Below are 72,089 nucleotides of genomic sequence, written 5' to 3' on the forward strand. Positions count from 1 at the left end.
GCTCATGAATATTCCTGGATGATAATCTAGGTATTCTTCTACCTTTCTTAGAATCCAACTTTCTTTCTTGTGTCAATCCTCTATCAGTCAGGCTGTCAGTCGAGAAAGCACTGTTTTATATGCCTTCCACGAAGAGTAGCATTGCTCCTCCTGTCTGAAATTCAGGTCCCTTAACTTCTTCAAATAAATGGCAATGACAAGGTTTGTGATCGTTTCCATTAGTCTGGATTCAGTTCTTCTCTAAATACCTTTTGACCTGGGAATAACAATTATCATATATGGTGTGGTTTCTGTAGAAAAGGCTGCTTTCATTGTTTCTCATGTATATTCTGTTCTCTTGACGAGATTAATTATGAGTTCAATTTTGTATAAAGACCTTTTTTCTTTGTAAACCATCCCTTTCCAAGTATCTGGCAGAAAATGTGGTATACATATACGCAGTGCAGGTGCTGATATTTGTCATTCCTTTGTTGTTTGAGAGTCCTATGAATCTCCAGGTTATAAATTTCACTACAAAAAGCTTTACAATTCTAGGGATATAATTAGCACTTGGAAAAACTGATTTTAATGTAGAAAATTGAGATTAAACATTTACAAAGTGCTTCTTTATTCTTCCCTTCTGCAAAAAGGATTTTCTTAAGATAACAAATATTTAAGGGTTGTCATGTAGAAGTGGCAAACGTTTTGCATGGATAGTCCAAAAAGAACATGAGCAAATTATAGGAAATTATTAGGAGGCATATTGTAGCTTAATAAGTAAAAATTTAAATCTTTTAACAATTTTAAACTTTATAGAATAGGCTGATTTATAAGGTAGTGATTCTAGTTACTGAAACATTTGAGTAGCAATAAAAAAACTACTGCTTTTCAGAATTGCTGTTGAAGTGTTATGAAGATTTTTAGTTAACCCAAGATGTACTTTCTAGCTCTGTGTTTGTGACGTTTCTTACTCATTTATACTTGGCATTTGCTTATGTGCTTAATTTATGGTAAGTTTTAGAAGTAAATAAACACACCCAATGACCTTTCACCATGCTCAGCTATTATCAGTAATTACTTATTTTTGGCTGTTTACCTCTTCCCGGGGTAAAATAAAAACTTACCATCAACCTCTTGTAATTTTTGATATCTTCTAAGACAAGCTTGTCCAACCTGTGGCCTGCAGGCAGCATGCAGCCCAGCATGGCTTTGAATGTGACCCAACAAAAATTCACAAACTTTCTTGAAACATTATAAGATTTGTTTGCAACATGTATTTTTTAGCTCATCAGCTATCATTGGTGTTAGTGTATTTTATGTGTGGCTCAAGACAAATTCTGTTTTCAGTGTGGCCCAGGGAAGCCAAAATATTGGACACCCCTGTTCTAAGACCTTCTCAGCTTTGGCTTTGATTGCCTTCCATGTAAATAATTTCAAGCATGTTTCACTCTGTTTTTATCAACATGCTTAAAACAGAGACTGTAATAGAGAACAGTAAGTTATGGGATAAATGTTGGTTGAATATGTGATTAAATAAATCTTGATTTGCATTCCTATAATTACCACACTTTTATTAGATTTTTAAAGTGTGTTTTCTCACCATTCTTCTATAAAGAGAAAGATTTTCTGCTTAAATTTTAAAAGGTGAAATTACACTATATATATCAACTCATCTGTAGTGCATGTAACTAAATTTTTTACTTTATAAAGGCCTCTTTTTCACATTATTCATTTCTTTGTTAGTTTGCTGATTTGAAAGTTGTTACTTATATTCAAATTTATTTGCTGTTTTCTGGCAGTCTCAAAGTATTTATATGCTATTGTACATTTCTTCTCCTAATAGCTATATCTCTGTTTTATTTCTGGATATTTTTAAACTTGTTCAGATAGTTTTAAAATAGGCATAAATAGTAGTTACTTTATTTAAACAATTAGTTTAAAAATCACTGAATAAATTAATTTTGTAGTTATTCACCAGAAAAAAATTTTCCTGAAATACACTACATGATACGACTTAGGGTTATTTCAAATTAAAAAGAAAAATAAATTATATTTGCACGCAAGTTATCGTAGTCTTCATGGTAAATTCAACACACATGTTTCAGAATATGGACCAGTATTTAAAGCAAAAACATGAAAAACTGCATCAATTACCTTTCTGTTTATTTCAATTTTGATATCTTATCATTTATTATAGTTTATTATCCTTTGACAAATGGTGGGATTTGACATGTCTCTGAACTTCATTATTTCTTAAACACAAATAATGGGCACTATTTTAACTAAAAATACTATGTGTGAAGTCTTAGGCCATTAATAGTGGCAATCAACAGATGAGTATGAGACAGTTCCTGTTGTCAGGAACATATGAATGGCATTAGGGCAGAGATGAAAACTTATTTTTCTGGCTTATTCAATTCAATGTTTTCAAGTATAAAAATAGGAACTGCATTATGTTCAATGTGTTAGTATGAAGTTATAGTTAGCTGGGAAATACTGGGCAAATCACTAGGCTCTCGAGGTGAATACAACTTACTATGCTATTTTTGCAGTTCAGTGTGTGAGCCAAGGTATTAGCAAAGAGTTCTGAGAAAGCACTGGAATATGGCTGCCATTGTCTGTGGAAGTCACAAGTTTTGTGAGGAGGTGACATTTGAGTAGATTCTTGAAGATAATAGTGTGTTACCTGGCAAAGAAGAGGAGAAAAGTATTCCTAGGAGTGGCAACCTACAAAGCAGACAGGAAGGGAAACACCTAGTGCATTTCTAAAGAAGTTTTCAAGGTTTGGACAAAGAGTATATGATGCAATGCAGAAGCTGAGAAAGTGATTGATAACCAAATGTAAAAGGATGAATATATGCGCTGCATAAAGAAGGATTTAAGGCATCCATTTGATTTTCAACAGGTCATTCTGTAGTGACCTTCCTCATAATCTCATACCTTTTAATTCTGAAAAGCACCTGAAGAAATTATCTGATTCAGCTCTAGTCTTCAAAGAAAAATGACACGTCCCTATTTTGTAGCCTCGATGTCTGAAATCCAGGAAGCATGTATGCGAACTCAAGCTCAGACAGCTAGTAGAAAGCAGATGTCAACTGTATATTTTATAAATTGTTGAAAATAAATACATTTTCATGTGAAGAAATAACCTATTTTTAATTTATCTTAGTTGGCCGATCTTGCACTGGAACATTAGTAGTTCATTTGGATGATTACAATGATCACCCGCCTCAAATTGATAAAGAAGTGACCATTTGTCAGAATAATGAGGATTTTGCTGTTCTGAAACCTGTAGATCCAGATGGACCTGAAAATGGACCACCTTTTCAATTCTTTCTGGATAATTCTGCCAGTAAAAACTGGAATCTAGAACGAAAGGATGGTATGTAATTATGCTAAATGTTATGGTCAGTAGGGACTTCAGATTGGTGATGGTCCTTTCATCTTAGTTTATCATAATAAATACACATTTATTTAAGGAAATTATTTTATTAACCCTAAAAACAATATCTTTTTTAAAAAAAAAATTGATGCCATTATGGTGAGCTTAGACTCTTGTTCTGAATATCCTTTAAGAAAACATGTAAGTCCCTTTCTAATTAACATTTGAGCAGCATGTTAAGTATAGACTAGTTTAATATCAGCATAAAGCAACAAAAATTACTTTTCTGGCTCTTCTGAGAAATCAAAAATCCAAAAAAAAATGAAAAATTAGGATTTATATTCTAAATTGATTCCTGTCCACTGAGAACATCAAGTAGGAATAATATTGCTATCTAAACATCCTAGCTGTATATATTCTCTCTTTTTTTCCCTAGGTAAAACAGCCATTCTTCGTCAACGACAAAATCTTGAATATGACTATTATTCTGTGCCTATTAAAATAAAAGACAGGCATGGTTTAGTTGCAACACATGTGTTAACAGTGAGAGTATGTGACTGTTCAACTCCATCCGAGTGTAGAACGAACAGTAAAAGTGCAAGAGACGTTAGACCAAATGTAATACTTGGAAGATGGGCTATTCTTGCTATGGTGTTGGGTTCTGTATTGTTATTATGTAAGTATATTATCATTATCTAGAATGTGTTAGCTAAGATTTTATCTAATATTTTTGAAACATGGAAGTTTTTTATATTAATAGCCTTTGGGAAATGTGTTCTTTTAAAAATATTGTATCTATTTTATGTCTTGGTGCTTTGAGTGATAGAAGAAACATATCAGTAACAGCAGATTAAATTTAAAGTAAGTTTCAGAGGTGGTAGCCTTAGTTCTTCAATAATTATCTGTGAGACAGTGGGTAAATTATTTCCTCTTTTTTGAACTCATTTTTCCATGTGTAAAATGAAGAAGCTGCATAAAACTATGAAGATTCCGTCCATATAAAATAATATGGTCTTTGAACCAGCCATGTTTATGTAGGGAATACACACATAGAAAAAGAATTTGTGAAAACAGAGCTATTCCAAAATTTACTCAGATATTTATGTTCCATATTATTAATGAAGTGATTTAGTATCATCATAAGACTAACTCATGGAAATGAGTGGAAAATTGTCATATGAGCCACTGAGGAAAAGCAATACAGGCAAAGGATGCTAAGATTTTGCATTCTGCAAACTGTTATTTGGAGGTACAAACGTAATAGAAATATTGTCCACGCTTAATGAAGTCTGCCTTTTTCTCTCTCTTTCTTCCTGTTTCTTTCTTCCTTTCCTTTTCTTTTTCTTACTCTCTCCTCTGACTCTAAAGAACCCATTTGCATTTATGAACTTTTCCTATAATCTTTACTGTATCCTAATTCATTGATCTGAGTTTCAGATTAAACTGAATATTCCTCTTAGCACTTTATTAGTTGATGTACACTTTTGAAACTGGACACCAATTTTATGTAATTGCCTTTCTTGTTTGTATTTATGCCTAATGTTCTTCATCTTGTTATTCTAAGCCCTTTAAGTGTGTTCTGTGTGATTTTAACTACTAATGATGCTATCTTAAATTTCGGTTAGATGAAGTTACCATTTCAATGTAGAAGAAATAAAAGACACACATAAGTTAATTCTGGACCTGAGAAGAGAGTGTTATTAATCTCTTTAAGCTACAAATAGTATAAATACATTTTTAAAATATTCTGTTTTTAAATCTTGTGACCTAAAGAACTCAATTTGTGGAATGAATTTTTTGAGACATATGCAAGACTTTAAAAAAATCATGTAATCAAATGATTTAATGTCTGTGTTTTACTTTGATCTTTTTTGCTTTTTAGGTATTCTGTTTACATGTTTCTGTGTCACTGCTAAGAGAACAGTCAAGAAATGTTTTCCAGAAGACATAGCCCAGCAAAATTTAATTGTATCAAATACTGAAGGACCTGGAGAAGAAGTAACGGTAAATCAGATTTCACATCCCTTTGAATTGTATGGTGAACAAATGATGACAGATTATTACACAACAATGTCAGTGATAATATCACTAATGTTTATTGAGCACTTACTATGCTAAGCAGAGTTTCAAGTGTCCTCAATGTTTTAAATCCTTTAAACCTCCCAATTCTACAGGGCTAGGGTTGTCACAACAAACTGAGTGACTTAAACAATAGAAAAGGATTGTTTCACAGATCTGGAGACTAGAAATTAGAGATCAAGGTGTTGGCAGGTCCATGCTCCCTCTGAAGGAACTGGGGAGAGATCTGTTCCAGGACCCTTTCCTAGCTTCTGCCAATTCCCTGGCTTATGGCAGTGTAAATTAGATCTTCATATGGCGTTCTCCCTGTGTGCATGTCTGTGTCCAAATGTCCCCTTTTTATAAGGATACTGGTCGTATTAACTTAGGGACCTACTCTAATCCCATATCTTAACTAATTGCATCTATAATGACCCTATTTCCAAATAAGTTCACATTCTGAGTCACTGAGGGTTAGGACATATGAATTTTTAGGGGACTCAGTTCAACCCATCACACCTATGATACTATTATTCTGATTTTATGTATGAGGAACAGAGAGGCACAGCAGGCAAGTGATTTGCCTATGGTGAAAAAAAATGAAAATGAATGGTTAGTTTCCATTTTTCAAATTCACTTTATCTCTCTAATTTTACTTTCAGGAAGCAAATATTAGACTCCCCATGCAGACATCCAACATTTGTGACACAAGCATGTCTGTTGGTACTGTTGGTGGCCAGGGAATCAAAACACAGCAAAGTTTTGAGATGGTCAAAGGAGGCTACACTTTGGATTCCAGCAAAGGAGGTGGACATCAGACCTTGGAGTCCGTCAAGGGAGTGGGGCAGGGAGATACTGGCAGATACGCGTACACAGACTGGCAGAGTTTCACCCAACCTCGGCTTGGCGAAGTAAGTTCCACTGTCTTCGAGGTCATATTACGTGGAAGTTAAATGCTAGTTACAAATCAGAATTTCCCAAAAGTTTTACTCCTCATATACCTGGAAGTCGACATCTTTTAAGTGTTGGATTATCATAGATGTGGATGTCTGGCTTAAACCCAAAGAGAAACAGTTTATGAAAGTTTGTCTAGGAGTGCCATGTGTAGATGTGTTTACAAAGGATAAAAAGTTGACAGCCTCTTCCCTAAAAATTAACAGAAAAACCAGCTGGAGTGAAATATTTATTATATAGGAATGAATGGATCATAATAAATTACAAACATTTCTCAGTGTGCTTGAGTTCTTTGTGTGGTTATGAAGTCCTGGCTATCAAAATCAACCAGATAAATTGTTGAGCTTTTAGTTTGAGTTTTAGTTCCTTGTTTTGTTTTATGCTCAGATTAATCAGTATAGGTTTGATATTAGCCAGTTTAATATATTACAGTGTCACAGTTATGTAGTAGTGTATAAACATAGGAATCATAGCCTATATTGGTTTTCCTCAAATATGTGATGAAGCTAACAAAGATAAATTTCAAATATACGTGTTTTATGTTCAAATGGAAAATTATAAATGAGTTGTGTGATATATGTGTAGTCTTAATTTTTATAAGTGTGCTCACTAGAAGCATTTATTTATTTGCTGTATTTTAAGAGTGACTATAATACAGACCAATCCTGTGCATTTTTTATATATAGGAGTCGATTAGAGGACACACTCTGATTAAAAATTAAACAGTAAAAGGTAAATCAAAGACATCATTTTTCTGCTAATATGTTTAGGTGTTTTTAAAAAAATAATAAAATGTGCTCTTTTTTGATACAGAAGGTGTATTTGTGTGGACAAGATGAGGAGCATAAACATTGTGAAGACTACATTCGTTCGTATAACTATGAAGGCAAAGGTTCTCTGGCCGGCTCAGTAGGGTGCTGCAGCGACCGGCAGGAAGAAGAGGGACTGGAGTTTCTAGATCAACTGGAACCCAAATTTAGGACATTAGCAAAGACATGCGTCAAGAAATAAATGTGCCTTTTAATAGTGTAATATCCACAGATGCATAAGTAGGAGTTTATTACATGCAGAATGTTAGCAGCATCTGCTAATGTTTTTGTTTATAGAGGTAAACTTCATCATGTATAGGTAAGGGTACTATAAATATGAGATTCCCCTGCATTCTCCTTGTCTGGTATAACTTCCGTGTTCTCTAGAAATCAAGGTTTTGTTTGTTAATTCTCTTTTAGGTGCATGTATATATTGCCCTAGTCATGACTGTACTGTACACTTTCTTGCACCTTGTATTTGAAAACTGATGTTACTTTTGTGCCGTGGAAGAGCATTTGGGAAAGCTGGGTATTATAGAGGCCAATGAAAGGTGAATTTGTGTTGTAGATGTACAAATTAAATATTTTCTTCAAAATCTTGGGGAGAATTATGTTCTTAGAAATATTTTCTTTGGGGCCAGATAATTGCATTCTGTCCACCTGAGTGGTTTAAAAAGGACTTTTAAGTATTCATCAGTGCAGTCTTCAGTTTGGTGATTAAGCTCATTTCTCTTTTACACTTTTGTACTCCTCAGAGCAGTGCTCCCAGCATTGTTTTCTTTCAGGATCCTTCAGAGCTCGGTCCTTGGACCTCTGCCCATGTGGATTTGTTATCAGGTCCCTTCAACTTCTAGGATTATTGGAAAGATAAGGACCAGAACAAGCTCACAGCAAACTTGAGGGGCAGAGATTTTACGAAGATTACCTGAGAAGATTTCCATGAAAGAATTGCAACCCCGAGGTTCCTGGGTTGACTCAGGCTCACAAATATGTTTCATTTGCTCAATATGGCTTGCTACTAACATTTTAAAAATGTGAATACGTTAGCAAAAACATTCACTCTTGAGTTTGGCATAGGCCCACCTTATCTGTGGTTGCCACCTGGCATCTCAAGCATTTGAACAACTAGCCCTGATGGCGTTAGGCTGCAACTCTGATATACAGAGATTAGCACCTTGAATATGCCAAAAATTGAATTATCATCTGTATTAATAGTTAAGACTCAACCTAAATTTATAGTTACTTTAAGAAAATGGGCAGTCAGAATTAGGGACTAGAATGTTTATGAGAAATCCCGTCTCTACTAAAAATACAAGAAATGAGCCGGACGTGGTGGTGCATGACTGTAATCCCAGCTACTCGGGAGGCTGAGGCAGGAGAATCGCTTGAACCTGGGAGGCGGAGGTTGCGGTGAGCTGAGATTGTGCCATTGTACTCCAGCCTGGGTAACAAGAACAAAACTCTGTCTCAAAAAAAAAAAAGAAATCTATTACTGCAACACTTACCAAACATTTGTGGAATGATGAATAAATGAATGCACACATTCAGAAATAATTTTGAATGCATAACATTTTAACAGGATAATATATTTTATTAATCTAAAAAGAAACTATATATTTAAATAGCATTTTCATAGCCATTTGTGTGGCAAACTCTATAAATTATAAACAATAACAGTATGGAAATTTCTCATCCAGAAAACACAAAGACTTAAAAAAATCTATTAACTAGTTAACTACTTTTAAAAATGAGTGGCTTTTAAGAAAATGTTGGGACTAGTCTTCTTATTGTCAGTTCCAAATTAAAGGTGCTTCTTGATATGAAACTGGATATTGGATCAAAAGAAAAAAGTGATTTTAATAAATCAGGTTTTATTTCACAAGGTATCCATAATATATAATTTTTATAACCATTATAAAATATTTCTGTGGTCATGCAATTTTTGTTTTCTGATGTACAGGTTGCTCTGATGATAATATCAATTCTAAAATTTTAAAATATAAATTTGGACATTTATCATAAGTTACATTCTTGAATGTAGGTACAAAATGTTCTTGGAGCAATTAAAAATCATTAACTGAACCTTAACTTTAATTGTACTTTTATGTTCAGATATAAATTTTCTTTTCCATAATTAAGCAAGTGAAAAGAAATATGAAGACAAACGAACATGTAGAAATTAAATTTCAGCTAATGATTTTTAATTGCTCCAAGAACAATTTGTATGTACACTCAAAAATGTAATAATTAATGTCCACAGGTAGATATCTTAGCAAGAGAAGATACTTTAAAAGCATTAGAAAAATTATTAGAAAATGTGGGAAATAAATTTGTATTAACCAGTTTTGGCTATTTAAAATATTTTCAAAATATCGTTAGAGTTTATCTCAGAGAAACTTTGACTTTTGGTTTAGTTAGGCAAATCAAAATCTTTCTGTTTACTCCCAAAATTAAAAGTTTATTGTGTGATTGATAAAATGTGTGACACTCTATCAGAATGCTTACAAATTTCATTTGTTAATAAAATATTATATTTCATGAATTTATTTCATATAACTTGTCAGTTAATTGTCAATTAATAAGTTAATAGTTATGAATGCTTTTTCTAGAATTAAATCAGTATTGAGGAAGATATACAGTTAAATTTTCTTATCTTGTTTCAGATCTCAAATATTTCATGTGAAAAAATTTCATGAGAACACCAAGATAGATGAAAATCACTGTAATTTTATAAGTGAGCTTCATTAGACATGTCCTAATTTTACTGAACTTCTGCTTACTCCTGTGCTTATTAAAAGTATTTCATAAAACTTGACATCTATGCATATCTTTACTTTCAGAAAATGTCATAGGCTGTGTTATTTAGAAAATGCTCAAAATAGATGTTTTAGAGTCAAAAATGTTTATTATCACAGAAAAGCTAACTCCCTTTTTATTGTATGTTAGTTATGAAAGTTCTGTACTAGTTGAAAAACCTAAATGAAATTAGAAACAAACAATGTATATTGCTGCATTTTTCTACTCTCTTTTATCTACTTTTCTAATAAATCTGAAGGAGTGTTGCATTTGACTAGGCATTGCATTTGTCTTTCTGTTTTTGTAGAAAAAAAGAAAAAAGAAGTATAGCAGGAGAAAACATTACTAAGAATGGATAGACTCTTGCATATTTTATAGGGCCCAATAAAATTAAGTTAGCATAGTTTTTCAAAACTCTTCAAAAAAATAATGTTTACATAAAAAATAAAAATCACATATATATTACCTCAAATCCTTCCTACCAAAACCAAAATAACTTTTTTAAATAGCTATTTTAAATAGACTAATTTAAGTGTATTAGAAGGATTATAAAAACAAATGTGTGAAGTACATTTATAATATGTATTTTATAAAGCTAAGTCTTTTACTATTTTAAGATATTCACTTCTTAGAGTAAGTTTTTTGATTGATGGAAATAAATATCCTGTCATAAATCAATATACAGAGTTAGCAGTTGTTTATTCCCTAACCTGATGATGAAGGACAGTAGGGATATATTAAGCTTGGTAAGATGACTGCCTGATACACATTAGAAATAATTATAGGTTCTATACAAGCTAATACAGATTAGCTAATTATTATTGAATGCTTACTATGTTCTAGGCACTGTCATAAATACATAAATATATGTAAATAAATATAAGTGCTACATATTATATATATTTAATCTCACTAAAATTTTTTGAAGCAGCTCATTGTTATTTCAATTTTAGAGAAAAAATGGTTCCTTCATATAAACCACTGAGGACAATATTGATCAGATATTCCTTTGAGACAGCAAAAGTCCTATTTCCTCTGACTCAATCTTAACGGTCTTTATTCTACTACAAGTCTTTAATGACTGCTAACTCCATAATAGGAAGTAGACTCAGCAATTGCACATTGTGATCTAGGAAGTGTGATCCCCACACAAATTACTGTAGAAGGGACCAAAAGGGTGTTAGAGTTACACATACTCTAGATATTGCCTTTAGTTTCAAAGGCCAATCAGGCAATAAGGGAAGGAAAAAGTTGTCCACTCTCTTTAGGAAAGTGTAGTTAGATGAATGCCTGAAAACTCCTAGAAAGAAGGCTAGGGTATACTCAAATCAATTTTTGTTTTCCAGTTTAGATCTTGGAGGCAGATGTTGTGTATTCAAATGACAATGAGGAAGACCAAGAAAATGACTAAGAAAAGCAGTAACTATAGCTTATATAAACTATATAAAATCAAGCAGTCATATGATCAATGTTGAATAGAGAACTATATTTTAAAAAAATCATACACAAAGCTCTCCCAAAAAAGTCCTACACAAAAATATACTTGATATAGTTTCAAATCTTTATTCACAACTTGAGAAACTTCAAAAGGAAGAACAAATGTTAAATGTACAGTTAAATAGTTAACAATTTGTCTCCTGTTTCTCCCCACTTTTGATTCTAAGTGTCTTCTAGGCATAAAAGCAGCTGCTCCTGAAAACTCTGTCCCTTCCATCTCTCATATGCCCCATCAAACTGTCCTAAAGCCCAACTGCTGTTGACAGTTCTTACACTTTCCTTTCTAATGTCACAGTTATGTACACTACATTTTATTCATAAAATTTCAAAGAACAATTTTCCTTGAGCATTTAAAAATTCTTTATAAAGTTGACTAAGATAATTTAAACTACATAGACTGCAATCAGACTGCTGGTTATTTTGAATACTTCAATATCTTAAACATGAGAGAGAGACATGAATAAAATTATTTCAAAACACATTATCATGTTTTTCTAGAATATCAATAGGGGTTAATTTATTTCTTCATCAGTTCTGCATTTCTTTAAACTTTTCTGGGATTAGAGATATATTTATTTTATAATCTTCTTAGAATTTCATATTATTTTGAATACTTTGGGACTGACAATACTCTTAGGAGGTCCTAAAGAAGAGAAACACCATCTCTGACTTTCAGAGGTTACAGAATGTGGGTCAATTGATTTTTGATTGGAGCACAAGATTTAGTTGCTTTCCTCAAGGTGATAAACACTTCAGGCACTAATCAGCAGAATTAGTTTCTTTCTATAATTAAAATACAGCTGCTTAGTAAATAAAATGTTTTATGTTCACTCTTGTTACATAGTATTTATTATTTGCAACCAGATGTCTTCCCCAAAATATTGTTCTTTGCATACCTCACATAGATGTGTGGCAAAACCCATTAACTCATCATTATAAATCTATTGATTTGGTTGGTAACATAACTTAAAGCTTGCTTTCTCATTAGTTTCTATTACAATTATAGGCTACCTAAAATGCTCATCTCCTGTTAACAGATGATGAGGGATTGAATCTGTGTAGTTAACACTCCTCCAGAGAATATTTGGTGCGTTTATCATATTGGAATGCTCTCCAAACCCTCCTTTTATTTGGTGATTGTGTGTGACAAACTGAATAACAGCAATACATGTTTACTACTGGTGATTATCCGGTTATATGTGACCACCAGGTTTTATAGTCCTTCCTGTTTTGGGAACAATGTTAATTTCTCTACCCATTTGGTTTACTAATAACTCCTTGTGTTATTGCTTCCTGATTATAAGATAGAAACAAGTATTATATATACCAATACTTAATAAGCAGACATGTAACTAATAGGAAAAAACAATATACAATTAAATTTCTTCCTCTTCCACTTACTAAAATAAATGAGATTTAAACATATTGTGATATATTATGTCCTTCTTATTAACCCTTCACAACCTTTGCTTCTCATACTCATTCCTTTCTACCTCCACAAAAATTAGTTGAATGTGTTTAGAATGTGTGTTTTTGTTTATATAATTTTTATTAAAATGCTGCTGTTCAGTATAATGATTTTTTATCTTTTTAAATGTATATTGAATGTAGAAATATTCTATTTTTAGTTATTTCACTGGATTCTATGTTTTTAAGATTCATTCATATTGCCATATGTAGGTAGCCTATTGGTTCTAACTTTGCACAGCGATCCATGGGGTGGATCTGCCACCATAATTTATCTTCTTTCCAAGGATGGTAACCCAGATTGCTCCCAGCTCCCTCGACAGCAAACCATCCCTTCATAGACTTCAGTGAGAATTCTTCTGGGTTATTAGCCAAGAGATAAATTGCTGGGCTATAGGGTTTCATAGATTACGTTGAACAATCGTTGTTAGGCTACTGTCCTGAACGTTTGATCAAATTTATAATTCTACCAACAATGCACCAGGCTTCCCGAACATCCACATTCCTATTAACATTTGCTATTAGCTTCCTAATTTTTGCCAAATAAGTATAGAAGGATATTTTATGACTTTGATGTGCCTTTCTCAGATTTCTTAAAATATACTTGGTAGGCTTCAGATTGCTCTGTTGTAACAGTATGCCTCGTAATACTCTTTGCCCATCTTTTTCTGTTATGGTTCTGCCACATTCTGGTTGACATGTAGGAGATCCTTGTATTTTCTAGATATTATTCTCTTATCTGTTTTAGTCATGAAAAACATCTTCTCCCAATCCATCATCTGTTTATCAACTTTATTTATGGTGTCCTCTGTCAAATGAAAGCCTGCATTTTAATGTAATCAAGTATATATTTTTTTATTCCTATATGGTATATGCTTTTTAGGTTTTAGTTCAAAAATCTTTTCCTGCCCCTGTGTAACACTGATGTTCTCATGTATTATTTTTCATTAACTTTGTGTGTCTTCCACCACAGCTTATGTATAAATATAAAATTGGTTGTGTAGGGGACCAATTTTATTTTTCTGCAATAAAGAATCTGTTTTCCCAATGCCACCACTAAATAATTCCTTATTTTCTTCATGGTGTCTGCTGCCACTTTTATCAGATATTAAGTATCCATTTATATACAGGTCTCTTTGGAGTTCTAAGTTAAAATTCATAAGCATATTTGTATGTTCTTGTGCAAAAGCCACACTAGAAATGTCTAGTAGGCCCATCTCATTTTTATTAATATGCTACTATAACGTATGTCCAGCATATTTGAGATTAGACTAGGAACTCCCACCCTGTCAAATGTGGCCCAAGACATCACTTTAATATGCCAATAAACACTAGAATAGAAAAAGGAAAACAAAGAATTGCTTGTCAGAAATGTTCATTAGTCATTTATTTATTCATTTGCTCACTCATTCAGCAAATATTTATTAAGTGTCTACTATGAATCAGGAGTCACGGTAATGCTGGTAATACAAGGGTGAACAAAAAAAGGATTACTACAATCATGGAAATGTAGTCTTTGGTGAGAAACAAGTATTAATCAAATAATTATTTGAACAAATTTAACATTGCAATTGTGACAAGTGCTCTCAATGACAGGCAGAGGTTTAATGTGGAGGGTTTGACTGGGTGAGGAAGAAAATAAAAGCTGAGATTTGTAGGGTGAATGGGAGCTAACTAGGCCAGAGAGATAGAAGAAGGTTCTAGGAAAGAGGAAAGGGCATGTACAAAGTACTTACAGCAGACGGAGGCTTGTGAGTGCAAGGGTTTGAAACAATGCAGATGTATTTGTACACAGCAATACATAGAGGCAGGCGGGGTGCGGTGGCTCATGCCTGCAATCCCAGCAGTTTGGGAGCCAAGGCAGACAGATCACCGGAGGTCAGAAGTTTGAGACCAGCCTGGCCAACATGGCAAAACCCCGTCTCTACTAAAACTACAAAAAAAAAAAAAAATTAGCTGGGCATGGTGGTGGGCACCTGTAGTCTTAGTTACTACAGGTGAGGTTGAGGCAGAAAAGTGATTACTTGAACCCAGGAGGCGGAGGTTGCAGTGAGCCGAGATCATGCCACTGCACTCCAACCTGGGTGACAGAGCAAAACTCCATCTCAAAGAAAAAGAAAAAAAAGTATTTACAGGCACGATAATTTTTACAGGTCAGAGCAGAAGGAACCAGCCAAGGAGAATGCATAAATACAGCCAGCAAGGGAAGAAAAAAACTAAGAGTTATTGCAATCCAGCAAGCCAACAGGATATATGCTCTGGATTAGGTTATCTAGAGTAACATTTCATAATCCATAAAAAGATCCTAGCAAGTTTTATCTTGGTAATTTTTTATCCTTATATTTTATTTTGCAATTAATTCAAGATTAATCTTCTCTTTTTTTTTTCCCCAAAGAAGTCAACATGATATAAATCTCAAGTGGAGAGTATTTCTTATCCAACCTAGTTATCTTATAATTCTGTAGGTGTTTCCCTTGAGGAAGTGTCCTTTCTGTCTTGTTCACCACTGCATTTCCCGTGCCCAGAACAATGCCTTAGATATAGTAGGTGCTCAATAAACACTTGCTGAGTTAGTTAATTGGTAAAGCATACAAATGAAAGTTTTGTAGTTTTAAGGATACATTATTTCATTGCACCACTGAGGGGGAGGGGTTCTCATGTCAACTGTGTCTATTAAAGGCAGACCAGACATTGTGAATTGTCTCCAGTCACGTTCAACACAATTGCCTCAGAATTCATTCATTGGTTTGTTTTAATTGAGTGCCTGCTAAATGAAAACTATTGTCATAAGCACTGATTTATAATTTATTTCATACTCTACCTTGAATTTTTAAAAATACTTTGAGGCTGGGCGCGGTGGCTCACACCTGTAATCCCAACACTTTGGGAGGCTGAGAAGGATGGATCACGAGGTCAGGAGATCGAGACCATCCTGGCTAATATGGTGAAACCCTGTCTTTACTAAAAATACAAAAAATTAGCCAGGTGTGGTGGCGGACTCCTGTAGTCCTAGCTACTCGGGAGGTTGAGGCAGGAGAATGGCGTGAACCCGGGAGGCTGAGCTTGCAGTGAGCAGAGATCGCGCCACTGCACTCCAGCCTGGGCGACACAGCGAGACTCCATAAAACAAACAAACAAACAAACAAAAACTTTGAAATGTAACAGAAATTGAACTTGATTAGTATACTATGTTTCACTGAGATCAATTCTGAAAAGTGAAGTTCCAAGAAATATACATAGCATTAAAAAGTAAAGATAGCACTTGTTGGAAAACACAGAACTTTAAAACTTTTTCTTAAATTGAGAAGGATTCTTTTTAAAGAATTGGTTCAAATTTTCAGAGAGTACACAACTGACGCAAACTGCACAGCTCATCTCTTAGTATTACATTGTTAATTCATTTATTAACAGACAAGATCTGGGGTTAGTGTTGAAGAGAGGGGGTTGAAGGTGAATGAATTAGCACTAGGGTTCAGCCCTAGACCAGGACAGAGAACTCTCTGAGGAGAGGTACTGGAAGGACAGGAAATAGGGAGCTGTCATGAGGAGGAAGTGAATGGATCAGAAAGATGTGGTAGTACAATGGCAGGGAAGATGGATGTTCATAATAACTGACACTGAGGGAGCACTTAGAATGTGCCAGGCCTTGTTCTCAGTGCCTTGATATCATTTAATTCTTGCAACAACTCTGAGAGGTTAAAAAATTGTGTTCATTTTATTGTGATTAGCAGATGTTTCCCTTTATGCTCCAACCTATGAAGCAACTAAACAATGTCCTTTAATCTTGCTTTTTTGCCTGTTAGGTTTGTGTTTGCCTTGCTTTTGAATTCCATTCTATGTCATATGCCATGCTGAGATTGTTTCGCCCTGAAGATGACATCTGTCCCTGTGGATCACTCATCCTCTGATGCTGGCAGGGGAGGAACTGGCAGGATTCACAAAGCTCATGGAGAGCGTCTCTATTTGCTCATCAGTGAGTAAGTGGGATTTTTTTTGGTTGTTGCTGCCCTTAATAGTTTCTGGCCTCTGAAATTAAAATTGTGAAGTTAGGCTGGATAGATTTGGCCTGTGGGCTTTGGATTGCAAATTGTTCACTTCTTTAAGGACTGCTCTGGCCCTGACTTTCTATGTTATCTCTGAAATGAACACCCATTTCCAGCCAAGCTTTTCAAAAATCTGTCATAAGCAGTCTAAATAGTTTAATTTTAGATGTAGAAAGTACCATAGATAACCTCCGGTATTACCTTATTATTATTGACTATATTACTTAACAGATGGACAGATGGGAGTGTTGAGACCTGAGAGATTACTTAAGCAACACAAAGGAAGTTGCTTCTTTTGCCCTGGTGTACTTCTTACTGTAAAAAGTGTATTTTTATTGGGAAACTAGTTCATGCAGCAAAATCATATTCATAAACAAAAGTCATTCTTTTTTTAAAAAAATCACATCTACGCACATTCAATTGCATTTTAAAATATATGCCCTCTGTTTGAAACTTATGTTCTAGAGGGATCTATTTCAGTGACCATATAGCCTAACCTAAATACATTAAATAAATTGGGTACTTGTTCAAAGTAGTTTATATTCCATTCTTTTGTTTAAAGTTTTTTTGTGATAAAACAAACAAATCACCATTTTAATAGCCCCTATCTATTAATGTGAAAGAGGAAAATAAATATCTAAGATGAATTCTGGTCAAATTGTGCTTCCACCCTTTCCTGGAATGAGGAAAAACATGAGTTGCCCTTAAGGCATCAGAGGTTAAAGAGTAGGCAAGAGTTTGGAAATGTCCTGTAGTCAAAGCCTGTGATGGTAGTCTGAGTAGATCTCCAGAACCTGAAACTAGCTTTCTTTCTGTCCTCTGAAAAAGCTTCATGCTAGAGATCATGATGTCATCATTAATAGGATGAGGCGTGCTTATGGTATCATTGATGGAAAACCATGTGTGTTAAAAAATATGGAAATGGAAGGATGTCAACTATAGTCTCATGCCTCATGCTGATGACTCAGGCTTATTTTACTAGCAAAGGGTCAACGATAATTTTATGGATATGGAGACAGAACAGCTGATTAGTGGCATTCATTAATAAAATAGAGCCATGGGACAGACACACAGAATGTAAGGCATGTGCTGTTTGACATTAATTTTTAATTTAAATATACGCTCAGTATTGCAATAATTCTGGCTCGGCATATAATGGTATTAAGATGGTGAACATTTTCAAGAATTGAAATGGTGTGAGTGTCACATTTGGCTTTGCAAATAGGATTCTCAGGACATCCCTGAGGAAACTTAAACCAAACAAAAGGGAATAGACAAGTTTCTCCTTTTGTGGTCAGGCTTACCTAGTTTAAGTCAGTAATTGAAAAGAGGTGCAGGAGGATGAGTCAGATGCCTTGTCATTGCTTTCCGAAGAGCCAAAAGAACACAGCATTTATATCTTAATCTTCCAGATTATGTTCTGCAATAATTCGTTTAGTTTAAGTGCACTTCAAATAAAAATGTAAATTACTCCATTCTTATTCATTTCTCACCCTGAACTCTGGTTTTCATGGTAGTAAAGAAGGTGAGAACTCTCCACTAGATGTTCAGGAGTCCGGTACAGGAAATAAGTTATAACTTTATTTGTGATCAGGGATGTTCTTGGAGAAAATCAGTAACACACGTGTAGCCCACGCCTAGGACCTCAATGGATGCATTTCCCATAGTAATTCGCCCTCGATTTTATTATTTTGCAGTCGTCTTGTTTCCCTAACTTTCCGTATGTATGTATGTATGTATATATGTATTTTTGTCTCTAAATTATGGCGATTGTCCTGTATCATTGTCATGCCAGCAAATTCCTAAAAACACAAGACCCCCAAGAATGGTGCCTCAGATGACTATGATGTCTGAACTGCTTGTGGGTGTGTGTAAGAAATTCACTCCAGTAGAGGGTGTAACAGTCTCCTTGGAGTCAACTTTCTATCAGGTGGGCCTCAAGCAGCTGTGACCTAAAACCCAGCCTCTGCGGCTCAGACCTCGCTCTGTAATTGCCCCCAGGGCAGGGACCACGGCCCGCGCGAAGGGCAGCGGGCAGGGCGGAGCCGGGGCCGAGCGCGCGCTCAGGAGTGAGTCTTTGTGCAGTCAGGGCTTCTGCTGGGCAGGGCAGGCTGTTAATCTCGCCTGGCCGACACCGGGGCGTGGGGGGGAGATGGCCCTTTATAGGTGGCGTCCGCTGGTGAGAAACACCTTGCGCAGGTAAAAGGGTGGCGGCGAGAGGGAGTTCCCACCCATGGCTTTCTCAGAGAAACGAAGTCTTAGGTCTTAAACAGACAACAAGGAGGGGCCGATCGGTGTCTTTTGGACGCGCCAGGAGCCCCACCCTCCGCCCAAGGAAAAGCCCCTTGGATGAGAGGCAGGCGCCTCAGAGAAGCTGAGAAAAGCGCCTCTCCGCGCGCGCCACCTCCTCCGCCTCGCGCTCCTCCTGAGCAGCGGGCCCAGCCGGTGCCCCGGCCGCGGTCCTCTCCCCGCGGAGCCCTCCTACCCCGGCCCGACGCTCGGCCCGCAGTCTGTCCCGAGCCTTCTCCATGGCGGCAGCCCGCCCCTCCGGCTCCTGGAGCGGAGCCCTCTGCCGGCTGCTCCTGCTGACCCTCGCGGTGAGTGCAGCAGCGGTCACTGCTCCGGGGAAGGGGGCGATCTCCTGGGGTACGGAGGAAAACTAGGGGAACGGGGATAGGTGGGGGTGGCGGGGAAACGCTGGGGTGAAGGGGCCTCTGGGTGGCTAGAAAATGGAGTTGGCGGGGGTGGGGGAGGGCAGAGAGGAAGAGGATCGCGACCTGGGAGTTGGATCCCCAAGGGGAGGGAAGGTGTCTCCAGTAGATGTAATCAGCGCACTCAGGCGGGAGCGGGCCGCCTTCACCCAGCCAAAACCGTGGCCCCTGGGTACGCGCCGGGGAGCTGGGTGCGCCGGCGCGGGGGTGGGCTGGGGCCGGGGTGCGCCCGGGCGGGGGTGCGCCGGGGCCGAAGTGCGCCGGAGCGGTCCAGCTGTGCCTCTGGCACCTTCCCCGGGAATGTGCGGCCCCCTCTGCCTCAGCGCCTGCCCAGGCCACGGAAAGGGGAATCGCTGGGTGGCCGGGACGGAGCGCGAGTGTCCTTGGGTGAAAAAGGGAACTGCTTGCCTTTCTGGGAATTGCTCACTCTGGGAGAAGGGCGGGGGGAAGTGGCGGGTGGGGGAGGGGATCTTGACCCTCTGCTCCTGAAGACTGGACGGGCGGGCGGTAGGTGAACATTTGTACAGTTTCAGTGGTTTCTTAACGTGCGAGGCTTCAGTTCCCTAAATCTTTGGAGGAAGGAAGGGTCTTTCTGATTTCTTGTCCCCAGAGGCGACTCGATTTTTCTGCTCACCACTGGCCCCCCGCGCCACCACCCCTTGCCCCAGTTTCTTTCCCTCTTTAAAGAGCGCTACAGCAATGACCCTAACCCCTTCCCAGAGCTGGGAGCTTAAGTGGTTGGCCTTATTTGGAGCGGGACAGCCCCACTCCCAACCTGGACAGATAGGATCTCCTTGGAGGCCTGAAGACACAGAAAGCCAATGCAGGGAGCAGCCTCTGGGGAATGTGGGATATAAAAAGTCTGATTGGACTTTTCCTGGCTTCCTGGAAGACGAAGCAATTCGACAGGTGTGGAAAAGTGCTCCTTGCCTTGAGCAAAAGGCATTGGGAGCCAATCAACCTTGAAGGACAAAGGGAGGAACCCGGAAGGCTAATTCCCTCTGGGAAAAGGGAACTGGGGGCTGAAATATTCGTATACTTTCCCATTCTCTTTGGCTCTCATTTCGCAGTAGAGTTCCACATTTTAAAATCATGAATTGGTAATTGTTACGATTATTAGAATGTCTTTCTCGAGGAGCTGAATGGACTTCAAACCCTTAACTAAATTCCCAGGGCATATTAATAATATAGAAAGGGCCAAGTACACAGCAGTTAACATTTTACAGATGAGGAAACTAAGAATGGAATAAATAACGGTAAGAACATATGTTGATGAGTAAGGAATAAATTTTCATTAGACTCCTAATAAAATTGCAATTTCTTTTAAAACCACTGGCCATTATTCTTTAAAGGAAAAGGCATGCACAGACACTGGCAATGCGTAGTAGCATTGCTCTGCATATACCTGCAGATAGAGCTTTCTGTGTGTCATCTCAGATTCTGTTTAGGAGAAGGTGGGGGATCAGTGAGTGGGATAGGAAGTGTGCTGGCCCTGGCTGCACTCTCATTCTGCTGGTTTTTGCTCTGTGCACGTCTGTGCAAACCCCTGCCAACCTCAACGTGGCTGTTGTGGTTGTGAGTCTCAAGTGTGAGAAATGTGTAAATACTAAGTGTAAGAAATTATTAAGTAAGAATGTTTTAGCTGGGCATGGGGTGTGCGCCTGTGGTCCAAGCCACTGGAGAGAGGCTAAGGTGGGAGGATCGCTTGAGTTTGGGAGGTCCAGGCTGCAGTGAGCCCTGGTCATGCCACTGCATCCCAGCCTTGGTGACAGAGTGAAATCCCGTCTCAAAAATTGGGGAGAAATGACTTTGGGAGGGGAGTAGGATCCTTTACATTACCTCCTTCCCATATACCCAAGTAATCCTGCACCATTCCACAAATCAGCTTCTCCTCACTTCCTAATGTTTCTTCAAACCACACCTGGCTTAGCCACTTGAACTGTGTCTTTTGCTAACCACATAATAAAGCTCCTCTCTCTCTGAGATCACTGGCTCTCCTGTGCTAAATCCGAGTGACTCATTCTTTATGTGGTTCCACCTTGTAGCTTTTGCCCTTATTCTTGACACTCACTCCCTTTTTTTAAAATCTTTCTGACCACTCAGGGTCTGACTCTCTACCTAGTGTCTTGTCTTTTTCTTCTTTTTGTCTTGTCTATTTTTTTTTTTTTCTTTTTTTGTTTTGGTAAAAATGATATAACATGAGATCTACCCTCCTAATGCATTTCTAAGTGCATTGTATTGTTAATTATAAGCACAATGTCACATAGCAGATCTCTAGAACTTTTTCATTTTCCATAACCAAACTTTTATATCCATTGAACAGCAAATCCGTGTTTCCCCTACCCTACGTCACCTGGCAACCACCATTCTGTTTTCTGCTTCTATGAGTTTGACTGCTTTTTCCTCCACTCTTAAATGCTGGTGTCTCTTGATGCTCTGTTCTAGGTCTTGTCCTTTGGAATCTACCCTGTTTCCCTAGGGCATTTAATCCACTTTTATAGCTTAAAATATCACACAGTTGCCAACATACACTAAATTAATATTGCTAGTTAGGATGTCTTCATTGAACAATAGTCCTTTGTATCACTCTACTGACTGTGATGTGTGACACAACATTTTTTATCTTCCCAAACAATGTTGTTTTTCTTTTAGTGTCCTGTATTTCAATATGTGTCAGTACCATATGCCTGTTCCTCAAGTAGGAAGTCTGAAAGCTGTTTGTTTTTTCTTTCTCACTGCTCCCCTTCCTTAATCCATCAAGTTCCATTAAATTTACATTCAAAGACAACTCACGGGTCTATTCACTTGTATCTGTCACTTTTGCTATTACAAATAATGTCACAATGAATAAACGTGAACGTATGTCATTTCATATATGGGCAGGTGTATCAGTAGGACAGATTACCAATAATGGGATTTACAAATAAAAGTGTAAATTAGGCCAGGTGCAGTGGCTCACGTCTGTAAATCTCAGCACTTTGGGAGCCTGAGGTGGGAGGATCACTTGAGCTCAGGAATTCAAGACCAGACTGGGCAACATGGCAAAAACACCTCTCTATAAAAAAATACAAAAATTAGCCAGGCATGGTGGTGCATGCCTATAATTCCATCTACTTGGGAGCCTGAGGTGGGAGGATCACTTGAGCTCAGGAGTTCAAGACCAGACTGGGCAACATGGCAAAAACCCCTCTCTACAAAAAATACAAAAATTAGCCAGGCATGGTGGTGCATGCCTATAATTCCATCTACTTGGGAGGCTGAGGTGGGAGGATCACTTGAACCCAGGAGGTGGAGGTTTCAGTGAGATCGCACCACTGCACTCTGTCCAAAAAAAAAAAAAAGTGCCTAATTTTGTTAGATTTTGTTCTTCCCTCCATAAATGTTGTATATTACTAGAGAGAAAACGATTTTATGATAGATATCACATGATTGAGGATATATATATACACACGTATATATATATGTAGGTGTAAAGATATTTTGAATCTATGCTTCATTCAGAACACCACAGAAAATTCCAGAGATGAAAGTTTTAAATGTAAAATATGATTCCCTACAGAAAATAGAAGAAAACATAATAAATTGTTATATAAATTTGGAGCCCACGAGGCCTAGTTATGACTTAGATTTCGAAAGCCAATTTATTACAATTGAGAAAATCAATTATATGAAAGTACATATATACATACTTCTTCATGGCGATAAAGCAACTCTAACCAACCAAAAACACCACAAGCAAAGTCAAAAGGTAATTGATAAACTGGAAAAAATATTCACAAGTCATATTTAAAAGGTTAATCTAATACATAAAGAGCTCTTGTAACTCAAGAAGAAAAAGTGCAACATGGATGTAACAGTATCCATAAAGTAGTAAAATGGCTCTTAAGTTATAGAAATATGTCAACCTCACTCATAATAAAATATGAATAAAAATTACATTGAAATGCCATTTCACACTTGGCAAACACCCAAAAGTTCAACAACATGCTATGTAGGCAAGAATGTGGTTGACTCATAAATTATTGGTGGGTGTAATAAAAGGTTACAACTTTTCAGGACTTTACGCAGTCATACATAGTGCAAATACAAATTGTTTTACCTCTTTTCTAATACCTGTGCTTCAAATATCATTCTATTCATATGCCAGTACCATATTCATTTAATTGTTGAGATTTTATGATTTGTAATATCTGCTAGGGTTGATAGCCTTTCATTGCTTTTCAAAAAATAATTTTCCTATCTTAATTTTTTATTTTTTCCTTATGGCTTTTTAAATCAGCTTGTTTAGTTCCAGAGAAAATTTTATTGAGGTTTTTATTGGTATCAAAAGTTTGTAATTTAACTTAGTAAGAATTGATATAGATACGCTATTGATTTTTGTCTTTCTTTTTTTGCAAGTGTACTTTTCTGCCCTGCAGAAATGTTTTCAGATTTCCTTCAAATAGGCTTTACATGTTTCTTGTTAAATTTACTACTTGGCATTTCAACTTTTAATTGCTTTTGAAAACGATTTCTTTTTTTTTTTGAGTCTAAGTCTTGCTCTGTTGCCCAGGCTAGAGTGCAGGGGCACGATCTCTGTTCACTGCAAGCTCCACCTTCCGGGTTCACACCGTTCTCCTGCCTCAGCCTTCCGAGTAGCTGGGACTACAGGTGCCCGCCACCATGCCTGGCTAATTTTTTTTTTTTTTTTTTGTATAGGGATTTTTAGTAGAGACAGGGTTTCACCGTGTTAGCCAGGATGGTCTCTATCTCCTGACCTCGTGATCCTCCCGCCTCGGCCTCCCAAAGTGGAAAATGATTTCTTATATTATCTGACTGGTTTTGTTTATAGGTATGAAGACTAATGATTGCCATATTTTCATGGTTATTTCTGCTTCCTTACTTAAGTCTCTTCTTGTTTTATAGTAACGTATTGGTTGATTTGCTTGGGTTTTCCAGGTAAACAGTCATATCAAATGCAGAGTTTTTTTTTTTTTTTACATCTTCCTATCAAATATCCTTCTCTTGCAAATATACCTTTAATATAATGTAAACTACATATGGTGACCTTGGAAAGCCTATGTTGTTTCTGAGTTCAATTGGATTGCTTCTAGTACTTTCCCATTTGTATTGTGTTATAATTTATAAAGATCACATTGCAAAAGTACTTATCCATTCTTATTTTTTGAGACTAAAAAAATAAAAATGGTTATTGAATTTGGTCAAGTGCCTTTCTGCATCTATGACGGTCATCACATGTCAAGCCTTCTTTAAATTCATGGCTTGAAGTTTCTGGACCAAGCAAAAGATGTGAGTGTGGATCACAGATCCACGCAAGGGCCAGTTTACTTCTGGCTCAAATTTGTAATGAGGATTTAGCATTAGGGTCCCAGATTAATGTGGAGTGGATCCTCTTAGATCTTAGGTGGGCCCTGTGCTTTGATTTCATTCTGCTCTCCAGAGGCCAAGAAAGCAGAGTCACATCTTTGCAGATCAGAAGTTGTTCCTGAGTTCCTCTTACCACTCTGTGTTCCAGCTTCATCCTCAGTTTTGGCCTAGCAGTTGCTTGCTATTTTAGTAATTCTTTGATGCTTTAGGATGTTTGAAAACTGTTATGCATCATTTTTAATTAGTTTTGGCATAGGTTTTTCTTAATTACCTAACCTGTTATTGTTGGAGATGACAGTTATTTCCATTCTCCACATTGGACAGATCTATCACATTCAAATATAAAGCTGCTTACTTAATTTGTTTGCTTAAAGTAAGTCTTTGTTTCTTATTATCATTGGGAAAAAAGATCCATGTGCTTTGCTAATGCCGTTCAAAATTTGGCCCACACCCACTTCTTTGAGCCCATGTTAAACTTCTGCCCCCGCTCTGGTACACATATCAACCATTCCAGATTTCTTCTTCAGGCCTGTGCCATCTCTGGGCCTTCACATATGCCATTCTTTTGTTTGCAGCATTTAAGCTCTGCCTCCTCTTAGCCTGTCTCACTTGTAGCCACTCTTCAGGTGACCTCACCTGGCTTTTAGACATCACTATTCCCTCTGCTCTCCTGTAGCTCCCTGTACTTCCTTATCATTACATTCGTCTTACTTTGTTGAAATTACAAATATGTCTTACTCTTAGACTGAATGTTTCATGAGGACCATGTTTACTACTCTGTATGTGGTACATAATACACATTCAATAAGTATTTGTTGAATTCATGCATGAATGGATGGATGTCCAAGATACTGTTTTTCAAAGAATTGTCATAATCCAACCATTTCTCATCTTCTCCATCATTATTACCTTAGCCCAAGTAACCATTACCCCAGTCTTAGATTCCTGCTGTAGTCTCCCCATCAGTCTCCTGGCTTCCACTCTTACTCTTCTATAACCTGTTTTCCACATAACTAGTAGAGTGATTCTGTATAAATACCAGTTTACGCCACTCCACAGCTTCATCATGCTGTTGCCTGTCTTTGCACTCAGAACAAAATCTGTACTCCTTACCATGACCTTTTAGACCCTACATCATATGCCCTTGACTGTCCTTTTGTTTTCTTCTCCTATCACTCTTCCCTCACTGTGCTCTGCTACTGTGACCACCTTGTTCCTGCAATACACAAGTCTCCTTCCAGGATCTTTACTCTGGTTCTTGCCCCACCTGGAAGACTCTTTCCTAGTTCCTCACTTCATATACACTCAGGTATTCTTGTTGTCACCCTCTCTCCCTGCTTTATTTTTGTCATGACATTTATCTCTTGCTGCCTTGGCATTGTGTGACATTTGTGCATTTGTGTATTTCTTTTGCTTATTATCATGTAATCTTTGTGAGGCAAGGACTTGGCTTTGTTCACTGCTCTCGCCATTGAATGTGTTTAGCACTTAGTAAGCAACCAGTAAATGTTGGTTGAATGAATAAGTGAATGTATTCTTCCAATCACCTTTAGCTGGAATCTTCAGAATCATCTGATTCTACTCCTATTCTCTCTTGGCTATGCAGCCAGTGAAAATTCTTCATATCATTTAATTTCCAGTTCAAACTGAATGTCTTTATTGTGTCTATCCCAACACTTCAAATGAAACACAACCTCTGCTTTATTTGATCCTTCAAGTGTAATTAAAACTGGATAATTAAAGAGTCTTTAATATATATTAAAAATAAGCATTTCCATCCAAATTTTGATGATTTTAGTTAATGTTTATCAACTTTGTAAGTAACAGTGTAAATGCTAGTTAACTGTCTTGCTTTTGGTCAAAGACGTTTGTAAAACTAGAAAAAAAGAATGTGAATCTTTGAGAAACATCCATTGTAAAGTTTCAGTCAGAACAAAATTAAATTTCAGTGTGTTTATGTATATGTTGCATTGGACTTGGTTCACCATGAATCACTAAACCATTAAAAAATTTTAAGTAAATTATTTTGTAAAATGAACTTAACTTTTATTTATGAGAAGATACACCTTCAAAATAATTGTATATTTCAAAGTTATGTGCCTATCGTGTGGAGTAACACATAAATACTCTCCATCATCACTTCATGGCAATAAGTTAATGTTTGTCTTTAAAAGCATTGACTTTTTATTTAGTATATTATTGATTTCATATCATATCTCATAGGTAATTAAAAATGTATTGAAACAGTTTGCTGCCTCAGTAAATTTGGTTTTCTCTTTCCTATGGATATACCTGTGCTGCCTTCCTCATAGTTTTCAGCACTCTCTCACATAGGCTGTTGTTGGACTGTCACTGTATGCACTGAACTAATCAGTGAAGTTATTATTACATCTGTTTTACAGTATAGGAAACAAAGCTGAAGAGCATACATCATAATTGTTTGAGTTTACAAGCTTTTTGCAGGAGGAAGCTAGAACTCAGTGTGTTGTTTTATTCTTCCCCTTGATATACTTTTGTCCTGATTTCTTTCTCCAAAATGCTTTTATTTTGATAATTATATAAAATGATTGATAATTATATAAAGTGATTTATAATTATATAAATCACATATAATTATAGAACTAGAAATACCATATGACCCAGCCATCCCATTACTGGGTATATACCCAAAGGATTATAAATCATGCTGCTATAAAGACACATGCACACGTATGTTTATTGCGGCACTATTCACAATAACAAGGACTTGGAATCAACCCAAATGTCCATCAGTGACAGACTAGATTAAGAAAATGTGGCACATATACACCATGGAATACTATGCAGCCATAAAAAGGGATGAGTTCGTGTCCTTTGTAGGGACATGGATGCAGCTGGAAGCCATCATTCTCAGCAAACTATCGCAAGAACAGAGAACCAAACACCACATGTTCTCACTCATAGGTGGGAATTGAACAATGAGATCACTTGGACACGGGAAGGGGAACATCACACACCAGGGCCTATTGTGAGGAGGGGGGAGGGCGGAGGGATAGCATTGGGAGTTATACCTGATGTAAATGACGAGTGGATGGGTGCTGACAAGTTGATGGGTGCAGCATACCAACATGGCACATGTATACATATGTAACAAACCTGCATGTTGTGCACATGTACCCTAGAACTTAAAGTATAATAAAAAAAAGACCGCAAAAAAAATAAATTCGTGTATTTCTATTTAATTAATTAAATATTTTAAAATTAATATTTAGTGTAGTCAATCAATATGTAATATAATTAATATTTATATAAGTATTACATCCTTTCAATGTGTATATAATATATAAATTTATAATTTATATAAATGATATACACATTAAAGGTTTCTTTTTATGCATAATATTTGATTTTTTTCATTTTTTAGATTTTAATATTTGCCAGTGATGCCTGCAAAAATGTGACATTATATGTTCCCTCCAAACTAGATGCTGAGAAACTTATTGGTAGAGGTAAGGAAGCCCTAAAATTTGTAATAAATCCTGATTTGCTCTGGTAAATATACACCATGGAATACTATGCAGCCATAAAAAGGAACGAGATCTTGTCCTTTGCAGGGATGTGGATGGAGCTGGAAGCAATGATCCTCAGCAAACTAACACAGGATCAGAAAATCAAACACTGCATGTTCTCACTTATAAGTGGCAGCTGAGCAATGTGAACATGTAGACACAGGGTGGGGAATAACACACACTAGGGCTTGTTTGGGGTTCTGGGAGAGTGAGAGCATCAGGAAAAATAGCTAATGCATGCTGGGTTTAATACCTAGATGATGGGTTCATAGGTGCAGCAAACCAACGTGGCACGTGTTTACCTATGTAACAAACCTGCACATCCTGCACATGTACCCTGGAACTCAAAATAAAATAAAAACACTCACACACAAAATAAATCCTGATTCGCTGTGATATTTTAAAATTAGTGTAATTTTTAGAATGATAACTCTGCTGGAACTAGTAGATACAACTAACGTAGTATATTATCATTTGTAATACATGTGGTGTCATTTTAATGGGAGGAATATTGTTATTTTTGGAAAACATGATTATACGAAGTTGATAAAAATATTTTACTTGAGTAATACTTATTGACATTTACATTAGAGGAAAGATAAAGACATTTAACATGCCTGTAAAAAATTGGCAAATAGTATTGAAAATATTTTTTTTAGTTTAAAGGTATTGTTTTTGGATTTTTATTCTTAAATATTTCACTCTGTATTGTACTTACTTCCACATATTATTTTTTATCAGTTAAATTATTTCACATAACTGTGAGAAAAGATCAAACCAATGATAGCATAAAATGTGATGACTGTTTAGCAATAGATGTAAAGAATTTAGTAATAGTTCTGTTTAGTAAATGTCGATTTTAGGTTGCTAGATTCTGTGTAACTTCAGGTGTACTTAGGTATTACTCTATGGCTTATTTCTGTTGATAAAGAAAACACTTTTTTTGGTTTTGGTTTAAATATTCAAACACTGGACTTCACATATGTTTACTTCAGAGCAAATGTCTCTTCTTTAAGAGAATGTTAAGTAGATATTAGAAGTGATGTAAGCGTTTAAGCACAACTTAATACACCATACAGTTTTATGTGTCCTTGCAAAAATTTACAAGTGCCAGTATAATTAATTTTAAGTTTTTGGCCCTCCCCACATGCATACATTACTGTTAAAACTGTATCCTATGTTTTACTTTAAAAATGATTGCTGTGCATATTTTCTACAGTTAACCTGAAAGAGTGCTTTACAGCTGCAAACCTAATTCATTCAAGTGATCCCGACTTCCAAATTTTGGAAGATGGTTCAATCTATACAACAAATACTATTCTATTGTCCTCGGAGAAGAGAAGTTTTACCGTATTACTTTCCAACACTGAGAACCAAGAAAAGAAGAAAATATTTGTCTTTTTGGAGCATCAAACAAAGGTATACAAGGCTACATAAATGAAGAAATGATGTCTTTTCTTCATACATAATCGACATTACCGGGGAAGATATGAAATCAGAAAGGATATGGTATAGTTTGGCTTCAAAAAGAGTGAAAACCATGAGGCAGCTTCACAGTGTTTAAAAGGACGAGGGCTGTGCACCATGGTACATTCGGGTTGTCATTCCTTTTCTTTTGGGACAAAAAATGAGAAATTGGGATAAGGTACAGCATGGGAACGTGAGATTAGACACAAAGCAGCATTTTTTTTTGAGCTTTACCATAGAATGGATTTCTAACAACAAGTTTTGAAACTCTGGATAAAGAAAGAAAAGATTTTTTTTTTTTTTTTCATTCATTTTAGCATAATCTGTGGTCTTAAAACATGATGATTATTTTAGGAAGAGGTTTGGACCACATGCATGCTATTGTGTTGTGACACCCAAGATCAAAGTAACTTTTATTCAACCATTAGCCATTCCTCACTGCAGCAGTTTGAGATTTGTCACCGTGTTTCTCTCCTCATTCTGACACAGATCTCTCTGTTGGTTCCCTGGCTCTGCCTAGTTGCTGGTGAGTGGAAGTTGCTTGTGCTAAATTTAGAAGGGCACATACACACTTATATATTTTCTTTGCATATCTCTCTCCCCTGTTTTTGCATGGCAGTGTGGCAACAGTAATTTTTTTTTCAGTTTTACTTCTAGGCTTCCAGTTCCATCTCTCTTTCTTCCATATTTCCACCAAATCATTTTCCCAAGAGGATTGTTGTGATAACAGTTAGGACAGTTACTTCTTCATTATCTTTTCGCAGTGTTGATGTTTGTTTGGTTATCAAACACTCCCATGGTCTCACCCCTCCCCAGCTAATCCTCATGAGAGGAGAAAGATGTGTCATTGTTTAATATTTGAGAATAAAGTAGTCATTGACTTTATTATTTTTTCCTGTCTTATGAATTGAGGTCCTAAAGAAAAGACAAACTAAAGAAACAGTTCTAAGGCGTGCCAAGAGAAGATGGGCTCCCATTCCCTGTTCAATGCTAGAAAACTCCTTGGGTCCTTTTCCACTTTTCCTTCAACAGGTACAGTTTTCTTTCTTTCTGCTGTAGAAGTCTGTAGTTTCCATCTCTTACCATTATGACACTGAGTATGAAGTTATTTATAATAGTTGTGTATAAATATATGAGTGAATGAGTACATGTATAATATGTTTCCATGTAAGGGTATAAATATATCTCTTTATACTTGCATATACTTTTGTTCAGCTTGCAAAGGCCATCATTAAACTGTAGCACTCAAACACATGGTTCCTTAATGAATTAACATATCAGCAAGGGTATCGCCAAGCCTAGGAATAGCCTAGAAAACCCAAAACTCTCTTTCATAATAAAGGAGAAAATTGGATGAAAGTTCAAATGCCACAAAGGAGGAAGACACTTAGGCCCTTCTATCTTTCTATTTCTTGTTCTTGAATGTACATCTGAAATCACACTGGATCCACATTTCTTTCTTTCTCTCTCTCTTTTTTTTCCTGTAGTGATGAAATCTCACTATATTGCTTAGGCTGGTTTTGAACTTCTAGGCTGAAATGATTTTCCTATCTCAACCTCCCAAAATGCTAGGATTAAAGGCATGAGCCAAACATGCCTGGCTCTTTTTCTCTGTCTTTTTAAAATTTTCAGTAGAAACGCCAGCAAGTCTTCTTGTCTTCTTCCACTACTAGTGGCTACTATATTCAGTCTATGACTTTGGTTTATTTTCCCTCAGTTCTTGACATAGCAAGGGAGAATCCTTTTTATACCCCACCAACAAGTTTAATACAGCTGAGAGAAGAGCATATTAAAATTGAGAAATTGTTAGAAAACAGTTGTGTCTGTTATCCTGATATGAAGATAGTCAGGATGTTACTGAGTGGATGAACACAGCTTGGAGGAAATTTGCTTTTTGAATCAAAGATCAGAATATTACACATTCCAAAATATTATCCCATTTCTATTCTCACTCATATATTTTTTTTTCACTCAGTTCCTGTAAGGAAGATGTTGGCAAAGAACAAAAAACTCATTAAGGAAGTTATTGTCCACATTTTTGCCCTGCAGACAGTACACTTTAAACTCTGTTCTTAAATGTTATGTTACATATAATAAAAACTCAGTTTTTTAAAACATTGACAACACAATAATTTTCCATGCTCAGATTACTTTGTTTTCTAAGACAGTAAAAGTCTCAAGTGTTTTTTCCATGGATAGACACCATCTATCCTGTCAAATATTCCCTTAGTTATTCTGGAGAACTAAGATGCACTACATTATTTTACTCATGCCTTGCTCTTAAAATTTCTCAATTGGACTTTCTTACTCTGTTTTTTTTTTGTTGTTGTTGTTGTTGTTGTTTATACATAATAATAATAAGGGCAGTTATTTAAACTAATAAAATGGCCATGAGATTTCATAAATATATAGATGAAAGTTCTGCTGAAGTAAAGATTTGTCTCATGTATATATTATCTACTTTCTAGGTTCAATCTGACACAGCCCAAAACTATACCATATACTATTCCATAAGAGGTCCTGGAGTTGACCAAGAACCTCGGAATTTATTTTATGTGGAGAGAGACACCGGAAACTTGTATTGTACTCGTTCTGTAGATCGTGAGCAGTATGAATCTTTTGAGGTAAAGTCTAAAATGTGTGTACGGTATTTTTTTTTTTTTTGAGACGGAGTCTTGCTCTGTCCCCCAGGCTGGAGTGCAGTGGCGCGATCTCGGCTCCCTGCAAGCTCCGCCTCCTGGGCTCACGCCATTTTCCTGCCTCAGCCTCCCGAGTAGCTGGGACTACAGGTGCCTGCTTGTGTACTGTATTAGTAATGATGATGCTTGGCCATTTTGTCTCTCATTTGCAATTCATTTAACCTTTTCTGTTTTCTGAGTTTGTCACCAACGCTCTGGCTACTCCCTAATAGCACAGAATTGACTTGAAACAAAAAATATTTTCACGGAATAAATAATATTACATTCCATTAGATTGTTCCTGGTATTATGGTTTTACTCTTTATTTTTTCCCCCACAAAAGTACCACTTTGAAGAACCGTTTTTTGTTTTTTTTTGTTTTTTTGTTTTTTTTTTGAGACAGAGTCTGGCTTAGTCACCCAGGCTGAAGTGCAGTGTGTAATCTCTGCTCACTGCAGTCTCTGGCTCCTGGGTTCAAGTGATCCCCCCGCCTTAGCCTCCTGAGTAGCTGGGATCACAGGCGTGCGCGATGATGCCCAGCTAACTGTTTGTATTTTTAGTAGAGATGGGGTTTCACCTTGTTGGCCAGGCTGGTCTCAAACTCTTGACCTCAGGTGATCTGCCCATGTTGGCCTCCCAAATTGCTGGGGTTACAGGCCTGAGCCACCGTGCCCAGCCAAGAACAGTTACTTAGTTGGCACACAAAGATCTGTGAACCTCTTTATAGTATGGAGATACCATAGGAGGTAAATGAGGTTCAGTCATTAAGTAAACCTCAGTACCTTGGCAAAGGGAGAACATTAGTTTATGGGGAGCAGGTAGGGAGTCTGACAGTGCTTACCTAAGCTTATTCAGTCCTTTAATCATCTGGTTAACTTCCTTTGCTGGAAAGCGAGTTAATATGAAAGAATTTAACCTAATGCTGGTTTGATTTCCCAACAGGACTTGGTCATTTTGCTTAAGGCGGTTTTAATTATTTTATTTCTATTTTGGATGAATTAATTATTCATTAGAAGAACAAATTAATCAAATAAGATAGGCAAACTTTGAATAAAGTATTTAGGTTTAGAATTGCCATGGCCTGGCCTTCTAAGTACCTAGGATGTTCTGGCCTTTTTATGATAGCTGTTATGAGAAAATTGGTATTGAAATTCATATTGTAAAAACAAAAAAATTAAACTGTATTCCACCACCGTTTACCACCATTCATTTGCTTCATTTCTGATTCATACTTTTTAAATTAAAAATTCTTTTGAAAAGACTTACCCAAATGTAACCATTGATATGCCTAAAGTCCTCATTAGTAGAAAATAGGATAATATCCCAGTTAACTGTACCTGGAGAATTTGTAATCCTACAGGATCCCAAGTTCAGAAGGATCTAGAAAGTTGTATTTAAAATCCATGCATCTGAACCTTTCAAACAAAGCAAAACAAAAAAGTCTTCAAGGCTGTTTGGGAAAATAACAGTAAAAATTGTTACGCTCATGAACAACAGCATAGCAATAATGAAGAAACTAAAATTATCTTTGATAAATTTAAACATAAAATGCTATATTAAATCATGAAATTAGGCCCCTCTTTGGCATTAAAATTATATCCATATCCCAAAACAATAACAAATGGTGAGACTCACACTGTAATTCTGAACAGTCTCCAAATTAAAGCCAAAGTGAATTTGAAGCACACCTCATTTTAAAAGATTATTTTCATTTTTCTCCTTATTTTACTCTTTTCACAGATAATTGCCTTTGCAACAACTCCAGATGGGTATACTCCAGAACTTCCATTGTCCCTAATAATCAAAATAGAGGATGAAAATGATAACCACCCAATTTTTACAGAAGAAACTTATACTTTTACAATTTTTGAAAATTGCAGAGTGGGTGAGTACCTCCTTAAACAATATATGGCAAATTAACTGTGTTTCAATTCATACATTTAGTTTCACTATGTCTATTGGGAAGCAGCATATCCCAGCGGCAAGAATAATGGACTCTGGGTGGAATTTTACTCTGCGTTTCACTAGCTGTGTGACCCTGGGCAAATTTCCTAATCTTGGGAAGTCTAATTTCTTCATCTGTAAAATGGGTTATCAGTATGCCAGATTGTTATGAAGATTAAGTGAAGCTCAATACACAGCGAATGCCAAGCACAGTGTCTATCAAATAGGAGTTAATAAATGTTATGCTGTTGTCCTATGGAAGGATGGATGTAAGAGAACATAGCCCAAAAAGAATAAGTCTTTCACTAACTGGAGATGTAGTCTTAAAGATATGTATGAATGTTCTCTAGGATTAAATGATTGCCAGTGTTCTGGGCATGATTATTAAAGTCACTGAGAATAATACAAGCGTTTTCTCAGTCCTGTGAAAATGGTCCATTTTAGCTAAAAGTCAGAATGCAGCTTTGGAGACCTTCTCTAAAAAGGTCTAAGTGAACCATGCAGTTTAAGAGAAAACTGACTCCTATGATCAGTCTAAGCACAGGCTTACTAACAGAGAAAGGTTATAGAATAATCAGAATTGTTTAGTCTGAAAATACATGGAGGGATAGTATCAACATTTATAAAATCATACATTAAATACAGTAAATATGAATATGATCACCCAATTCGAAAATGCTAGTATGCCAGAATATTTGAATGGAAGTGATACTATATGGAGAGGTCTGCAAATTTATAAAAGCGATGACTTTGCTATGTAATAATGTGGTCCAGAGCTTTTTTGAGGGGGGTGAAGAGGAATGAAATAAAGGGATCATAGAACATGCGAATGTTTTGGAGATTAAAAAGGACTTTTCTTCTGTAGGCACTACTGTGGGACAAGTGTGTGCAACTGACAAAGATGAGCCTGACACGATGCACACACGCCTGAAGTACTCCATCATTGGGCAGGTGCCACCATCACCCACCCTATTTTCTATGCATCCAACTACAGGTGTGATCACCACAACATCCTCTCAGCTAGACAGAGAGGTAACGTAAACATTAATAAAACCTGATTATGATGTGGCTATTCAATAGTACCTGTATAACTCCTGTAGATGTGTTTTTGAAAAGTATGTTGTGAATCTTGTTTTAGAAACATTATTATTTTATGTATGTTAATAGAGATCACTACATAACCTTGGAGTATGCTGGTTTTGAACTGCTAATTCATTCTTTTCTGAATTGTATGTTTCATACCATCAAATTTCCTAATATAAACGTATTTACAGTATTAAAACACAATGTCAAATATGAAAAGTGAACCTTTTAAATATATGTAGAAATTTGTTATCATCTTTTCAACAATCTCATCTACATTCTACCACTTACATAGATGAAAAGACAGTTTATGGCTCTCTAATCTCTGGTTTCCCATTTTCAATCAACTGCTAGAAATCTTGATTTGGATGTCTGACAGGTACCTAAAATGTAATAAATCTAAAATTTAACTTGCCTTCTTTCTTCTAAACATATTTTCTTTTCTATGTTTTCCAGTTAAAAAGACATTTGTATATTTTTTCTCTATTAATCATTTTCTATTGTCACCTTGGAGTCATGATCTCCAAACTGTATTTGATGTCTCCTGGCCCCCCTGAATCACATCACTTCCCAAAGCATGTTTTTACCTCCTAGATTGTTTTATATCTATATTCTGTCTCTTTCTACTGCAATACCCTAGTTTAGTAATTCATTCACTTAGTTATTCAACTATTACCTCCTCCATGAAGCATTATTCATCTAAATTCTTATATTAATTTCTGTATCCTTATTTACTATATTTATAATCCTTAATCTTAAAATACAGTAATAGATGTTTATCATGTATTTTATTTGATTCTTAAATCTTCAGATTAATTTTCTCTTCCTTCCTCTATCCCTCATGGATTAGGGTAGTGGTTCTCAAAAGCTTTGGTCTCAAGATCCCTTAACAATATTGAATATTGTTGAAAATCCCAGAGATCTTTTATTTATCTAGTTGTATTTATCTATATTACCTGATTAATGCTTAAGACTAAGGAAAGTCTAAATTATACATTAATTTAAATATTAAAAATAGCCATAAATTAATTACATGTTAACAGTTAAAATTCTTATAACAGTAAAAATTGTTACACTTGTTTTTCTTTTTGTACCTACAAAATAGGTACATTTTCCAAAATAGTACAATTTAGTGGGAAGAGTGACATTATTATGCATTTCCCCAAATGTTTTTAATATGTTGGTGAAGACAAGTGGATTCTCATATCTCCTTCTGCATTTAGTCTGTTACAATATGTAGTTTTAGCTGAAGCATACATAAAGGCAATCTGACATGATATAAAGTTAGAAAAGAGAGGAGTATTTTAATGGTAATTACAGATCATTGTGGATATTATTCTTTGATACTGCATGAAAACTTGTCAAGGAGTAGCTAGTTTCCTAAATGTTTTTGGTAATGTGGACTCTGAAGCCTCACCAATGGCCTTTTGTACTTTATTACATTAAAATCCATTGCTCTATCTTACGCTGTCAGCGACCATTTTACCAATATATCATTCTATATTGTGCATTGGTCATTTGGAAAATATTGGTTCATTAATTAATGCAGAGCTTCCAAATATTGACACAGTTCATTAAATAATATGAAAAAGATCACCTCTTTACTTCCATTGATATCATATTGGTTGATAAAGGTTTTCCAAGATTCTCGTTTTTGTTTGAAAACTCCAATTTATCATTGGCAACAAATAGTTGTTTTCCCTGAAGTGACAGATTAACTTTATGTTTTACAAAATGCCTTCATAACACTATAGTCTGAATAGCCATAGATGTCTATGTGAAAACAATGTTCTATGGCGGGGGCGGGGGAACAACTCAACAGCTTGTTCAGCTCCCAAACCCAACAACCACAGAAGTGCTTTTCTTTGAATAGATTCTTCTGAAAGAATCAGTTGAAAACACTTGTCCAATGAAGGAGTTTACCCAGTGGTGCTCTCTAGTAAATTTGACCTCAGGATTCCGGTTTTCTTCAGTTGCCTACAACCTTTTAGTCCCTTTAAACATCAGAATTTCTCTTCCATCTGAAGATAGCACAAGTTAATACTTAGGGTATCAAACTTCATTTCCTTGTTTCATTAGCCAGTTAATTATTTCCAATAAATTTTAGTTCACTAAAAACAAAATATGTATTCCTTCTTGAAAGTACAGTAGCATGATGTTTTAAAATTTTTCAGTTGAAATAAGGCCATTATTTTTCAAGTCTACACATGTGATTGGTTGTGAGGGAGGAGTAAATTTGGAAAATTATGTGTGTAAAAAGCAGGAAGATCAAGAGAAAATTTGGTTTTATTTTAGATAATGCCTGAGGAAAAGAAAGTTTCAGAGGTGATGGAATTAAGTGAAGAATCTTTGTAAGAGAAGGGTGAACATTCTAGGTAGGTGAGGATAGATTTTCACATACTATATTGTCTTATGAAAAGAGATAAACTAGGTAGGAAAGGTAAGCATTACCATCTTATAGAAGAAGAAACCTAGACAAAGTGAATTTTCCAATTGCCCAAGATTGTGTCTCTTATTTTTGGAGTTGGAAATAGAACCCAAGTCTCCTAATGCTCAGTCCGGAAAGCATTATTACTGTATTGTTTTTAATCCTCCCATATCTCAATCACTTATGATAAATGAAAGTATAAGGAGAAACACTTTAAAATATTTAAATGCTTTAGATGTTTAAAAATATTTTTAAGGTAGTGATGAGTTTTCAACAATATCTGATAAATTGAAAGCCTTAAGAGCCAGACTCTATTTTCCACAGAAAGAAAAAAACTACATAGCCCCAGACCTTTATCTTCATATCAATTTAAATGATCTCTTAATAAATGTAGCGTAAACCTTTAAAATCTACATTTTTTGCAGGAAGAAATTTCATTTTATTGTTTTATTAAAAGACTATTATAAGAGTCATTGCTATCTATTTTTTTTGAACATAAGGATGTACTTTGGCTAGGGGATAAAGGTTTTGATTAATTACCAGGCAGTTTTAAATGCACTTATGGCAAAATAGCTCTTCTTTTTCTGTTGAATAAAGACAAAACCAACTGATTCTATATTCTGTAAGTTAATAGCACTAGAAATTTGAGAAACTATTCAATTTTCTTAAGTTGATTAAAAATTCCTAGTGTAATTCTCCTGCCTCACTTGAACCCAGGAGGCAGAGGTTGCAGTGAGCCAAGATTGCACCACTGCACTCCAGCCTGGGCAACAGAGTGAGACTTCGTCTCAGAAAAAAAAAAAAAAAAGAAAGAAAGAAAAGAAAAGAAAAATTACTAGTGAGAGAAAATTCTTCTAATACATGAATGCTGTGAAATGTAATAATGTACTTCTTAAATTCTTAGTGCAAAAAAATTATGGAGTGTAAAGTAAGATTTCAATTATAATATTAGTGCTTTCACCCAATAATTAAATTCTTTTTTTGCTTTCAGTTAATTGACAAATACCAGTTGAAAATAAAAGTACAAGATATGGATGGTCAATATTTTGGTCTACAGACAACTTCAACTTGCATCATTAATATTGATGATGTAAATGACAACTTGCCAACATTTACTCGTACTTCTGTAAGTGTATGATATTAATTAAAGAAAAATGTATAGACCAGTTTTAATTGTTTAATACGCACATCTCTGGCCTGGCGCAGTGGCTCACGCTTGTAATCCCAGCACTTTGGGAGGCCAAGGTGGGTGGATCACCTGAGGTCAGGAATTTGAGACCAGCCTAGCCAACATGGTGAAATCCTCTCTCTATAGAAAATACAAAAATTAGCTGGGCATGGTGACAGGCACCTGTAATCCCAGCTACTCTGGAGGCTGAGGCTGGAGAATCGGCTGAATGCGAAAGGCGGAGGTTGCAGTGAGCTGAGATTGAGCCATTGCACTCCGGCCTGGGCGACACAGTGAGGCTCCATCTCAAAAAGAAAAAGAAAAAAAGAAAAAGAAAAAGAAAAAAAATGCACATTGCCATCCAGTCCTCGTGATTTCAAATGAAGTGCCCCAATGACATTAAAAGTTGTATAGTGCTAGGGTGTTAAATCATGTAAATATAGTACTTTGGAAATTAGAAGAATAGGATTTACTTCACATGGTGTTCTATTTTTGTGAGAGTTACTAATGAAAGTTTTTGTTTGTTTTTATTATTTTAGTATGTGACATCAGTGGAAGAAAATACAGTTGATATGGAAATTTTACGAGTTACTGTTGAGGATAAGGACTTAGTGAATACTGCTAATTGGAGAGCTAATTATACCATTTTAAAGGGCAATGAAAATGGAAATTTTAAAATTGTGACAGATGCCAAAACCAATGAAGGAATTCTCTGTGTAGTTAAGGTAAGAATAAATTAGAACATTATTTGTAGTTTATAATATTATGGAATAGCATGCTAGAATTTAATGGAAAGAAAGGAATTCTGACAAATGTAGGAATAAAATATGTATATAAGTAAATGCAAATGCTCTGTTCTTCATATATAATGGAAAGAATATATTAGTTTTTGATAATCTTTTGTTCAGGCATGATTTTTTTAAAAGTCCATATAATACAATAGCTATTCTGTAACTAATATCTTTAAACAGTTCAAAAACTAGCACAGCTTTGCTGCCACTGGGACAGTTCTGGACTTTTCCTAGCCCAGTTTTTCTGTGTTTGGGCCAAGGAGGCTTCACTTACTGAATTTCCCAAACGAAGAGTTACTCTTGGTCAGCCCCATGGAGAGGTTATTCATAGGTTTGTTCATCATGTTCAGTTTATATTACATCCTTAGCATACAGGTTCAGAATGAAAATCCTCAATCATTCAAAGATGAAAACACTTCTAAAACTTCTTTCTAATACTATTCCAGGAGCCAGAGTTAGTGCATAAAGCAATCTGAGCTCTTTTGGCCTTGGACAAATTTATAGACTTATTTCTGCTGCATCTTTAACTAGAACATGGTTTTACAGTGGGTCTATGCCATTTTCCTTTTGTATATATTCACAAGGAGCATGGATTAAAAAATGATGAATCCATTTTCCTTACGATGATGAAAATCAGCTGATGTTTTTATATTATTTTCTCTATTTTAAAATAGCAAAGAAATTTCCTTTAAATCTTGCCTCTTTCTTCACCTAACCCCTCCTCTAATCCTTGGTATTCTCAGAAGGAAATTTATCTGTGTGAAGTCCAAGACCTGAAAAAATTTCTGTCTTCTGGGACATGGTTTCACTAATTCTCATTACAACTACATATCAGGCAAGATAAAATAAAACCTTTTATTAAATGTGTTCCTGTCTAAGACAGGAACTGGAATGGAAGACACACATAAAAAAGAAAATATGATGCCCATAAGCTTTGTATTTTCTTGTCTCTCTCCTCTTAAAAACATTTTTAAAAAATTTACCCATTTTTTTCTCTTCCTCAAACCAGGTACAAATAATTTTATTCATCTTAGGAGGGTAGGACAAGCTGTCCTAAAATTTATGGTGTAGCAAATAACTATTGGTTATAGTATGAATCCCCTAAAGAAGTATCTCATGTATTAACATTCAGGAACTCTAATTAAATACTCTCTGAAATGCCAGGCGTGGTGGCTCATGCCTGTAATCCCAGCACTTTGGGAGGCCGAGGTGGGTGAATCACGAGGTCAGGAGATTGAGACCAGCTAACACGATGAAACCCTGTCTCTACTAAAGATACAAAAAATTAGCCAGGCGTGGTGGTGGGTGCCTGTAATCCCAGCTACTCGGGAGGCTGAGGCAGGAGAATGGCGTGAACCCGGGAGGCAGTGCTTGCAGTGAGCCAAGATGGCGCCACTGCACTCCAGCCTGGGAGACAGAGCTAGACTCCGTCTCAAAAAAAAAAAAAAAAATACTCTCTGAAATATTCATCAATACCTGTTACACTACTTATCTTAAATTTGCCATTGAAGAACAATTTTCTGTCCTTTTTTTTTGCCAGCTTTACCCAAGTACTGAATCAGTGGGAGGACTCCTCTCTTTCCACCACCACTGGATTTCTGGGTGTATTAGTCTGTTCTCACATTGTTATAAAGAACTACCTGAGACTGGATAGTTTATAAGGAAAACAGGTTTAATTGACTCACAGTTCCACAGGCTGTATAGGAGGCATGGCTAGGTAGGCCTCAGGAAACTTATAGTCATGGCAGAAGGCAAAGGGGAAGCAAGCACATCTTCACATGGCAACAGGAGAGAGATAACAAAGGGGAATGTGCTACACACTTCTGAACAACCAGATCGTGTGAGAACTCACTCACTGTCATGAGAACAGCAATGGGGAAATCCACTCCCATGATCCAATCACCTTCCATCAGGTCCCTCCTCCAACATTGGGAATTACAATTCGACATGAGATGTGGGTGGGGACACAGAGCCAAACCATATCACTGGATATATGTTTCATATTCTCATGGTTATTCCCAACACAGCACTTACATATTTCCAAATGTAACATTCTATATACTCGTTAGCATTGCCAAATATTAAATGAGTTCATCTGATTTTTCAATACATTTGCTTTTGTAGCCATTGAATTATGAAGAAAAGCAACAGGTGATCCTGCAAATTGGTGTAGTTAATGAAGCTCCGTTTTCCAGAGAGGCTAGTTCAAGATCAGCCATGAGCACAGCAACAGTTACTGTTAATGTACAGGATCAGGATGAGGGCCCTGAGTGTAACCCTCCAATACAGACTATTCGCATGAATGAAAATGCAGCAGTGGGAACAACAAGCAATGGATATAAAGCATATGACCCAGACACAAGAAGTAGCAGTGGCATAAGGTACTTACCATTCTATTTGAGTTTTAAAATTTATAGCTTATTTTGTTACATTGTTATAATTTAGCATATGATAAATTTTATTATTTTAATTCATCATTACCAACAGGTATAAGAAATTAACTGATCCAACAGGGTGGGTCACCGTTGACGAAAATACAGGATCAATCAAAGTTTTCAGAAGCCTGGATAGAGAGGCAGAGACCATCAGAAATGGCATATATAATATTACAGTCCTTGCATCAGACCAAGGTAAGAATTTGTCTTTAAGCCAGCTACATACTTCCTCAGCTACATGCATCTTCAGTGTTTAAGCCAACAGTATATGTTTTAAAACTGGGTACATGCACTCAATTTTCATATCTCTCAATGATAATATAAAGTAAGAAATTTACTATAATTTGTTAACTCATGTCTGCTTTCTAATAGCCTTCTCAGTTTTAGATGTAATTATAAAATAATTTACTCATAGAAACACTTGAGAGCATAATTTATTAAAGTTAAAATTATTAAAAATTGAGAAAATTATTTTAGTAAAACTTGTTTCTGCCGAGTGTGGTGGCTCACACCTGTAATCCCAGCACTTTGGGAGGCCAAGGCTGGGGATCACTTGAGGTCAGGAGTTCAAGACCAGTCTGGCCAACATGGTGAAATTCTGTCTCTACCAAAAATATTAAAAATTATCTGAGTGTGGTTGCACACACCTGTAATCCCAGCTACTTGGGAGGCTGAGGCAGGAGAATCGCTTGAACCCAGGAGGTGGAGGTTGCAGTGAGCCGAGATCACGCTACTGCACTCTAGCCTGTATGACAGAGTGAGACTCTGTCTCAAAAAAAAAAATTGTTTCAGTGTATCTACTTATTTTGCTTAAAGTGTTCACTTTGGTAGGAAAGTTCATTACAGGGAGAACATACTTACATAGTGCAGTCCTGGAAAATAGCTATAACTTTTTACAGGAAGTTGACAATTTACTTGGGGGTTAGAATTCTGATTAAGACATTATATTGAAACAATTCATGGTATATTTATGATCATGGTAAATAAATAGTATATTATAAAATTAGAGAGACAAACACTATGAATTCATATAATCATATAAAATGTAAAATTATGTTCTGTGCATTCTATAAAATTGAGAGAAATATGAGTATGATGATTATATATGAGATGCGTTTGGTGCATAAAATATAATTTCTATAACATGAATTTGGACTTTGTGTGTTTGTAAAATAAATATCCGAACTATAACAAACATAAGTTATTATACTATAACTTGCAAAATTAGAATTTAGAAGTGATTTTGGAAGATGATTTACGTATTCCAGTTCTCTGAAAATTAATGATAAATGACTCAGTTTGCTAAATTGCTAAAGTTGTAATCGTTATTGATTTATCTTTAACTAATTAAAGACTGTCCTTTAAGGCCTCAGATTCTCATGTCTTTTTGCCAAGATATACTTGTTGGTCAAAGGCAAATGAAAAGAAAAACAAAATAACATGAAACTCAAATCCATTATTTTTTTAACGGCACTTGGGAAATAGTTTATTGACAGTTGAGATAAAAATTGCTGTCTGAAATTAGAAATTTTGCCTATAATTTTATTCTACCTTCTCCTCTGTTGCAGAGGAGTTCAAATGATTGAGAAATCAAATATTTGTTAGGGAATTGAGATGGGGCACTGCTCATCATCACTGTGATATAGAATAAATGTGTAATGAGGCTGTTACCCTTCATTTCTTTTGAGGAGGGTGGGAGTCACTGTGTTACTGTCTGTGAGGGAATTGTGAATCAGTAATTCCACGTCTTTTTACTTTGCGAATTGAATGAACTGAGATCATACAAAAGTGTGTCATTTTTTGAAAAACCTTTTTCTAAAATCTATACTGGCTAATTTCCTTTGCGTTCTCCCTGCCACTCCCTAATGGAAACCTCGCCTCGTGGATACTGCACTCCTGGGCTGGTGCTCACTTCCTGCCCACCTACATCTCCACAGCAATTGCTTCCTCTTTTTAAAACTCTCTCAAGGCTTCTATGTCTAAACTTGCCCACACATTCCTGCATGCTTTCTGGTCTTAACTGCCTTCTCCTCTCCTAAACATATATATTTCTTAAGCTTTAAATTCAATTTATCTTTTCTTCTTAACTTCTTAATCTAAATTCTGTTGGCAGTTTCACCCAGGAATCACCTCTATCTAGTTGAGCTTGAGATTAATGTTTCTATTGTATTATTCCAGCTGTTAGAATGGGGTTACTTGCAACTGTTGTAAAACATTTGACCGAAGAGTGTCATGCACATAAAGTGTGAAACCATGGATAGTGCATCTCATGTGACTTCATATTTGGAATTAGCATTTGCCCGTATAGAATTATGTTAGTACTTAGAAGATGAGCATTTGATGCTGACATTCCAATGAATAAAACAGTATGTAACTCATCAACAGATGAAAAACAGCTATGAAACACAGTGGATTAGATATCTGAGGTCTTAAATGTTCTTCTACGTCAGTGTTAATCACAATGTGCAAAAAAAAAATTGGAGCTTCATCAGTGAGCAGTTGTAAACATCTACTGGAAGGAAATTGAAGCATTTATCCCAGTTGTAGAAGAGCAAGCACTACAGAGTTCAATTTTTAAAGATAGCACAATTAACCAGATTCAGTAGGTAAGGCACGTGCTCTCAACTGTGTGTGTGGACTCAAAGGGAAAGAAATGTTCAAGACAACCAGCAGTCCCAATTTTCAGAGAGAGCAAGGTAGCACCACATAACATGAGAACAGGAGAAGCTGAGAGACAGAAATTATTCTGCTCTAGTAAATAGAAACATACGCCAGATAGATGAAATGTAGATCTACCTGATTCCTTTTTCTAATGTAAATACTCCTTTTCGAAGTTGTCCAAAAGTGGAAGGTAGTTGCATTGTTTCCTGCCTCTTATTGTTTTCTCTCCTAGTTCTTTTTTCTTCTTGCTGAAGTACATCCTTTACTTTTTTTTTTTTCAATTGTGGAATGTGAATTTTAAATGCTCTCAGTTTTGTTGTTCTGAAAAATATTTTAATATTGGCCTCATACTGAAGTGATACTTTGACTTAGTTTAAAATTCTGAGTCAACAGCTTCTTTCCCGTGGCACTGTGCAGCTATTAACCCATTATCTTCTGGCATCTCTCCTTGCTGATGCTTCTTGTTCTGTCAATTAGCGATTGTCCTTTTGTAGGTAATATATTTAGGTAGCTCTTACAGTACCATAAGTTGAGTTCTACAGTGTTAGTACAAAGTGTATGCCGTGGATTTATTTATATTTGTCTAGTTCTGCAGTCAGAAAATACTTTCAATCTGAAGAGCCATGTTTTTCGTTAATTTTGGAGTATTCTCAGCTATTCATCTCTTTAAATATTGCTTCTCTGCTATTCTGTCTATTCTCTTTTCTAGAATCCCTGGTAGGTGAATGTTGCTGTTTATTTTCTGCTGGAATTTGAGCTGGAATTTCATTCTTGTTTAATTGGTTACCCCTCTTCATGTCTTTGAAGATTCTAAACATACCTGTTTAAGAGATGTCTTGCATAGAATGAATTAATCTTTTGACTGGTGCTTTTGTTGGCTTTCCTTCTTAGTGTTAATCTTGATTATCTGGGAATTTTAGTTTGCAGGCTTATATTAAATGAGAAGTGTTTGCTTTGCTTTCCGTTTTTATTTTTTCCCTCTCTCCCACTTTGCCCATATTAACTACTAGTCCTGTAGTTGCCTTCACCTGCTCTTTCTCTGTGGCCCATGGTTTAGAACCAATTCTTAACTTGGTGGCCTAGTGTTCCTGACCCGTGATGACGCTGGATGTATCATGAATCTAATTGCTGTGCTGCAGGTGCTCTGGCTGAGGTTGTGACTTCAGGGCTGTGCTCAGATCTCCGAGCTTCCCGAGGTTGGCAGCTTCATATAAGACACAGCCCAGGCAGTGGGTGGCACGGGGTTTTTAAATTCTCTTTTCCACCTGTAGTGTCGAAAGGCTTCTTTTGAAACAGAAAGAATGAGTGATTTAGAGACAGAACTCCTGGGTTTGTGTTCAGCTTCAAACTTCATAACTGCATTACTAATTAGTGGCATGGGGTCTATGGCTGTTTCATCTTTGAATCCCCCAGATTTTCCAATGCAGTTCTTTATATAAAGTAGTTATCCTGTAAGTTTCTTTCTTTCTTTTCTCTTTTCTTTTCTTTTTTTTTGTTTTGAGACAGAGTTTCACTTTTGTTATCTCTGCTCACTGCAAACTCCACCTCCCAGTTCAAGCGATTCTCCTGCCTCAACCTCCCGAGTAGCTGAGATTATAGGCATGTGCCACCATGCCTGGCTAATTTTGTATTTTTAGTAGAGATGGTGGTTTCTCCATGTTGGTCAGGCTGGTTTCGAACTCTCGACCTCAGGTGATCTGCCCGCCTCGGCTTCCCAAAGTGCTGGGATTACAGGCGTGAACCACCACGCCCCACCTATCCTGTAAGTTTCTACTGAATATACAGATAGATGAATTACTTGGACTACACCCCACAGTGATTATTTCAGTTTTCAAGTAATTTTCTTCTCCTGGAGTCTTCCGCCCTTCGAATATTCCCATGTACTATTTTTGTTACAATCTTTCAAATATATAACTTTAATTTCTTTGCTCCAAAACCTAAGTGCTGCCTATTTATCCAACAAACTCTAAGCTCCCTAGTCTGGCTTTCAAAGACCCTTAGCTCCTGCTTCCGTGTCAGCTTCCACCTGTCTACCTTTCCTGTCATTGTCTCCAGATCATGGGTGTGTATAACGTGCGTTTACATCTCCTTGAATTTCCGTGTGCTTTTAAATATGCCAGCAGTGTCCTCATTCATACTCTCTTCCTTCCTCTTCTCACAAATCAGCCAAAACTTGCCTCTAATAAAATGCAGTAATAACTTAGCGAATGAATAAACACATCTTAATAGCAGTCATTGTACAACCCATATGAAAGTAATAATATTTTTCTTTGAACATTCCCTGAGGACATAGCTTGTGACTGCTTATCATTGTAACTTATACATCATAGGTGCTTAATAAATATTTTTCAATGTTTTCAGTGCATAATTTTGTGGCGAAAACTCAAAACATAAAAAAAGTATTTTTATTTTCATTTATCTAGCAGGGAGAACATGTACAGGGACACTGGGCATTATACTTCAAGACGTGAATGATAACGGCCCATTCATACCTAAGAAGACAGTGATCATCTGCAAACCCACCATGTCATCTGCGGAGATTGTTGCGGTTGATCCTGATGAGCCCATCAATGGCCCACCCTTTGACTTTAGTCTGGAGAGTTCTACTTCAGACGTGCAGAGAATGTGGAGACTGAATGAAATTAATGGTATATATTTTTGAAAATTGCTTTGTCCTTTTCAACATCAGGGTGTCTGCAATACTTTTTTTTTTTTTTTTTTTTTTTTGTATGAAATAGGAGAAAATTCACCACGTGGGAACCACCAATGAAAGTTTCTCAGTTTTTGTGCGTTGGGAGTAGGTCTCTCTAGTGTGTCTCTAATCCTATGCCGAGATTCCCTTAGGTGTGTTGTGAATTCTCACTCCCGCTCCAAACACACACAGACACACACACACACTCACACTCTCTCTCTCTTAGACTGGGTCTAATGCAATCACTTCCTAACTTGTGCACCTCCCATTGGCATAGGTTTCTTTACAGTTTCCTAGGTCATAAGGGAGTCCTCAGTTGTTACTGGTTGGCTCTCCAGAAAGCAGACCCTGAGACAGGGCATCTCAAGCAGAATGATGACTAAGGAATTTGCTTGGGATCAGTAGCTTTGAAAGGAGGAGAAGTAGGATTAGACAAAAAGAGAAGTTGAGCTGCAGCATAAGCCAAATGACAACCTCGGTGAACCCCAGGGGATGTCTGAGCTAAATGGGCCTTCAGAGCGGTGCTGAATCGGTCCCCTATTCTCTCTTATTGCTCCATCACTGTATGTGGGCTGCCCATGGCAAAAAGGCACAATCACGGAAGGTGCTGATGGCCTCCCAAGCAGCTGGGATGTAAGTCCTTCATTGAAAAGGGATCTGATATACCCCACAGTGTCCACCACATTCTCTCTCCTCTTTGCCACTGTATTGACTTCTGACTATTTCGTGTCTATTGTATTCTCCTTGGGATTCTCCCCTAACTTGGTTCCCCATCTGTACTTTTGTCTTTAGCCCAGAGGATCTACAGTGATAAGCATGGCAAAAATGAAGGCAACCTGTCTACATTATCACCACTGCCTCACTCCCTAGTCGGCCCTTAACTCTTCAGCATGTTCCCCATCTCCCGCTCACACTGCCTATTGACCGTGGCGTCATGATCACGAAGCCCTTGAATGGTTTTCAGCCCCATGCTTTGAGTGAATATCCCTCAATTTCCTGTTATGACAAATTAGAAAAGAAAGGTTGTGAGGGAACGTAAAGGGAGAACAGGATGAGGAAAGAAAAATGAAGACTTATAGAAATAAGCTAAGCTACTATGTCTTGGATCCTGCTCTGTGAACTAATAAGATTTTCAGCTTTTTAAACAATATTCTGGGGTGTGTGTGTGTGTGTGTGTGTCTCGGGGGGTTATCAGTTTATTGGGGGGTTGGGAGGAAGAATTAACTTTATTCTTAGATTTTTTTTTTCTTTTCTACTTATTTGGTGTCATGATATTCATTTTTAAATAGTGTTGATAGAAGGTGGACATTTTTTTCCCAATAGTCTTACTTAGCAAAATAAAACTTTGGCAGCTGTATGTTTGTCAAAATCTTTCTTATTTTAAAGATTTACTTGTCTGGGTAATCATTTGTAAACTTGGGAAACACCCAACTTTTAAGAAGAACATACCCCAGAGAGGCTTTGAAGTCAGGTAAGCTTAGCGTCAAATGCTGGCTCTCCACTGTTTGTTAGTTATGTAAATCTGACCATGCTATCTTTTGTCTTTGAGTATCAATTTACTCAAAAGGGATTATTTGGAGGAGTAAATGAGATAATGCATGTAATACATCATGGCACATTAGGAATTATAAGTTTTGGTTTTGCTAGTCTCATTATAATTTCTTACACAATAGTCTTAATGGGTTAACTGTGGCTTCTCTTAAAATTGACTTAATTCAATGTGTTTTTACCCAGGCACTCAAATTTGTATTTAGAGCTTCAAATACTATGCAGAAAATAAGAATGTCATAGTGGGAAGTTACGTGAGAGAGGGATTATTCTATGGCACCAGGTATCTGCATTTAGAGTAGTAGTATATCTAGTCTCCGAAACCAAGATTGTGTTGACTTCTAAAATTTTTTTTAGTTTTTTATTATTTTTTTCTTCTTCTAAATTCATGTCATACAGGTAATGTACTGATGTTGTAATAAGGTTTGAGAGAGGTGCGTCTAACACATGAGCGTAAAAACCCTATCGTCATGCTTATGCACTATAAAAGCCATAAAAGAATCGGTATGAGCTTTTGATTCTAGATATTTTCTAGGCTTTATCTAAGAAAACTACATCAAAACTAGGACATGTGCAGTTGGTCCCTTCATCCTTTAGGACCAGGAGATGCAGCTCCAGCTGTGTGACTCATGACCTGCTAATGTAGTCACTGTCAGGGGTGTTCTAAGTTGTCAGAATCAGTCTCTGACAGTAAGTCACAAGGATTTATGTTTATTTGGCACAATTTTTGAAAACAAAGGAAAACATCCAGAATTTCAGATTATTACTTCAATGAAGCATGTGTAAAAGAAAATGTACACTCACTGCTTTAATTAAATGTATTCAAGATATGGTAGAAACTATTAACAAGTCTATTAGTTACGAAAGGAAGGATTTGTTTACAGACAAATAAAATATATTATTACAAGAGCCAAAAGACTTTAAGAGGCAGCATAGACAAACTTTTATATGCAATATATTTGCAATGGGTATAGATTGGAACTACTCTATCCATTCACATTTAGCATATTCTAGTAGCTGTGCCATCCCATAGGAATATCTGTTTCTAGGAAAATGTGATAACTATCAGATAATGAGTTATTTATGCTCAGAAGAAATCAGTGACATTGTATAATGCTTGGTTTTATTTATTTATGTTTTCAGATACAGCAGCACGTCTTTCCTATCAGAATGACCCTGCATTTGGCTCATATGTAGTACCTATAACAGTGAGAGATAGACTTGGCATGTCTAGTGTCACTTCATTGGATGTTATACTGTGTGACTGCATTACCGAAAATGACTGCACACGTCGTGCAGATCCAAGGGTTGGTGGTGGAGGAGTACAACTTGGAAAGTGGGCCATCCTTGCAATATTGTTGGGCATAGCATTGCTCTTTTGTAAGTCCTAAGTCTTTTCTTAAATTCAAATAATACCCTTTAAAGTAACTTTGAAGACACTTTTTGTTTTTTGAGACAGAGTCCAGGCTGGGGTGCAGTGGTGTGATCTCGACTCACTGCACCCTCCGCCTCCGGATTCCAGTGATTCTCATGCCTCAGCTTCCTGAGTAGCTGGGATTACAGGTGTGCGCCACCATGCCCAGCTCGTTTTTTCTACTTTTAGTAGAGATGGATTTCACTGTGTTGGCCTTTCACTGTGTTGGCCAGGCCAGTTTCTAACTCCTGGCCTCAAGTGATCCGCCCACCTCGGCCTCTCAAAGTGCTGGGATTATAGGCGTGAACCAGCACGCCTGGCAACTTTCAAGACACATTCTAAGAATCAGTGCTATTTCCTATAGCTGATCATTTGCATGTAGCTGTATTTTTATTTAATATATAAATATATTTAATTTACATATTTTAAGTGCATTTATGTATAGTTCTAGTGTCTTCCCAGTTATCATAGACATAAAATTCAATGCAGAAACAGAACATGTAACGTAATTATAGCATATCTGTTTAAAAGTTTAAATAGATCTACTATTTAAACTTTTCTATTGTATACTGCTTTGACATAAGCAATCCCAGGAAAGCTGTCTCTTTTTAATATGCACTTTTTAATTTATGATTTATCTGTGTATTAACCATTGTACATGACTTCACGTTATTTTATGATAAACTCAAGTATATTTCTTTCTTCCTCCAGGCATCCTGTTTACGCTGGTCTGTGGGGCTTCTGGGATATCTAAACAACCGAAAGTAATTCCTGATGATTTAGCCCAGCAGAACCTAATTGTATCAAACACAGAAGCCCCTGGAGATGACAAAGTGGTAAGTAATCTGGGTTTTTAAATAAATACAAAGGATGAATTTGCTTATAATGCGTATTCCTTCTAAACTCATCTTTTCTCAGAAAAGTTCTTTTGGTATCAGGCAATTTACCATAGAATGTCATGGGTCCCCTGAAACAGATAAAATGACTTTGATTTACATGGCGATATATGGTATTTAAATTTGAACATAGTGTGTTACTAAATGGTGAAAATGCTTTACTATGTCATTGTTATTTCTACTTCAAATGATTCATGGTTTCAACTTTAAGCCTTGTCTTTTGTATGTATTTCAACTGCTGTTTGTGCTGTAAAAATGCTGCTTTTAATTATTCATGGTTCACCAACATGGTTTTACACTTTTTCTGGCAACAATAAAATCACTACAAGCTTTGATCATCGTGGGAAGAACTTTAATAGATTCTTTCTGGCTCTAATATGGGTTAGGAAAGAGCCGGAGGCCAAATATATAAAATAGCAATGCTAGCAAGTAGCCATTTCTCCAACTTTGCTTTCTAGCTCAATATGTGGAAGAGGAACAAGTAAATACCGTATAAGAAGTATAATTGATGACTAGGGCAAGAAATATTTAGAAAACAAAAGCATCACAGTATCCAGGAAGGTACTGGAAAACAAAAATTTAAATAATGTTAGAGTTTCCAAAAACGCAACGTAAGCAACTAGTGGCCAAAGCTTTAGCGTTCTCGTTATTTTCCCTGCCTAGTTTATTCATATATATTTAGATGGCAAGCGTTTATTATTGCAGTCAAGATTTTTATGGCAATTATAGTTTTATTCTTTTTGATGTAGTTGAAGTGTAACTGAACTAGATACTAAATGGAAATATTGATCATTACTTCTGTTTCTGCTTTAGTCAGGTAAAAAGGAATTAATTTAAACTAAGCAGAGTAAGTATATGTGAGACAACGGTGTTTATTTTGAGGTGTGAGATGTAGAAGGATTGAAGAATTAAAGTTGTACAGTATTCTAAGAGGCTTTTTTTTTTTTTCTTTTTTTGAGACAAGGTCTGACTCTGTCGCCAAGGCTGGAGTGCAGTGGCACAATCACAGCTCACTGCAAACTCTGCCTTCCAGGTTCGAGCGATTCTTGTGCCTTAGCCTCCCGAATAGCTGGGATTACAGGTGCCTACTGCCATGCCCAGCTGATTTTTGTATTTAAATTTAGTAGAGACAGAGTTCCACCATGTTGGGGAGGCTGGTCTTGAATTCCTGATTTCAAGTGATCTACCTGCCTCGGCCTCCCAAAGTGCTGGAATTACAGGCATAAGCCATCACACTGGGCAGGTATTCTAAGAGATTTTTAAAGAAGGAATATACATCAAGCTTCCTAATTTATCTGCAGGTACCAACCACTTGACAGTTTGCTTGTGTGGCTACTACATTAAATTATGGGATTTCCATAGTTGGGTACACAGGATTGACAAAATAGATTTAGTTCCTGCTCTCAGGGAGCTTATCTTCTAGCACACACACAAAAAATGGCATTATCCGCTTGATGTTGTTCTTTTTCATAATTTTTTGTTTCTCTCTATATTATCCCTAATGCAAATTGTTTTCATTTCAGTATTCTGCGAATGGCTTCACAACCCAAACTGTGGGTGCTTCTGCTCAGGGAGTTTGTGGCACCATGGGATCAGGAGTCAAAAATGGAGGTCAGGAGACCATCGAAATGGTGAAAGGAGGACATCAGACCTTGGAATCCTGCCGGGGGGCTGGGCACCATCACACTCTGGACTCCTGCAGGGGAGGACACACGGAGGTGGACAACTGCAGATACACCTACTCGGAGTGGCACAGTTTCACTCAGCCCCGTCTCGGTGAAGTGAGTTTTCCTAAGTGGCCTACAAATCTAGGCCACTTTAATTTCCTTTAAACTTTATAAATAACTAACTGGATTCTGACCATAATTTTCAATTAATTATGAATCTACTCATTCTACTAATTGAAAGCTATTATTTTTCCTCAATTTTGATTTAGTTATGTTCAGATTTAAGTGGTTATTTACTTGCCCTCGTATTTTTTTTTAATTGAAAGAATTACTTAAATAGTGTGTAATGATATTTAGATTACTGTCTCATGGCTTTGTCCTAATATTTCCCATCTGACAACTTGTGCCTTAGAAACCAAAAATGTGGTACCAGCAAGACCAGCATGTACCATCACTGTGTCTGTCTGGGAAGATCTGAGCCCACATCAATTTGTCTTCAGTTTAATGGATGCATGTCACTTTCAGCTACAATGTTGAAAGGGAAAATAATGACTATGTAAAATGAACACCTGTATACTTGCTGCCACATGCGAGACTTTTAGAAACATGCTATGCTGAATTTATAGTGTGATGTATGAAACAGACCAATCATGTGCATTTTTTATGTGTAGGAATCCGTTAGAGGACACACTCTGATTAAAAATTAAACAATGAAAGGTAAATCAAAGCAATTACTTTTATGTTAGTAAGTTTTGGTGTTTAAAATAATAATAATAAAAGCGTTGTGTTTTTCCCCTTGGCAGAAAGTGTATCTGTGTAATCAAGATGAAAATCACAAGCATGCCCAAGACTATGTCCTGACATACAACTATGAAGGAAGAGGCTCGGTGGCTGGGTCTATAGGGTGTTGCAGTGAACGACAAGAAGAAGATGGGCTTGAATTTTTGGATAATTTGGAGCCCAAATTTAGGACACTAGCAGAAGCATGCATGAAGAGATGAGTGTGTCCTAATGAGTCTATGAAAGCCAATGGCTTTATGACTTTTTAAAAAATGACAAACCAAGAATTTTTTAAAACGGAAGATGCTATTTGTGGGGGTTTTTCTCTCATTATTTGGATAGAATCTCTTTGGTCAAATGCACATTTACAGAGAGACACTATAAACAAGTACACAAATTTTTCAATTTTTACGTATTTTTAAATTATTTTCTATCCAAGGAGATCTACAGATAAATTAAAGTCTGCCTTATTTGTTACATTTGGGTATAATGACAACAGCCAATTTATAGTACAATAAAATGTAATTAATTCAAGTCCATATTATAGACTATTTGAAGCACAACCTAATGCAAAATTGTGGAGACCTTGCTTTAACATTATCTCCGGTTAATTACGTGTTCATGCGGTGCTTGGAAACTGTTGTTTTCCTAAACATCTAAAGTGTGTAGACTGCATTCTTGCTATTATTTAATTCTTGTACTGTGGCCTTTTTCATAGTGCAAAGGGATTTTTCTAGCCAGGCATTGACTATTATTGCAATTTCATTTTGGTGGAGTTTAGTTTTAGGTTTTATTGTATATAAAATCCTGCACTGAATCTATGTCTCCTCGTTACCTACTTTTGCCAGTGAAATGTAAGTTTTAAAATGCTTTCAGAGTGTATTCTTACTACTGCAAGTTTTTGGTCTTTAAAATGTCAAGTAGCATCTCTCTCTCTTTCTGTTTCTCTCTCCTGTTTTTTTTTTTTGTTGTTGTTGTTTTGTTTTGTTTTGTTTTTAATTTCTATATGGGCTAAAGAATCCAAATATTTTAAAAATCTATCTGTCTCCTCTCATAAAGTGAATTATTCCTTTTGTTTTGTTTTGTTTTATGTAAGTGTATATATTCTTGGTTTTTCTTGAAATCATTGTAATGTTAACTTTGTTGTTTCAAATATCTTGGTGATGCTTCATTATCTCTTCAACAAAGAACGTTTAATTTTGCCATTGAAACTGTAGAACTATGTCATGCTTTTATTAGAAGTAATGCTCTATGTTAACAACAGGAATGGTGTAATTAGAATTGGGATGTGGATATTTACTGTTTGACAACACATTTACAGTTCTTTAATGCAAGGATGCAATTTAAAAATGCAAAGTAGTGATGGTTTTTGAAATAAGCTTTTAAAATACAGGGATCTTGAAAACTCCCTGGGGTAACTATTTTATAACTTAGATAAAATGGCTAGTCATATCTATGTGTTTGAAAAGTTATTTTTTTAATATTTTAAGATTACAATTTTAACAAATATAGAAATGAGCCAAACTATTTAAATTTTAAAACAGTAAGACAAAATGAAACTTAATAGTCCACAAAATTCCAGTCCAGGTTTCATGACTTACTTTAGTCAATGAATTTTCTAGGTATACTAAACATATGGACATTTTAAATGTGTTTCTAATATTTGTGATTATCTATAATGTGCCTGTCTTGAATTCACAAGTTTGGGTTATAACAATTATTTGGAAGATTAACATTGGGTAATTATTTGATAACCAGCTTATCTTATCAGTAGTTGTATTGCTGATCAGGCAAAAATAGTTTCCCAAAGTTATTTTTAATAAACTATTTACAAAATTCTTATATATTGCTAGTCATGATAAAGTAAATTAAGCAGTTTTTAAAACTTAGTGTGAGTTTGTTAATCACAGGTCTGATATGAGTTTAAGGGATTTTGCACTTTCTGAGTTAAAGAAGTAAGACCCCTTCCTTAGATTTCTGTTATACATTTTTTAAAATGTAGAGTTTGTTTTAGAGACATTTTCAGTGCATTGTTATTGCCATATTTATATAATATGACTATTCTAAAGACTGTGATGCCATGGGGTATTGGTTAAGTTGCCTGCTTTCTCTTTGTCCATTTTCATCATTTTAAAATGGGGGATAATAGCGGAACTTGTTTCCTAGGGCCATTGTAAGTCACTTGAATAAAAAATAGTTTTGAAGCATAAGAGTCATACAGAGTGGTCCACCTAAAAGGCACTCCTGATAATAATAAATGATTTTAAACAAGTCACATGTACGACTCATGTCATGTTAACAAAAGGTCAGTTAAGAAAATAAGATACTGAAAAGATTTTTCTTTTCACAGTAGAACATGTCTCTTCATAATGATCACCTGATGACTGGGTCTTTTATGTTCAGTTTTCCAGAATACATAGTGCAAAGATTGCTGAGGCATTTGCATGGGATTGCCTAGTCTGAAACACTGTGAAACTATTAGGTTCAAATTGGATGAAAAGCAGAACATCTGCTTCTTAAAATGGGCACTGAGTCTAACACCCTATGAAAATTATGTGTATTTTAGATTCCCCCTGTCAATCCCTTCCTCGGCTTCTTCCCTAGCTGTCCAGCTAAACATTAGCAGTCACTTGCCTGGGAGGTCATGGCTGTTTGGCAGTCGTCATAGTAACCCTAAGTGCTAAGACTTCCGAGTAAGTGTCTTGATGCAAATCCCAGCTCTATCGTTACCAGCTGTGGGATTTGAGAAGTCACTTAAGCTTTCTGTGCTTAGTTTCCTTACTTCTAGGACCTGTACTGAGGAGGGTAGAGGAGTCTACTTGACAGGGCTTTGTCAGAGTTAATTCATGAAAAGGATTGGCATAGAGTTAGCACTCAATCATGTACCTTAGCCACTGCTATTGTTCTAAGAGAAGAGAATGCCTGAGTTGGGAATAATTGTAGCTTCAGTCTCCACTCTGCTTTACTGCTGACATCTTGCAACGATGCTCTTATTCGTCTTTCCCAAAAGCCCGACCAGTATTTCACTAGTGAAGGCCTTTGGGAATTTCATGGCTCATCGTAGCTTCCAGGTCTCTCATTTGTGATATTCAGGAAGTTACATAGCCAGAAGTCTGTGATAAATCTTGATGCTTAACTGAAAAGGCAGGTAAAATGCTCAAGGAGGCAAAATCATAAAGAGTTTCCCAAAGAAATGGCTGGTGCTTCTTCAGCAAATGGAAAGCAACAAGATCTTCTGTTCCGTGCAGTGTGTGTTTGGGGGCTCCTGGTAATCACCACTTTTTCTCTATTCCTATCTTAAGACTGTTTTTATCTTGGATCCCAATTCTGTTTTGCCAAATGTGACTTTGACTACAGGCTTCCCTTTTGTCTCCATCTCCATTCCTGGACTCCAGATTGAAGTCTTGACCACTGACTTTGCTCTGGTCAGCCCCTTTATTACCATCCCCCAAATAAAATGCTTTCCCTTCTTTGTGCCTAGGATCATCATGTTTTCTACCTCCTTGAATACTCAAAGCCCTAAGAAGTTACCTGATACACATATAAACCTACACAGCTCTTATATCAGCTCTCCTGCGAGCCCCTTGTTAACCTAGCACTTTAAACTCATGCAAAAAGACAAACACATACTATCAAATCAAATCAGGTTCTCCTGCGTTACTTAAACAATGGTGCCTTCTATTTACTTGGGCTTGAAACAGAGAATCCTTGATTTCTCTCTCTTCTTTGCGTGGCATCCTCTATTTGTTGCCAAAAACTGCCATATTTTTGAGAATTGTAAACACAATTTCATTCATTAAATACTTTGTTTGTACTGTAGTCATTTGATGCCTTCCCAGTGCAGTCATATGTAGCCTTTTAAAACAAAGACTAGAAGGACTGTGCTGCTCTGAGAAAGTGCAAGATGAATCAGCTACTCTCCCCACCCACACCCTTGAATGCAAGTCAAGACATGGTGGACGTAAGGAGTGGGCTAATGCCTATAAAACACATCACACGATGCTCGGCACATAGGAAGTGCATAATGCATGTTCTTTTTTTTTTTTTTTTTTTTTTGAGGCGAAGTCTTGCCCTGTTGCCCAGGCTGGAGTGCAGTGGTGCAATCTCAGCTCACTGCAAGCCTCGCCTCCCAGGTTCACGCCATTCTCCTGCCTCAGCCTCCTGAGTAGCTGGGACTACAGGTGCTCGCCACCACGCCCGGCTAATTTTTTGTGTATTTTTAGTAGAGACGGGGTTTCACTATGTTAGTCAGGATGGTCTCAATCTCCTGACTTTGTAATCCTCCCGCCTTGGCCTCCCAAAGTGCTGGGATTACAGGCTTGAACCACCGTGCCCGGCCCATAATGCGTGTTTTTAAAAAGCTTCAGATGACTTGAAAGAACTGCAGGACACTGGTGAGTGTACTTCTGCTTCTGCTACTCCCAATCCAAGCGTTCATGAGGTTGAGGTATACCCTATGTCAGCTGTTCTCACTCTTCACTTCATCCCTGATCGATATTCCCCCCACCAGTACCCCAGATTAAATCTTCAGCATCACTCAGCTCCAGTGGTGTTTGTGCTTCCAATTTCTTCTCTCTTCTCTCTTTTCAAGGGCCACCAAAGAGCAGATGTGATCGTGCCATTCTCCTGCCTAAGAGCTTTCTATGGTTTTAGAGGATAAATTCTAAACACAAAATCACATTTAAATACAGATGCTTCTTGACTTATGATGGGGTTACATCCTGATAAACCCATGGTAAATTGAAAATACTATAAATCAAAAGAACATTTTCCATTTGCCGTATTTTCAACTTAAAATAAGCTTATTGGGATGTAATCTCGTAAGTGTAGGAGCACACTGAATGCATATTTCTTTGACACCATCATAAAGTTGAAATATCATAAATCAAACCATCTTAAGTTGGGGGCCTTCTGTACTAATTTCCCCAATCTCCTTGTATCCCTCATTTTTCAATTTGTGCCTTGCTCATGATTAGTTCTCTTTTTCCGATGTCTTTACTCATTATCTCTTTCTTTGTAAAAATATGACTTTTTGAGGATCTAGTACAAATACTACCTCCTAGACATTTGTGTGTCTAGAGCATATTGCTGTAAAGTTTTCATCTATAGGTTTATGTGTGTGTGTGTTTCTTTTCTGTCATGTAGGACAGTAAGGACCAAGAAAGGTATTCACAATTGCATGCCTATGCAACTCTGGCCGTTAATTTTTTTGTTTGTTTTTGAGATGGAATCTCACTCTGTCACCTAGGCTGGAGTGCAGTGGCACGATCATGGCTCCCTGCGAACTCTGCCTCCCAGGCTCAAGCGATTCTTCTGCCTCAGCCTCCTGAGTAGCTGGGATTACAGGCTCCTGGTTAACCACCATGCCTGGTTAATTTTTGTACTTTTAGCAGAGACAGGGTTTCACTATGTTGGCCAGGCTGGTCTTGAACTCCTGACCTCAAGTGATCTGTCTGCCTCCCAAAGTGCTAGGTTTACAGGCATAAGCCACTGTGCCCAGCCAAATTTTGATTCATCAAATTGTATTGCCCAGGTCATAACGGAAAAAAGAAAGAATAAAAGTTAGGTTTTTTTATTCTCAGCACATACTAGTTTTCTGTGGCATAAATTTTATATTATAGACATGATGTATGTTAGATTCTGCACTGAATTCTTTTTATTCTCATGAGACATTGAGTGGCTAGAACATCAATCATTTGCATTCACAACTTAATACAGGAAAATGAAGTGTTGAGGTTTTGGAATCCCTTCTTCTCCCTTGGGATAGTGAGAGTGGCAGACAGAAGGGGTAGTGTCTGAGTATTGTGCTTCAGGCCAGCTCAAATCCTACCACCAATAATTGCATGAATCCACTTGTAGCCACCAATAATTGCCCCATATTGAAATGTAACCCCCAAGGATTCTCATCTGACTTCTTGACCACTGTGTGCCTAACATATAGAGTAGTAGACAATATATTTGGTGTGTGATGAATAAATGGATGAATGAATAAATGCACATGTGTATTAGATACCTGAATAAGATCAGACTGCATTGTTGCCTAAAGAATTCTTTTTCTCAACTTGAAACTTTTTAACCAATGTGAAAATTATATTTGTGACTGTCACTTCATCACTGCCAAGTTCAAACACCGTAATGAATTTTTTTTTAACCAAAAGGCCCCTCTCTAACCACCTGAGGAAAAGCAATTAAAAACCACTTATGTTTAGAAATTCAAGAAATGCTTCTTATGAGTTTGCCAAAATTCCCATTAGTTATTTATAAAATGTTATAAGTCAGGCCTTCCCTCAAAAAAATATCTTGAGAAACCACAAAGCAAAGAGAGTGGCATGCATCTACGAGCTTCTTCCATGTTAGGCTGGGAGAACGTTCTGTAACAGGAAACCACCGTGATCGTGTGTGCCCCAAGAAAGAAGAAAATCTTCACACAAGAAGTAGAGAATAGGGAACGAAATGCATAGCAATGAACCTCAGAGGCAACACCTATATTTGCTGTGAGCTGATAATGTCACTTGGAAGATAACACATGAGAGGTAGTTTCCAGCCCTGCTCGTCTCATGTAGGACATGTAGGACAAACCTATGTGTTTTGCTTTCTGGGGAGAGGGTATCAGTTGTATGCCTCCCTTTATTATTTCCTCTTCACCAGTTCTGGTTTTCTAGGTTTGAGGACTGAAATCCTGAGAAGGAGGATCTGATCTTCCCTCCAAGAAGCTCTTCTCTCCCCACCTGTCCCTGTGTTCTTTACCCCATCAATAGCTAAGAAGCAGAACCTATCACTTTTGCTTAAATGTTTTAAATTAAGCAAATAAATACATTATGAGGCTGCATTTTAAACTTTAGATTTTCAAATAAGACATGCAATATAGAGTCTTAAGGTAAAACAAAAGAGCATAATGCTAAAAAACAGGCAACAAAAAGGAAGCTAGAGCTTTGAACTAGCTAGTTAGGAAAACAGAGCACTTTGATCTTATTTGAAAAAAACACACACCCTAAATCTTGTTTTATAGAGGAATTTCACTGTGTCATGGATTTGGAGCATATTCTTCACTTCTCAAGCCATTTGGTATATCCTAAATTCTAGATATATGTGAGACTAAAGAAGAGATTACCCACTGATGTACCTCCATATGGAGTGATAGTTGGTGCATGGGAAATGACAAGGGCTGTTTTGTTTCATTCTCTATTCCCTTTGTGACTGCACCTTTGTATCCCTGCAGAAAATCTGGGCATAGCTGAGAGGTTAGAATAGTGGAGTTTCTGCTAGCCACCTCACTTCTGTTTACTTATTTTGTTAGGATTCAAGGGAGAGGACAGACCGGAACACTCAATGCTTTTCAGTTAACAAATATTAAGGCAAACTTGCTGATATATTTGCTTGTATAATTTTTAGAGTGTGTTTCACTGACCATCAGCATCAGAATCACCCCGGGTGTTGCTGAAAATAGAGATCCCCTCATGAATCAGAGTGACAGGAGTAACAGGCTAGTAGGGGAAAAGTGTAGAAGCCTTCACTTTCTAATGCATTTCCTAGGTCATTTTTTCATACTCTAAAGTTTGACAATCATTGATAGGGTTTTAATAACTGGGTTTATTGATTATTTGGTGGTTTATGAAACTTAAGTATTTTAAGTTTGCTTTTTCATATAAAACATTAAGCAAAATGCTAGAAATGTACCAAAGAGTTGAAACACATTGATTAGTAAAACTCCACAATGTCTGTAAAGTAAGCATTTCAGAAAGTACGTTGTTTCCTGTGGTTTCTATTTTCTACATAGATGTGAACTAGAGAAATACTCTTAAGGTAGGAATGCAGGACCAAGCCACATGGAAAACATTTAATAAAAAGTAACAAATTTTGCCACATAAATGCTGCTAGTCAAGAAGATGTATGCAAAGTAAGTTGCATATATTTTTAAAAATCAGAATTGTCAAATCTCCAGAGATAAATAGAGCTAGAAAGGTCAACAGCAGGTGGAACAGGTGACTATCCAGAAGGCAGCAACTGTTTGGCGTCACTGTGCTGTTGTGTGGGACCTGTGTCGGGTTGGGTAACAGATGATGCTCACTGACTGTGCTGGCCAGGAGCTTCAGAGGGGCCTGTGAATCCGGGATGGGGGATGAGGGTAGAGATGACACCTGTGTCGGGTGGGTAACAGATGATGCTCACTGACTGTGGTGGCCAGGAGCTTCAGAGGGGCCTGTGAATCAGGGATGGGGGATGAGGGTAGAGATGACACTTTTCAGCTTAAGGAGTGTTGCCCTGGGAACAGGGCCAATTGGAAAACTCCCAGGCACCAAGGACGTGAGATAACTCATAGCGAATGAGAGGCTCAGAAAGCCAGAGATGAAAGGAGTGGAGGGTGTCAATATACACAGATGTGATGCAGAGTTACCAATGAAATCAGGTAAAAGGGATTTATCCAAAAGAAGTAAGAGAACAGTATAAAGATTCTACTCACATGCAAGGATGTTTGTCTCAGTGGCATTAAATATGTGAATAATTGAAAATAAACTAAATGTCATGTTTTTAAATTTCCTAAACCTTCTTTTTCAAAAGTAGGCGGGGCATGAACATTGATTAAATACACAAAATGCTTGTCTACTCCCTTCTATTATGTTAATGCCAACGAGCAAAGACCAAGATCAGGGAGCACATATCTCCCATCACCACTTCACAGCTGCCTAAGAGACCAACCCCAAGAAAAGGGCTGGCATTAGAACACATTACTCTCAAACTTTCTAAGAGCTCTTCAGGATTACTCATGTCATGACTTGTACCACCAAAAATCTAAACTTCTCAGGTTATCCATTGTCTCCGAAATCCTTATTCTCTCAGGTATGGTAGTTACATAATTTAACTTCCAAGCAGAACACTTTTTAGAATGAAACAGGGTGCTATTAAGAAACAGATACCTTGGAATGACATTAATAAGCCACGACTGTGTAAGACAAACTGAAATTTATGATCTAATCTTTCATCCATTTCTGTGCCCTCATATGCTTCCTTCTGCCTTCTGAAATTCATAGTCTGAATCCAAAAAAGTCACCCTAGACCCTTAATCTCTTTTCTGACCATTTTCTTCACCTTGTTATCATTATTCTTGAGTGAAAAAACCTTCAGGCTACCCTCTGAGTATGACTTTGGCCAGAGACCTATGTGTTGGCCAATTTTTCCTTCCCACATTCCTGGGACAGGTAGATGTCTTCCTCCCTCATCATTGTCACTGGCAATGAAGACCATTCCTCCTCCCTTCTCTCCAAAAAGGGAGTCTCACATTCTTTGTTGTGAGTGCCACTAGACCACAACACCCATCATACCTTCTTGCAGACACCTATTGGTGTCTAGAAATTAATAGACATTTAGATACTCCTCCTCATTCATTAAATATTTCAGCACCTAGTGCACTATTTTTTTATTTAATTCACCAATCTACTCTGTTTTCTTCAAAACATAACCATCCAAATTCTCTGGTAGCTCAACTACAAAGACCTTTTTGCACCATCTCCCTTCATTTATCTATTCTCATGCCTATATTTTTGATTTCCCAATAACCTCTAACTGTGCCACATCCAAAATTGAAATTTCAAGCATCATTATCTCTAAAAACTTCCTGTTAGCTTTCTAGTTCTCTTACTCTAGCACTTCTATTCCAAATATTTATCAAAACTGGAAAGCTCTATCACTTCATAGGCTCGTTGATCTGATTTTCTTCCTTTCTCAGCTTAAATTTACTTATTCATTGCTTTCATCCATTGTCCCATAACTCTTAATTCTCCCCACTTCTCCCCTCCTTTGTAATCACTTGGCAAGACCCCATTACTCGATAAATGCCATTTTCTACCTACTTTGTGATTTTTACTTGAGCCCTGGAACATGGGGCCCTGGAACTCTCATTCCTGACCCACAATTGTACCCTGTTACCTAAGTTCAGGGGTTTTGCAAACAGTGAGACACAACCCAGTGGAGGGACATAAGATTAATTTCAGAGGTGACAACATGCATTATCAATGAATTAGAAGACAAGAACAGAAATTGTCAGAGTATATTAAACATAGGAATGGTAAGTATTATTCATAAAACATTTGTTCCAGATTGCATATATGAATTGCAGAAGAGTTCACAATATTAGAAATATTTCTTATAATGGATTAGAGTCAACAATTCAAAACACTGACCTAGTCAATTTTCTATTTTACAACTACTCTTTTCTCAAATCTCTAACCTGCCTTCCTCACTTCACACCTGATTTCACATACAAAATAGGAGAAGAAAACTCCCTTAACTTTCCACCACCACCAATACTAGACTATCAACATCTGTACCATATACACTGACATATCCTTTTTGAATGAACTTCTCTTCCTATTTAAGGCAGCCACTCTATTACTACATTGGTTCCTATGAACTTTTGCTTCCTCGAGACCTTTGCTCATGAAATGAAACCTCTGTCTCCTACATTGTTAATTATTCACTTTTGCCTGGATCATTCTCATTACTAAACAGAAATGTCTAATAAAAATGATAGGTATCATGTACATGGTAGTTATGATGCGCCATATCCTGTTGTAAAATTTTACACGTTACTTACTTTTATTCTCACTCAAATTAGAAATTCTTTTTCTTACTCTTTTATGAACTGAGGCACGGAGGGTTAGGTAACTAGCTCAGAGTGACAGTACTCTGATGTGACAGAATCAATATTTGAACTAGGCAGTCTGGCTCCTGAGTCTGAATTCTTAACCACTATGCAATTTGCTTCTTTCATATGAATAAAACTTCTTTACTAAGTTGTCCTTCAGCTATTTTTAAATTTTCTCCAGTTCCCTTTATGACACTGTCACAAATGCCTTTTGTGCGGCACACCACAACCCCTCTTCACCGGGTTGTGGCATAGCTGAGACTCATGGTTCCTTTTATGCTGCCAGCATTCACCCACAGCACCTGTGAAGTGTCTCTTGGTCCATGTGTAGGTACGGCCCTGGAGATCAGAAGAGTTATTGTTCCTCAGGCCCCATTCTCAAACAAAGGGGAACAAGGGTCAATGAATACGTGTCCTAGGTTCCAGTTTGTTGAGCAGACCCCCTAGTGGTTTCCTGCTTTCTAGTATCCATGCTTTTGTGTAATTTTCTTTCTCTGGAACATGGGTAGGACTTATGAGTTGCTTTTCATCAATAGAACATGGCAAAGGTAATAGGACGTCATTCCTGTGGCTGTGTTTTATAAGACTCTATTTTAGAAGACTAAAGAAGAAGTTTTCCTTGCTAGCTTGGAAGTAATAGCCATGTTAAGGAAGTCCATGTGGTAAAATCCTCTAGAAACTCCAGGTGGCCTGTAGAGTTAAACAGTGGCCTCCAGCCAATAGCCAGCAGAAAGCAAGCCTTTGGTTATACAGCAAGAGGAAATCTGCCAAGAACATGACTGGACTTGAAAGTGAGTCCTTCACCAGTTGAGCCTCCTGATGAAAACACAGCCAATGCCTGGTGAGATTCTCAAGCAGAAGACCCAGCTCCGCCATGCCTCGACTTCTGATACACAAAAACTGTGGACAATAAATATATGCTGTTTCACACATAGAAGATTTTGGCAGCTTAGGGTTACTTAGTAAAAAATTTTTGTTTCAGAATATAACTCTGAGGTGCATTCTACATCATATCTTAGAGGGTATAGCCCACAGGATTATACTCCATGAATCAGCTCAATAAAACACTTTTTATTGATTTTTATATTTTCCCATTCTCTGCCTCTGCCTCTGGGTTTATATCCCGATAGAATAGCATCACTCACATCTGTGTTTCAGGTTCTGCTTTCAGGAGAACCAAGATGTGACAGGCATGAGGGAAAAAGGATGTGAGAAACATCTGGCTCTGCCTTGTTTTCTTTGTTCTTTTACCTAGTCTATCTTTGGCTCTCCACAGTCATATTTTTCTCATCACCACTCCAGTAAACTTAATTTCTTATTATCACCGATGACTTTATTCATGTCAAATCAAATGGTCAGTGTTTAGCCCTAATCTCACTTGACTCCTCAAAAGATGGTGCCAGAGTTAATTACTTCCTCTTTTTTTTTTATTTTTATTATTATTATACTGTAAATTCTAGGGTACATGTACATAACGTGTAGGTTTTTTACATATGTATACTTGTGCCATGTTGGTGTGCTGCACCCATCAACTCGTCAGCACCCATCAACTCGTCATTTACATCAGGTATAACTCCCAGTGTAATCCCACCCCCCTCTCCCCTCCCCATAATAGGCCCCGTGTGTGATGTCCCCCTTACCGAGTCCAAGTGATCTCATTGCTCAGTTCCCACCTATGAGTGAGAACATGCAGTGTTTGGTTTTCTGTTCTTGTGATAGTTTGCTGAGAATGATGGTTTCCAGCTGCATCCATGTCCCTACAAAGGATGCAAACTCATCCTTTTTTATGGCTGCATAGTATTCCATGGTGTATATGTGCCACATTTTCTTAATCCAGTCTGTCACTGATGGACATTTGGGTTGATTCCAAGTCTTTGCTATTGTGAATAGTGCCGCAATAAACATACATGTGCATGTGTCTTTATAGCAGCATGATTTATAATCCTTTGGGTATATACCCAGTAATGGGATGGCTGGGTCATATGGTACTTCTAGTTCTAGATCCTTGAGGAATCGCCATACTGTTTTCCACAATGGTTGAACTAGTTTACAATCCCACCAACAGTGTAAAAGTGTTCCTATTTCTCCACATCCTCTCCAGCACCTGTTGTTTCCTGACTTTTTAATGATTGCCATTCTAACTGGTGTGAGATGGTATCTCATTGCGGTTTTGATTTGCATTTCTCTGATGGTGAGAGATGATGAGCATTTTTTCATGTGTCTGTTGGCTGTATGCATGTCTTCTTTTGAGAAATGTCTGTTCATATCCTTTGCCCACTTTTTGATGGGGTTGTTTGTTTTTTTCTTGTAAATTTGTTTGAGTTCTTTGTAGGTTCTGTATATTAGCCCTTTGTCAGATGAATAGATTGCAAAAATGTTCTCCCATTCTGTAGGTTGCCTGTTCACTCTGATGGTAGTTTCTTTTGCTGTGCAGAAGCTCTTTAGTTTAATTAGATCCCATTTGTCAATTTTGACTTTTGTTGTCGTTGCTTTTGGTGTTTTAGACATGAAGTCCTTGCCCATGCCTATGTCCTGAATGGTATTACCTAGATTTTCTTCTAGGGTTTTTATGGTATTAGGTGTAACATTTAAGTATCTAATCCATCTTGAATTAATTTCCATATAAGGAGTAAGGAAAGGATCCAGTTTCAGCTTTCTACTTATGGCTAGCCAATTTTCCCAGCATCATTTATTAAATAGGGAATCCTTTCCCCATTTCTTGTTTTTCTCAGGTTTGTCAAAGATCAGATGGCTGTAGATGTGTGGTATTATTTCTGAGGGCTCTGTTCTGTTTCATTGGTCTATATCTCTGTTTTGGTACCAGTACCATGCTGTTTTGGTTACTGTAGCCTTGTAGTATAGTTTGAAGTCAGGTAATTACTTTCTGTTGTTGACCAACTGTCCTCTGGCTTATGGGACACCACGTTCATAGAATGCTCCTCCTCAATCACTGGTTGCTCCTCCTTAGTCTAGGCAGAGCTGGTTCCTTTTGCCCTCCCGACTCTAGGAGTTGGAGTACCCATGACCTCTATCTGCGTTCAATCCCTAGCTTTTCTCTTTTTCTCACAATGCATCTCCAATCTATAAGCCAGTCCTGTGAGGTCTAACTTCATGTTGTATTACAAATCCAAGTTTTACTTCATCTGCCATTTGTTGCCCTCTACAACCTGTGTTCTTGCAACTACCATAAGTGATTTTAAAATGTATAAATCAGATCATACCACCCTCTGAATCCTTCAGTGGCTTTTAAGAACACATGAGATTAAAACAAAACCTAACCTCTTTAGGCCATTGAGTTGTTTTTTATCTTTTTTTTTTTTCTACTTCTTGTTCTAGTACCCCTCATTACCTCATTCTGCTCCAGCACCTGTGGGCTTCTCTGTGTTCCCTGAACGTACCCAGCTATTTGGACAGGGCTTTTACATTTGCAGTTCTTTCAGGCTAGAATACTTTTACTCCAGATCATCAATCTCTTCTATCATTCAAGTCTCCAACCAAAGTTCACATCTCAGTAAACCTTTCCCAGGAAACCTCTCTAAAATACCCATTTCTCAGGCTATTTAAAGTAGCTCAGTTGTCAGGGCTGTTTGGACTTCCTAAAAGAGGTGTGTCAGAAAATTGTTGTTTCAGGCATTATGCGGTCATCATTGTTAATTACATGTGGCCTGAGAACATTATTAATGTCCCAGTTGAGAGTGTGAGCTAGAAAGACAAAAAAGTAGTTAAAGCTTGAGCTAAAGAAATAAATTAGGACAAATCAAAACAAAAACAAAACCCCATAACCTCTAAGTAGACGTGAATAGAACTATTTCAAAGAGAAGTAGGGTTTGATTTCAAGACTGGCATAAACCCTTTACTAATAAGGTATTGTATTGCCCCATTTAGTATGAAGACAGTCAAAACACCTATCTTTGTTCCATGTTTACTCAAGCCTTAGATAATCATTTTGGCTATCCAAGTAAGAAAAGAATACCAAAATAATGTGGGGATTTTTCTTCTTGCTAATGACTGTGGACATCAAAGTAAATTGTGAGAGTTTTGTCTACTGCAAGCAGAGGAAAATCTTAATGGCAAGTACAGTCTATCTGGAAGTCACATAAAACATCAAGATTCAGGGATTAGAATAAATACTCTTTTCCTTCACATGGGGAAGAGAACCATTAGAAGCTTTCTAGCCATAAATATTTCACTAAAGATAGAAAAGATCTGGACATGGATGGTTATGTGGGAGAAATACTTTCTTGATGTAGGCTCCTACTGAAACTTGCTTTAATCAAAGGAGAGATGTTGCAAGTAAGAATAATGGAGTACAGATAACAACAGTCCAGGCAGTACAAGGGGTAGGACTGCAGTATATTTTGTTATGCCTACCATGAAAGGACCTCATGAAATACGCAAAAGTAGATCTAAGCCTTTCTCGTTAAAACACAGATTAGACAGATTATATAAGTGCTGCAAAGAAGGCTAAGAAATGGTGAATGGAGATGTTACTTCTAAGTCAAAATAAAACAGTTTTTTTTAAAAGGGTTATTTAAAAAACTGCCTCTTACAAAAACCCAGAGACCTGAATTCTTCCAAAATTGGTCTCATCATTTCATGGGTTTTATATCTCTGTCGTCATATTTCAGAGTAAGTGAAGAAACTTCAGATTCCCAGTGGTGCACATGCCAATGGCTATGAACCATATTTTGAGAATAATTTATCTAGAGCAAGAATTGCCTCCCTGACCTGTACATTAGGGTATCCAGGGAAGCTTTTAAATAGTATAAAACATGCAATATAGAGCCCCCATCCCCAAAGATTCTGAGGTGGATTCTGAGGTGGGGCCTGGTGGTTGGTATTTATTAAAAGCTACCTAGAGACACCAACATGCAGCCAGAGTTAAAAAATATTCCTCTTGATGATAATGCTCCTAAATGTGTAGCTTCACTTGTGGACATAACAGGCCTTAGTCAGTTCTGACCCAGGTGCAGCTGAAACGTCCCACACCTTTGAGTAATTTGCAGAGCTGGGCCTTTGTCTTTCATGACAATAAATCTTATCTTGGCATCCACAACAAAACTTTAAAGGGTCTTTTGGTTTAAAAGTTTAGATAGTAATGCTCTAGAGAAGATAATTTTGCCTTCTTCTTTCTACCTACAAATTCACCCTGTGAAACAAGAACTTTCACAGTTCTTATGAAAAGGAGGAATAGAAATAAAAATTCAAGTTGTGTTTTTAACAAATAAAAGATAATTCCATTCAAAGTGCACAAAACTTAATTTTTTTTTTTTTTTTGAGACAGAGTTTTGCTCTTGTTGCCCAGGCTGGAGTGCAATGGCTCATTCTTAACTCACTGCAACCTCTGCCCCCCCAGGTTCAAGTGATTCTCCTGCTTCAGCCTCCCAAGTAGCTGGGATTACAGGTGCCCACCACCACGCGCAGCTAATTTTTTTATTTTTAGTAAAGATGGGGTTTCACCATGTTGGCCAGGCTGAAATTTCTTTTAATAAACATTTAAATAATGTATATATTATACATAATAAGTAAATTTTCATTAACATTTAGTAAACATTTTTGTTACAAAACAATAAAGAACAAACAATCCAATTGTACTTACAAATGGCAAATAAGCATAGGAAATATTACTCAACATCAATAGCCATCAGAGAAAATTCCAAACACAAAGAAACATAATGTCACCAGGGAAATGCAAATTTAAACCACAATGAGATACCCACAATGGCTAAAATTATAAGACTGACAAAAATGTGCTGGCAAGTATGCAGAACAACTGAAATTCACATATATTACTAAGGAAGAAGTGAGAAATTGGTCTGGTAGTTTCTAATAAAGTTGAGTACAGCATCTATCCTATGACTGGGTAATTCTACAAGTAGATATAAATATAAAAGAAATGAAAACTGATGTCTTACTAATATATTCAAACATATTGTATTAATTTAAAATATGTTGAATGAAAGAAACCAGACACAAAAGCATCGATACCATGTGGCATTCAGCCTTGAAGATGGGGTCCAGTGATCTCTGCCTCCTGGATGTCACTTCCCTGTGTAATGCTGTTTCCTTAACTGTGGACTGTTCCTGGTGATTTACTTCTACCAATAGAATTCAGCAGAGGTGATAGGGTGTCATTTTTGATACTGCATTACAAAAAGACTGTGACTTCCATTATTGAAACTCTATTTTTCTCACATGTTCTTAGGGAAGCCAGGTATCCACGTGGTTTGATCCCCTAGAGAGGCCCTTGTGACAAGCAACTGATGTCTCTGGTCAACAATCATCAAGAACTGGAGGTCTGCCAACTGCTACATGAGTGAGCTTAGAAACAGATTCTCTCTCATCCAGCCTTGAGATGAGTGCAGCCCCAGCTAACCACGTTGATTGCAGCCTGTATGACAGCCTTTGAGCCAGATATGGTTCACTAAGCCAGGCCTGGATTCCACAGAAACTGTGAGATAAGTTGTTCCTCTAAGCCACTAAGTTTTGGAGTAACGCACAAGTGATGTCTAGTAGATAAAAACCGAGGCAGCAATAGGTAACTAATTCAATGTGTGATTCCATTTATGTGAAATTCTAGAGAAGTCAAAACTATTCTTTTGTGACAGAAGGCAGAACACTGGTTGCCCCAGGGTAGGGATGAGTATGAACTGGGGTGAAGGAAATATTTTAACCCGAATGATGGTATATATGTTTGTCAAAACTCATTGAACTGTACATTTATGGCCTATGAATTTTACTATATATAAATTGTTACTCAAGAAAGAAGGAAAGGTCAGGAATATTATTATTCTTTGGCCAACTGACTGGGAATAGGTGTATGGATCACCATAATTGGATCAAATGGAGAAGGAAAAATAATTTTCAAAATTATCCAGTTTTACAAGATTAAGAGGCCAGAGATTTGAAAAACACGTGGACCTACACCAAGGCAACTACATCAGACAAGTCAACAAATAATTCAAAACTTCAGTTAGTCTCTAAGCAGGAGATTTTATGGAACTTGTCAAGAACACTGTAATCTTACTAGGAGGGGGGAACAAAACAGCTTTTTTGATACATGCCTACAAACCTACTCAAACTATTACTAGCTCCTCAGTTTTTCAATGTTCAGGCAGGACCTCTGTATTAGAGTTATTTAGAGAAACAGAGATCTGGTAAAACCCGCCATAGATGTGTATAAG

At 36.9% G+C, this 72,089-nt stretch overlaps 2 protein-coding genes and 1 pseudogene across 5 annotated transcripts in view; 2 read left to right on the plus strand and 1 right to left on the minus strand.

Moving 5' to 3' along the window:
• Positions 1-10,152, plus strand: part of DSC1 (desmocollin 1) — a 35,258-nt gene extending 25,106 nt beyond the window's left edge. The window contains exons 12-17 of one of the 2 annotated variants that reach the window (XM_023207497.1): positions 3,149-3,361; positions 3,798-4,037; positions 5,244-5,365; positions 6,082-6,330; positions 7,060-7,105; positions 7,187-10,152. In XM_023207497.1, coding sequence (XP_023063265.1) covers positions 3,149-3,361; positions 3,798-4,037; positions 5,244-5,365; positions 6,082-6,330; positions 7,060-7,095 — 860 coding nt within the window. In that variant the 3' untranslated portion in view covers positions 7,096-7,105; positions 7,187-10,152. The remainder of the gene's footprint in view (positions 1-3,148; positions 3,362-3,797; positions 4,038-5,243; positions 5,366-6,081; positions 6,331-7,059; positions 7,106-7,186) is intronic. The other variant, XM_023207495.1, reaches the window with a different exon arrangement.
• Positions 10,153-18,957: 8,805 nt separating this feature from the next.
• Positions 18,958-56,534, plus strand: DSC2 (desmocollin 2). Of its 3 annotated transcripts, XM_023207747.2 has the most exons (17): positions 18,958-19,582; positions 28,467-28,551; positions 29,831-30,030; positions 30,991-31,110; positions 32,547-32,702; positions 34,497-34,641; positions 35,566-35,732; positions 39,203-39,337; positions 39,919-40,104; positions 42,295-42,551; positions 42,658-42,800; positions 47,690-47,914; positions 50,650-50,886; positions 51,632-51,756; positions 53,340-53,597; positions 54,155-54,200; positions 54,287-56,534. In XM_023207747.2, exons 1-16 carry the CDS (start codon positions 19,514-19,516, stop codon positions 54,188-54,190), a joined length of 2,544 nt encoding a protein of 847 aa, XP_023063515.1. In that variant the 5' UTR covers positions 18,958-19,513; the 3' UTR covers positions 54,191-54,200; positions 54,287-56,534. The 3 variants fall into 3 exon arrangements, with proteins under 3 accessions (XP_023063515.1, XP_023063513.1, XP_023063514.1); XM_023207745.2 differs by lacking the exon at positions 54,155-54,200; XM_023207746.2 differs by lacking the exon at positions 54,155-54,200 and having other exon boundaries at positions 31,000-31,110.
• LOC111539824 lies at positions 49,896-50,008 on the minus strand (annotated as a pseudogene).
• Positions 56,535-72,089: the final 15,555 nt, after the last annotated feature.

The sequence above is a fragment of the Piliocolobus tephrosceles genome, chromosome 18 (genome assembly GCF_002776525.5).
Source record: "Piliocolobus tephrosceles isolate RC106 chromosome 18, ASM277652v3, whole genome shotgun sequence".
In the NCBI taxonomy this organism is placed as follows: Eukaryota; Metazoa; Chordata; class Mammalia; order Primates; family Cercopithecidae; genus Piliocolobus; species Piliocolobus tephrosceles.

Excerpts from the sequence above, each read along its gene's own strand:
- DSC2 (XM_023207745.2), top strand. The coding sequence starts at position 19,514 with ATGGCGGCAGCCCGCCCCTCCGGCTCCTGGAGCGGAGCCCTCTGCCGG. Across the intron at positions 19,583-28,466 it reads TGCTCCTGCTGACCCTCGCG|ATTTTAATATTTGCCAGTGA; the intron begins GTGAGTGCAGCA and ends TTCATTTTTTAG. Across the intron at positions 34,642-35,565 it reads TTTTGAAAATTGCAGAGTGG|GCACTACTGTGGGACAAGTG; the intron begins GTGAGTACCTCC and ends TTTCTTCTGTAG.